We start from the raw sequence: 71,525 nt of genomic DNA on the forward strand, positions 1-71,525 counted from the left end.
TCCTCCTCCCCCTTTCACGGGCACACGCCTGTGCACACACTCGCTCACACACACGCAAATGCTCACACGCTCACACATACACACACGCTCGCGCACACACACACACACACACATACACACACACACTTGCTTGTGTGGGTCTTGGTTATTGGTCCCAGTTTCTGGGTGGTGCCCCGTTGCTATTAACATTGATTAATAAGCTCTATTGATTTTCATAATTCATTATTTTCTTTCATAATTATAAATTATTGCTGATAACCAAATTACCCCCAACCGATGCACAACAAAACTAATCAGGTAGACAAACTTCAGGACTATCTCAAAGACATAAAGGTCTGGTTGACAGACAGCCTTCTTTCACCTTCCCAATATCAAGAACATTAGAAACATCCTATCTCAAAAGGATGCTGAAAAACTAGTCCATTCATTTGTAGACTGGACTATTGTAATTCATTACTGCTAGGATGCCCCAATAAGTCTGTGAAAAGCCTTAATCCAAAATGCCGCAGCACGAGTTCTGACAGGAACTAGAAAAGGAGATCATATTTCTCCAGTGTTAGAATCTCTGCATTGGCTTCCTGTAAAATTCAGAATAGAATTCATATAAATCCTGCTCCTAACCTACAAAGCCCTTAATAATCAAGCTCCATCATATCTTACAGAGCTCATAGTTTCATATTATCCCAATAGTTCACTTTGCTCTCTAAATGCAGGACTACTTGTGGTTCCCAGAGTCTGTAAAAGTAGAATGGGAGGCAGAGCCTTCAGCCACCAGGCTCCTCTCCTCTGGAACCAGCTCCCAGTTTGTGTCAGGGAGGCAGATACCCTCTCTACATTTAAAGTTAAACTTCCTGTTTGATAAAGCTTATAGTTGGAGCTGCTCAGTTGTTTAATAAACCATTTCTTTGTTATGCTGCTATAGGCCTAGACTGCTGGGGGAACTTATATGATGAGCATCTCTCTCCCTGTCCCGCTCTCTTCTTCTCCCTCCCCCTCTCTCTCTCTCTCTCTCCTTCTCCCTCTTTTTTTCTCTCTCTCTCTGCCCCCATGTATCTACATTACATGTCACTAACTCTGTTTTCTCTCTCTCCTAGTAGATCTGACCCCAGAACTGCAGGATCCAAACCCGTCATTATTATTACTATTATTATTATTAATAACATCATTGCATTTATAAGTGTCAGTTTTCACTTATTATAAGTATCAGTCTGGTAGAAATTAAGGCAACTGTTATAAAACCCCTCCATCCCCCGATATGTTTACATGTCACTAACCCTGTTTGTGTCTTCTTTCTCTCCTAGTGTATCTCTGACCCCAGAGCTGCAGGACCCAAACCCGTCATTATTATTGTTATTATTATTATTATTATCATCATCACTAATAATAACATAATTGTATTTTTTAATTATAAATATCAGTCTGGTCAAATAAAATTGAATTGAATTGAAATTGAACATCCACAACGTGATGCTGGGTGAGATCTCTGCAGAATGCTGGTGAGGAGGATACTTTCAGGAGGGCGTTGCATGCGTAGGTGTGAACCAAATGTTTGTAACAAGTTGGTTATCGCTTCACACTGAAGGTTTCCATACAAGGCATTGTTTGTTCTCTACTGCAGAAGTGAAACTTACAGATAACAACTGTCTGGTACATCATGTTCTTTGATATGTTCAAATGCCTAAGTACAGACATACATAAGAAGGTTAAAATTTTCCATTACAAACCTGATGAGAGTTGCCTGGAAGACTCAAGCCATCCCATCGGAGTGGACAAGAGCAGTTTCCACATTCATCCCAAAAGAACAGGATTCCCGCAACATCAACCAGTTTAGAGGAATTGCCCTACTGAACGTGGAAGGGAAAATCTTCTTCTCAGTGATGGCGAAACGAGTGACCAGCTATCTCCTCGAAAACAAATACATCGACACCAGCTGCCAGAAGGCAGGCATCCCAGGATTCCCAGGCTGCGTGGAACACTCAACCATCAGAGATAATAGTAAAATTTGACCTCCACGTTGTCTGGCTGGATCTGGAAAATGCTTATGGCCCCGTCCAACACAAGCTCATCACCTTTGCCCTTGAGTTCTTCCACATCCCAACCTGCATCCAAAACCTGGTGTCCAACTATTTTAGCAGTTTCAAAGTCTGCTACACAACACAGAAGACTACAACTGGTTGGCATCAACTTGAGTGCATTGCAATGGTGAGTGGAGAGCTGACAGAGCAGTCGACCAGGCCATCAGCAGGCTAAGCCACCGTGAGATTGTTGGCAGGACACAGTAAGGGAAAGCTGGCCTGGGGTGGGGAACAGTCCCCAAGTTTTGGTCAAAAGCCACAAGGAAGGAGAGGAAAGAACTGGTGATCTCAGAGGTGGTCAGGACAGAGGAGGAGCATTATAAGATCAGAGCGCTCAGCCAGTGGCAGGAGGGAGTGGTCGATAGGACCATAAAATGGGCTGACGTGTGGAAGATGCCTCAAGCCAGGCTTGATCAGGGCCCCCTACGACACTCTCCCTAGCCCCAGCAACCTGAGTCTGTGGTATGGCTATGACGAAAACTGCCATCTCTGCAATGCCGCAAACCCAAGCCTGCAGCACACCCTGTCCAGTTACAAAACAGCGCTGGCTCAGGGTCGGTACAGGTGTGTCCTCATATGTAAAGGTAGCCGTCATTTAACTTGAGGTCTCACGCCCCACCTTTCTCTTGCACAACGTGACTTCCCAAGTCACATCCGCCATCTTGTTCCTCCTCCCCTTTTCACACGCACAAGCCTGTGAAGGCACACACACACATCATAAGGATAAACAAACAAGCTAGTTAGCTAAATCCGAACAAAAATATTACCAGGCAGCTGAAGCGCAGATGCTATTTCCTGCCAATGTTTCTCTTTAGCATATCGGTTGTTATAAGGAGGAGGAAACATCGAAGAGGCTGGTATTCTGTTGCTACACCTCCACCAGCCTGGCCTCCATATCATCTGTCCATATCACTCGTCTTGCTGCCATGCCGTCACCACCTGCCACTGCGTATGCGCAGTTGGGAAAAAAAGGCACAGAGTTTTGGGAATCACGTGGCTCTGCTTCAACTGTGCGAGAGGCAGTAGTAGGCTGAACCAACATATCAGAAATTTATCGGGACGTCTGACGGCAGGTCGCAAGCAATTAATAGCTGCTCGCTCCCCCCTCTACACTGCATGGCAAATGTTGCACGATGAAGCTGAAAATTGTCAAAGAGTCATAGGACTCAGAAATGGGAGAAAAACGGCCTTAAATCGCACAGTGTATGCCCCGCTTAACTCTGTGTTTTCTCTCTCCTAGTGTATCTCTGAATCCAGATCTGCATGATCCGAATCAGTCGTTATTATTAAAGCCCGAGCACCTCCGCTGCAACGCCCTATTGTTTCTGTAAGGATTTTTATTATTTTTAGGGCCCAAGCTCCATTGACAAAGTCAAAGGGAACTTCAAATTTGGTGTGTTTCATCTAAATGCCAGTAGGATGAAAGTTATCAAAGGCTTGAGTGTACGTCACACGCCTTTGCCGCGTTACGTGGCAAAAATGTGGCTGTAATCGTTACTTGTAATCGAAGGTATATGGTTCGATCTGACCCAAATTTCTTAGGCATGATAACTGCCTGCTGGGAACAGGAAGTTACATGTTCTATACTTTTACGTCCTCTGCCTTGCAGGTTGACCAGATCCTCCTAAATTGCTCAGAAAAGCTAAAACAATTTTAACATGTGATGTAGAGAAATCAGTTCCCTTCGTCTGACACCCTCTTTGTGGCGTGGCAGCAAATTTCTATTTGCCGCCATGAAAAATCAGAATGTCCTAACTCCAAATATTGGGTCATATCTTCACCAAATTTCTGAGGAATAATAACAGTCCCACCTGCAACACATTGGCATGTCAATATCGATCCACAGTTAAAGTGCAACCTACTGGCAACAGGAAGTTACAAGTTTTGTACTTTTATGTACTCTGCCTTGCAGGTTCAACAGATCCACCTCAATACGTAGCGACGTATTGTTCGGCATCAAATACAAATATGTGTTTGAAGGACTTGGGGTGGTTTGTGTCTCATGACACTGGGTAGACATGTTAAGGGTGGCAAATCTTGATATCTGAAATGTGTCTTTAGTCTAATTGTGGCAAATTGACTCGAGAGCGCCCCCCCTATAAAATTCAAGGCCATCACCTTTAAATTTGATGGAGATGAACAAAATTTTGTAGGCACATGTATCATGTTAGGACCTACAAAAAAGTCTCTGGGCGCTATTACCTGCACTCAACGGGAAGTTGTCTATTTTGAATTTAGCCTGCAAATATGCCACATTTTGCTAAGTTTTTTAACTCTTCCTAGAGGATTAATCACAGCAAATCTATATTTGCTGACTGTCATCTAAAGACCTTGTTGATGAAAGTTGTCAATGGATTTGTATTCATTAGGAACTTGTATCATGTCAGGACCTACAATATTGCCTATGGGCGCCATTACCTCCACCCACCAGGAAATGTCCGCCATTTTGAATTTTGCATGCATATTAGGTGCATTTCGTTCTTTTTCTCACATTATACTTGAACTACCTCCTCCTAGAGGATTAATCACAGAAACTCCATATTCGTCGGTCATCTAAAAACCTTGTTGATGAAAATGTATCAAAACATTTGTATTATGTGGAACGCCATGGCCTTGTAGAAAAGTTTGCTAATGCTCCATGATAGGTGACATTCCTCTGTCTTGCAGGTTTACCTTATCCACCTCTAACTAGCTCAAAAAAGAAAAACACTTTGATGATGTGATAGAGTGCTTGCTCATTGTGAGAAATGTTGGGTTTTCTCTGTAATATTAGGAGATCTCAACCTTTCTGGGTAAAATCCCCTGAGACAGTGGATGTTGTGGTTTGGAGCTAAACAAATAAAAATTGATTGATCATGTCACCAGCAGATACTGCAGAGCATATCTATCGGATCTGTAATTGGTGGAAAAGTCAGTCGGCTGGCCCCCCTTTGACGTATTTTTATTGTTAGAGATACAGAATTCTACCTGACAACACCAATGAACTTAATTCTAATTGTTTGTTCTTCTCCAAGGAAGGTAAAGCCGTTTCAGCCTCCTTTGGTTGCTGGTTATTCAATAAATACACACAGAATATCAAACTAAATTGTGTTTTATTGTCATCACTTCTGAAAGAGCCTTTAAGCAGGAATATGTTTCACAGTGAGGACAGCTCACTGGTTCTTCTTGGCTGCGGCCTTCTTCACTTTGGGTTGGCTACCTTCTTCACAGGGGCTTTCATAGCTGCAGGGGCCTTCTTCACAACTTTCTTGGGGCTCTTCGTGGCCTTCTTGGGGTTCTTGGCTGCTTTTTGCCCGCTGCAGCTTTCTTCACTTTCTTCTGGGACTTTTTAGCACCTGCTCGCTTCTTGGCTGCCACTGACTTGGGCTTTTTGGCCGCTGTACGTTTCTTGGCAGTGTGCTTCTTGGCTTTGCGAGCGGCCTTCTTAACCAGCTTCTTGGCCCTGGGCTTAGCTTTCTTGTTTATTTTGAAGTAACCGGAGGCCCCGGTTCCTTTGGTCTGGACCAGGGTTCGCTTGGCCACCAGGCTCTTGATAGCGGTATTAACACGAGCCTTGTTCTTCTTCACATGGTAGCCTCCGGCAGCCAGAGCCTTCCTGAGGGTGGCTGCTGACACGCCGCTCCGCTCCTTGGACGAGGACACGGCTCTAATGATGAGTTCAGTGACGCTGGGACCGACCTTCTTTGGTCTCACAGCCTTTTTCTTGGCAGCTTTAGCCACCATTTCTCCTTCTAAATTTAATGAAACTAATGCCAGTGAGAGGGCGGACTGATAAAGAGACTGGAGCAGAGGCTTGTACTCTGAAGTAGGATTTTTGGTTTTCGTGGTAATTCAGGTTACGAAATTGGTACTCTTCTGCTTTAAATCACAAAGGTAACTTGTGCTGAATGGCTAAACTGCTACGGAACAGGTCAAGTTTGAGATAAGAGATCAAAGCCAGACACCAGTCCAACTACTGACCAATCAGATCACTGAAAACCAGAGTCATAATTCTGGACGATCTAAGCTGCGTTTCCACCAAAAGTACCAGGAACTACTAAAAGGATCCTTTGGCCCATTGTTTTCTGCATTTCCACAGCGGCCTGAAGTCCCAGGAAGATTATGCAAATCAGGCCAGCGACGTATGGAAAAGCAGTTGATGAGTTGTTGTTGTTGTTTTTTACCATAATGCGTAAAATAACATTTTATTTTCTTATTTACTGCTGCTGTCACTTTTTAAAGTAGCGTAATAATTCCCTAAATGTCGATTCAGAGAACTGCATTGAAAACATAATCATTGCACCCCCAGAGAAAATGCTCAGCAGAGCCTGCACTTGGTCGTTGGTCCATCTATCGTAGCTTCTCTTCTCTTCTGTCCATGACGAAGCGCGGTGAAAAAACCCAACAGTACTGAGCTTGCAGCTGTTCGTGAAATAAAATGCGGTGAGCACTCGACCAATCACAATTCTCGATGAGTACTTCTGCTGGTGAAAGTAAGAGAAAGCGCTGTGTCACAAACTGTTTCACCACCGACCAACACATGAATCATGACGTTAAATGAATGGATTGATAGAAGAATGAATGAATAAATGGATAGATAACCTAGTTATGTGAGGCTTTGATTATAGTGGCAGACTAAAAAGGACTGACAAAAGGGCACAAATATTCACTTGATAAATTCCTGTGCTAATTTCGTTATATTTTCAGGTTGACTTTAATTATTTTTTTTATATATATTTTGAGTGGTACTTTTCTGTTTTAGTTATTTGATCATATCATTTTCATTTCACTTTTTAGAATCTCCTTTTTACATGTCACATATCAGCGTTTCTTTTTTATTATATTAAAACTTTATCCATAGCCCTGACTTTGTCACTTGTAATTAATGACTCCGCCTCTTCCACATGAATATGCTCATAAATGGATATGAAAACACAAGGTTGATCTTGTTATATCCAGAGTCAGGTTACTCAGGTTGTTAAATGTTAGCTTAAGTCAAACCAGATAACGAAAACATATCGTGGCAATGTTGAACTCACTTTGTAGTACAAGCCCCAGGAGGCGGTACTTGAACACACCATGAGAACGTTTTATACATATTAAGCTAGCTACTGTTATTGATGGTAACGTTGCTTTCCTTATCTACAAATACCACTGGAAGATATACTGTGTTTATCTTTTATAGTGTAACGTTAGGTGCACATTTTTCAGATAATCTGTAACCCTATATCTGGAGTAAAAAGTGAACAGTCAGATATGACATTTCAACACAATTGCATTAGTTTGACATGTGTGAAAATGTTGCCTTCATAAATGCATACAATATGAAAATTTTTAGCTTAAATTATGAATAAAATGAATAAACTGATGAGGCATTTAGGTTACCTGTATTCTACAGGACACAGCTGCTGGGTTTAGACTAAACACAGGAATGAGGTTTATTTTAGATGACACCGTTTTAAATAATCTAAACCTTACACTGCAGCTAATGACAGAGCAACATGTGTTTTGTTTTAACTGTGAGAATTTCCTTTCTTGTCTCTTGTGACTTTTTTCTTGTTATTTTTGATCATCAGAGTCCACGATCTATTAACTCCAATAGAAGAGAACAAAAATTCTGCAGCTGCATCCCATGTCTGGATACAAAATAATGGTTGGGCACCTGAATGCACAAGGCATACGCATACAAAGTAAGGAATTGTAATCATAACCGATTCATATGTTCGGGGATTATTTTATGTTGGGATTTGGCCTACTTGCTGATTTACTCACAATGTGGGGAAGCTGCTTTATTAAGTGCTAGTCTGGATTTTATCTGGATTTGTGAATGTACTGACAGATTGGGGAATGCTTTGTTTGTCTTTCAGTACACGATATTTGTGCATTGTTTGGCATTTTATACGACAGCATGTCCAGGAATCCATGCGACGCGTGGTGTGTTGATGCGCACCCTTCAGCTGAACCCAAGAAGGCGCAGGAAGTACTCTGTTAGAGCACCGAACAGTTTATGGCACATCGATGGAAAACACAAGCTGATAAGGTATCTAAAAAACGTAAACTTAAAAATTGTAATCTGTGTAAATACAGTCTGACAGTGGCTAAAAGGGCTACGGCTCCCACACTGTGCACCCAGTATTGATGTCAACATTTCCAAATTAAAGCTTGTCAGTTCAACAGTTTAACCTCAGCCATTGTCTTCTTGAAATCTAATTTGCTGGAGTTCAGTGCTAAAAACAGAAAATGTCAGTGACCAAATACTTTGCGACTGAAAAACTCTACAACATGCAGCTGGCCTCAAAGGCTATTTTTAAACACCAGAACCATGTATAGATTCACTTTGCTGTGTGTGTGGTTGGGTGTGGATTTCGTGAGCTGGAATTAAATACAAAGAAGCGGTAACCCTAGAAGTATATCAGGATTTTTATTTATGTATAACAGAGGGAACAGGTTTTATTCATTTTAAAGATTTCAGATAAAGAAGTCGTGTTCATATAGACATATACAGTATGCTCTCTGTAAATCTGGCCCGAACTTGCACATAAAGAGTTGCATGATGTAGGTAGTGGTACTGATCTTAATCTGATCTTATACATATCAATTTCAGATGGCGTATTGTTGTGCATGGTGTTATTGAGGGCTTTAGTCGTTTGATCGTATACTTTAGTGCCGCCACCAACAATCGCGCAGCAACAGTCCTTAAAAGCTTTCTGGAAGCTGTCGATCCCTATGGTGTCCCATCACGTGTGAGGTCAAAGGCGGGGACAATGTTGACGTTGCGCGCTACATGGTAGCTAATAGAGGACTGAACAGGAGTTCACACATTGCTGGCAGGAGTGTCCATAACCAAAGGTAACATAATCTTCCATTCAAACATTTATCAAAATTAGTGAATGTCCCTAAAGTGTTGCATAATGGGAGAATACTGTTCGAAGTTGGATATTGTATTAGTTTTCAAGTCCAGAAAAGCGTCAGTGACCCTTTAACATTATTGAAGCACAATGGTGTAATGTGGCTCTAAATATTGACTTCTTATGTTTTCTTTGGGCCCTCTGCAGTCTACTCAGTAGTTAGATTGAGGTTTAACTGGGAGTGACGGGAGTGTTTTCATACACCAACAGAAGGTGAAATTATTAGGTAAAGGTATTTTGCCTGTATGTTGTGTTTTTGTTCATTGTAGGTAGAATAAAAAGTTTTTCCTTTCTACCCATCAGAATAGAAAGGCTCTTGAGAGATGTGTATGTGGGAGTGCTTGATCTCTTCTACACCATCTTTACCAACCTTGAGAGAGAAGGCCTTCTCTATCCTGACAACGAAATGCATTGTGCCACAACTACAGAAGCACCTTCAGTTCTTCCAGCATGGCTGGAACTACCACAGACTACGCACTGAGGGCAACCAGTCACCGCTGCAACTGTGGACTCGCCATGAGCATGAGGCACAGCACCAGTTTAAATTGCTGGGGTCAAATAGAACTGCTTTAGCAACCCCTGCTGGTGCAAATTGTAAATACTTGATGTGATTGTGGAAATATCTAAAGTGGAATTACCATTATTTAAAATTGAATGAATTGATAATAAAATATTTGTTATTATTCTTTTCCTGACATTAGATATTTTTTTATTGTTTTAGCCCCAATTTGTATCAAAATACCACAATCGTACCAATTTGATTTTCTCATGGATATTAAGGTCAGCACAGTCCTTATTATCTATTGTGGCTTCTTCTGGGGATCCACCACAGAGCACATGCAGGATAGCTCAGGCCTAAGTCCACCTAGGCATGGCCCATCATGTAGGAAGGAATGACCGATCATTTGACCAGCAACAACAAAGAAATCACTCTCCAAAAGGGAGAAGTGGAGGGAATCAGATCATCTTGTTCCCCCTCAAAAAGGATAGTTCCCCCTGGCACTTAAATTAAAAGAAAAAAGTCAAAGCATATACATAGTTATGTAAAGGATATAGCTATTTACCTGTTATACAGCATTAGTAGATATATCAATCAGCCACTGAATACTCTGGTTGATCCTGTAGAAATCTGAAAGGTTCACAGCAGCTACATTCCCATTTAGGATTTATGAATAAGTTTATTATTCTCTGAGTAAGCATAAATGTCTGGGAAGATAGATCTGTTCTCAGCCTGGGACTGGTACAAACCAAACACCAAAGTGAATATTTACTTACCAGAATTCATCTCAAAACCATACTGAACTTTTGTCATGATGGTTGCAAAGAAATGGCGAGTCACACCATCAACAATTGCTGGATCTCCTGAAAAGGCAAAACACACGGTACAGACGTCAATGAAGTGAAAATTGTAAATATATGTATGTATTTTATCTTTAGTCTTGTATGTGTAAGCAATTTACCCTTAGGTGTGCATGTCATGGGGCAAGCCCACTCAACGTTTCATCTCATCTCATCTCATCTTCAACCGCTTATCCGTGGTCAGGTCGCGGGGGCAGCAGCTTCAGTAGGGGGCCCCAAACTTCCCTTTCCCTGGCCACATTAACCAGGTCTGACTGGCGGATCCCGAGGCGTTCCCAGGCCAGTGTGGAGATATAATCTCTCCACCTAGTCCTGGGTCTACCCCGAGGTCTCTTTCCAGCTGGACGTGCCTGGAACACCTCCCAGGGGAGGCGCCCAGGGGGCATCCTTACCAGATGCCAGAACCACCTCAACTGGCTCCTTTCTACGCAAAGGAGCAGCGGCTCTACTCCGAGCTCCTCACGGATGACTGAGCTTCTCACCCTATCTCTAAGGGAGACACCAGCCACCTTTCTAAGGAAACCCATTTCGGCCGCTTGTACTCGCCCCCGCTGCTCCAATTCTACGGCCATTCTCACGCTCCATTGTCCCCTCACTCGCAAACAAGACCCCGAGGTACTTAAACTCCTTTACTTGAGGTAAGGGCTCATTCCCTACCCGGAGTAGACAATCCACCGGTTTCCTGCTGAGAACCATGGCCTCAGACTTTGAGGTGCTGATTCTCATCCCAACCGCTCCACACTCGGCTGCGAACTGATCCAGTGAGTGCTGAAGATCACAGACCGATGGTGCCATCAGGACCACATCATCTGCAAAAAGCAGTGATGAGATCCCCAGGCCACCGAGCTGCAACCCCACCCCACCACGACTACGCCTCGATATCCTGTCCATGAATATCACAAACAGGATTGGTGTCAAAGCGCACCCCTGGCGGAGACCAACCCCTACCGGGAACACCTCCGACTTACTGCCGAGAACCCGGACACAGCTATTGTTTTGAGTATACAGGGATTGGATGGCCCCAAGAAGTGACCCCCTCACCCCATACTCCCTCAGCACCTCCCACAGTATCTCCCGGGGGACCCGGTCATACGCCTTCTCCAAATCCACAAAGCACATGTAGGCTGGATGGGCATACTCCCAGGACCCCTCCAGGATCCTTGCAAGGGTAAAGAGCTGGTCCGTTGTTCCACGTCCAGGACAGAATCCACATTGTTCCTCTTCAATCTGAGGTTCGACTTTTGGCCGAACCCTCCTTTCCAGCACCTTGGAGTAGACTTTACCCGGGAGGCTGAGAAGTGTGATACCCCTGTAATTGGCACACACTCTCTGGTCCCCCTTTTTGAACAGGGGAACCACCACCCCGGTCTGCCAATCGTTTGGCACTGTACCCGACCTCCACGCAATGTTGGAGAGACGTGTCAACCAAGACAGCCCCTCCACACCCAAAGCTTTCAACATTTCTGGGCGGATCTCATCAACCCCCGGGGCTTTGCCACTGTGAAGTTGTTTGACTACCACAGTGACCTCCGCCAGGGAAATTGACGATGATCCTCCATCAGCCTCCAGCTCTGCCTCTACCATAGAGGGCGTGTTAGTCGGATTCAGGAGTTCCTCAAAATGCTCCTTCCACCGCCTGATTACCTCCTCAGTTGAGGTCAACAGTGTCCCATCCTTACTGTACACAGCGTGGATGGTTCCCCGTTTCCCCCTCCTGAGATGTCGAATGGTTTTCCAGAAGCATCTTGGTGCCGACCTAAAGTCCTTCTCCATGACTTCTCCGAACTTCTCCCACATCCGCTGTTTTGCCTCTGGCACGGCAGAGGCTGCAGCCCTTCGGGCCCGTCGGTACCTTGCAACTGCTTCCGGAGTCCACTGGGATAACATATCCCTAAAGGACTCCTTCTTCAGTTGGACAGCTTCCCTGACCACCGGTGTCCACCACGGAGTTCGAGGGTTACCGCCCCTTGAGGCACCTAAGACCTTGAGACCACAGCTCACCGCCGCAGCTTCACCAATGGAAGCTTTGAACATTTCCCACTCGGGTTCAATGCCCCCAACCTCCACAGGAATGCCAGAAAAGCTCCGCCGGAGGTGTGAGTTGAAAATCTCCTGGATGGGGGCCTCCTCCAGACGTTCCCAGTTCACCCGCACTACACGTTTGGGCTTACCAGGTCTATCCAGAGTCTTCCCCCACCCCCGGATCCAACTCACCACCAGATGATGATCAGTTGACAGCTCCGCCCCTCTCTTCACCCGAGTGTCCAAAACATGCGGCCTCAGATCAGATGAAACGATCACAAAATCGATCATCGACCTTTGGCCTAGGGTGCTCTGGTACCATGTACACTTATGAGCATCCTTATGTTCGAACATGGTGTTCATTATAGACAAACCATGGCTAGCACAGAAGTCTAATAACAAACAACCACTTGGGTTCCGATCAGGGAGGCCGTTCTTCCCAATCACGCCTCTCCAGGTGTCTCCATCATTGCCCACGTGGGCGTTGAAGTCTCCCACCAGAACAACGGAGTCCCCTACTGGGGTCCTTTGCAGGACTCCATTCAGGGTCTCCAAAAAGGCAGAATACTCTGAACTCCTGTTTGGTGCATATGCACAAACAACAGTCAGAGTTTTCCCCCCCCACCACCCGAAGGCGTAGGGAGGCGACCCTTTTGTCCACCGGGGTAAAGCGCACCCGACCCCAGCGGTTCTTCCTATGAGTGGTGGGCCCACAGAATGGAGAGGAGGTAGGTGCCACGTAGCTTTTTCGGGCTGTGCCCGGCCGGGCTCCGTGACAAACCCGGCCACTAGGCGCTCGCCGACGAGCCCGCCGCCTGGGCCTAACTCCAGACGGGGGCCCCGGGCTTCCTCCGGGCTGGGTCCCTTTTCCTCTTCCTTTGTTGTCCATGGTGTCTGTGTTGAACCATACTTAGTCTGGCCCCTCGCCTGAGACCACTCTGCCATGGGAAACCCTACCAGGAGCACTAGGCTCCAGACAACACAGCCCTCAGGTTCATAGGGACACACAAACCCCTCCACCACGGTAAGGTGATGGTTCCCACTCAACGTTTGACATCTTATAAAAAGAAAAGTGGGCCCTTTCCCTGTCCACTGATCTCCAAGATCCATGGTAAGACTTAAAGATTTTCCAGTTCGTGCTGATTTAAAATGTCTTTTTTGAATCTCTGGGAGTTTTGGCCATTCTAAAAGTAGTTTTTAAAATGTTTTAATTAATACTGGGTCAATTAAAATGAAAAAACAAGTAATTGAAATAATTGATGTAATGTTCAATTATGTAACAAACCAGGGAAGTCTTTCTCTTCAATGGGATCTAGGTCAACTATCTCAGGAGCAGGCGCACATTCCTGAGGTGGCACTGAGTCATTTGAGTTTGGCTCTTGTTGTCTCCCTCATGTGCTCTCGTCAACATGCTCACAAATCTATCTTCACTTTGGGAGGAGTTGGCACTTTCTGTGTCAACCTCAACCTCTATCTCACCACTGCTCTGTCATTTTTTTTAGTGTGGTTAGTATATTTTATACTGCATAACACACTCACAAAAATACTGCAATCTAGTAAAACAAAGTTTAAAAGTAGACAAGAATGGTCATATAAATATGATAAATCAATTCCATTCAAACTCAACTTCCCTCAAGACCAATATCCAGGATCTGATATTGTTGGATGCACAACAATGTATGAACAATATGGCTTTACAGAGGGATTGTTTGCATAAAAATAACTAATATTTGGGCCCACAATAATGAAACATCAGATGTGCTGATTTATGTTTGCCCTGCACTATTACATTTATGTTCATAATTGCTAAACACACACACACACAATCAAAATGCTTTACACAAGGCAGACTACACATGCAGTGTGATGAAAAATGTGATATTTTAGTTCTGTAGAGCAATACGTCATGCAATCATCACTATGAGCTTTCATGCATGAAAAAGGGAACTCCTCTCCACACCGACACATTTGTGAGGTGGATTAATAAAGTCTCATGTTATCCTAATTTTAATAATATTATTTTTACATTCATGAGCATGTTACAATTTACTGCTGCTGGTGTTTACAAGTTTAGCTGATTTTAACTACTTTCTACTCTGTTGGTACTTAACCTACAGCAATTCAACATATTCTATAAAATCATCATATTAAGAACAATACATTTTGAGATATGTGCCATTCAGTGGACATGTGTCTGCCGTGGTGAAACTACAAATCTTCCAAGATGGACTACAAAATACACTACATCCAGCATTTTTCAGTGTGTATTACCCATAGACTGTATATAAACATGGACTTGGCGTCCGTGACGTCACCCATTGGTTTCTGCAGGCCGGTTTTGAAGCGCAAATAGGGCAGTTCCGCAGCGGCTCAGCCGTTGCCATCTTGGCAGGGTCCAACTCCTCCTTTACCCGGATAATCCATATATGGACAAAGAGGTGGGCGAATGCAGACCGGCCGCTGAAACGCTCCCACCTACGTCGAAGCTTCCCAGTTAGCTGAGGCTAAGGAGCTAAGCTAATAAGCTAGGCTAAGTGTGAGCCGGCTAGTGCCACGGCCCTGAGGCTGCACCGGGTCGGTACTGACTGCGGTAACGTGAGCTCAGGTACCAGTCGTCCCAGCCAACGTTACATGTGGTAACACTGGAACTATAAAACGAAATTTGAAATAAATAGTTGTTACTGAAATTATAATAGTCTTAAAAGTTATGTTTTTTTATTTGTATTAGTGGTAGTTTGCTCCACTATATTTTGATCTAATAAATTAAATCAAATAAACGTTAACTAAACAGAAGTTACGTTTGTTGGTTAGTGTTCTTGGCATACAGTAGTCTTGGTTATTTTTGTCGTTTATTTATTTATTTTGGCCTTAAGGGACATACAAATACACCAAACAAGAAAATAGAAAAACTATAATTCCCCATACCACTGTAGTAAACAGTGCACATATCAAGTTTTCACTGACATTAGTCTGTGGTAGTCCTCCTTACCTGTACTGCTATAGACAGTAGTGCGAGATTATCACTTTGAATATGACTGTAAGAAAGGTACTTTTATATTTGTTACAAGATGTTTATACTTTCAACACATTGGTTGTTGTTGAGTTCACCTGTGATGCTTCCACTAGCTGCACAAAACAAACCAGTACTTTACAGTTATATAGTCTGTCTAAAAATAAAGTATTAGAGACTGTCATCTATATTCTGAGATGTAGCTCTTTAGTTCCATTTCATGCTACAGATGTGACATAACAGTGTTGTCAACATAAAAATGTGAGCTACACTCTTTAGTGGACTCCACATTTTTCATTATCTGAAGCATTTATCACTCATTTATTAGTTTTAAGAGTTATTAATTTTTATTCTTTGCTCTTGGAGACAGAACATGGTCAGCACAGTGGAGTCCTTCAGGCATGTCCTTCCCTAATAACAATGAGAAGACACAAATAAAAAATAATCAGACAAGTTTGTAAATAAAGAGGTTTTAGTGCTTGTGTTCTGTAGATATTCAACTGTATTTGAATGTAGTTTATATTTAACAGTGTTCTACCAACACAGTGAATGTACAGTACAGTATGTAGAGATATTTAATTGTCAAACATGAGAGAAACATGAGAATTGTTTTATTCTCATGTTTCACTTGGGAAAAATGTGACCATTAAGTTAATCACAAACCATATGTGGACCAGGGGTCAGTGCTGAAGTGATGAGTCCGAGTTCAGTTCTGCCTTATGTTGAGCTTCCACTGGTCCAGTTGGTCTGGATAATCTGTAGGAAAACAACACAGACAAACCACGTCACATGCGATCACAACAAGTCTGTTTCTGCATCGTAATTATCTATCGTCTCGGTTTCAGTAAAAAATATGAATCAAACTTCTTGTGTTCTTCTGTTTCATTTTAAGTTACCGTACAGGCGCAATAAAAAAACTCCATCACAACCAACAACACGCTGCATCATCTATGTTAACGGTATCTTCTGAATCCAGTCTGATATGTGACATGAACATTTGTGTTACAAACACCTTAATGCACCTTGACAGTTAGCATTAAAGGGATATTGTGTAGGATCTTCTCCCATCTAGTGGTAAAATTATATATTGCATTCAAACGAATAGTGCTCTCTAGCGCTTCGCTTTTTCAAACGTGCGTTGCAACTACGGTAGGCGCTGTGCCAAAAAGCTGTCATCCAATACTACCTCGTCAAGTTTTCTTTCGGGTGATGAGGTATGTTATTTCATACAAACTTCAAACTGCATTGAATCATTAGTGTGAGCATGTATTAGTATTTTACTCCTTCACTCCTACACCCAAAATGAAATATTTCAAGCCTTTATTTGTTTTAATTTTGAATATTACGGCTTACAGCCCCAAAGTCAGCATCTCAGAATTTTTTTATTATTTCATAAGAACAGTAAAAAAAAATGTTTTATACAGAAATGTCAGCCATCTGAAATGTATATATTATATCAAGGTGTCACACTCAAATCAAATATAATATATGAGTTGAATTGAATTAATGAAACGTGTGAAGTTTTCCACGATATTCTAATTTATTGAGATGTACCTGTATGTGCTAAATAGTAGTGATACAATTCTTTATTTGTTTATTTTTCGATGTCCGTGCATTGTCAGAGATCATCATCAACAGGAGATGCAATGGTAGGGACAGGGAGAGGAAGAGGGAGAGGGAGAGGACAGAGAGGCAGTGGATCGGCGAGGCGAGGAGGACGACGTGGACGAGGACGAGGAGAAGAACGAGAGTCACAACCACGTCCACAACGACAAAGACGACCAGTAGCTACAAGAGATGATCTTGATAGGATTGAAGGTTTCCCAAGGCAGAGAAGAGAAGCAACAGAGGTTTGTACAATTTAAATGGCTAGCAACAAATGAACAGGCTATGCATTTCCATTCTTTGCCCAATCCTATGCACGTAGCGAAACCCTAGTCACAACGTGAGCTAATTGAGTGCTTTTGAAAACAAAGGCTTTTAGAAAATATGTACATATATGTAGAGAGCATTTATTTAGAGAGCATTTTTCTTTTGCACACCAATGAAGTTGTCTTTTGTCAACATTGATAAAAATGAGATCCTTTACACTGCATTGCCTCCTGTGCACAGCACACTATACTGCAAAACATGTCCAACCTGTTGGCTATATAGGTCTACCTGTAAACCTACCTGTATACCTATTGGCCTAACCCTATCTTATTTCCTTTCATTTCTTCAGAGACTTCTGCAGGAGATGAGGATCGAGGATCATAGACCCCTCGCAGCGGGAATGTTGGAGAGGCAGCCGGGTCTGATTTTTGATCTGTTGATGGAGCATCAACAACGACATGGTGCTCCTACACCTGCGGAGGTACCAGAAGTACCTTGGTGTACCTGTGGCCACAGCAGAGACATGGCGACGGACTGGGAGCGGAAATGCTGTGGCCAAGACCCTGCCCACTGTGTAAGCCTCCTGCCACATTTCACGCAGTACTGCCTGGATGAGGGTTATCTGCGGATCCATAGGCAGTACCGGGAGGACCTCACTGCCTTTGGAAATGTAAGGGAGCCCGGCGATGACAACAGGGAATACAGGCATCCAGCTTACAGACACTTTATTTTTTGGCAGCATGGTGCATTGGGACAGGGGGAGGAAGAGGGAGAGGGAGAGGACAGAGAGGCAGTGGATCGGCGAGGCGAGGAGGACGACGTGGACGAGGACGAGGAGAAGAACGAGAGTCACAACCACGTCCACGACGACAAAGACGACCAGTAGCTACAAGAGATGATCTTGATAGGATTGAAGGTTACCCAAGGCAGAGAAGAGAAGCAACAGAGGTTTGTACAATTTAAATGGCTAGCAACAAATGAACAGGCTATGCATTTCCATTCTTTGCCCAATCCTATGCACGTAGCGAAACCCTAGACCACTCGGCGGTCCCCCAGAGCCGAGCTCTTCCCGTCAGGTGGGTAATTGCGAACGCCACCTTAGCATCCTCTGAAGCGAAGGTGTGGGGTTGTAGGTGGAACAGAAGCGTACAGTTCGTTAGAAACGCCCCACATGTGTTGGGATCGCCGTCGTAGCGCTCCGGAGTGCCGACAAGAACCTCCGGAAGCTCTCTGGCCGGAGCTGGAACCGGAGCTGGGGCCGCCGCTGGTGGCAGGCTGCCTCCTCGTGTCGCTGAAGAACGCCTTCAATCCGCTCAAACCGATTGGCAGGTGTCAGTGCATCCGCTGGGTCCATGTCTGGCCAGATTGTACTGTAACGAACCAGTTTAGAACCAAGCGTGAGACACACGTAGCTCAGTCGGTAAACAACTTTATTGTGGAGAACACAATAAATCGGGATCGTGGCGAGATGGGAAGGTCGGGGACAGCAGGCAGAGGTCTTTACCGGGATTCAGGCGAAACGGGGAAACCAGGGACAAAGGCAGGGTCGTAACCAGGGCTGAGACGATACAGGGAAGTCGGGGGCAGAACCAGAGTCGAAACCAGGAGATCCGTCCGTGGGTTAATGCTGGAAAGTCTGACATGGAGTACAAAGAACAATCTGGCGGTGAGTAACTGAGTGAGAGGAGGTTAAATACAGACCTGATTGGTGATGAGCTGCAGCTGCGGGGCCAGGTGAGGTGATGAGGTGGGTGTAGCTGATTGCTCGTGCGGGACAGAGGGGAGGTGACGTGGGAACCTACTGGGCATGACGGTGGCTGACTGTGACAGAACCCCCCCCTCAAGGGACGTCTCCTGACGTCCTCAAAAACAAATAAGCGGAAACAGACAGATGCGTGGAAGGGGGAGGGTTGGAAAAAGGTGGGCCTAATATTCGTCAGAAGCTGACCAATCCATTCTTTCAGCTGGGCGGGTGGAGGGGGTTCGGTGGAGGGATCCTTGGTCCTCCCTAGCTGTCTCCTCCCCGTCTGACAATGATTCCCCCTCGTCAGGAAGATCAAGGGGAGGAGCCGAGGACAACTTATCCCCAGGATCCCTCGGATCCCCTGGGGACTGAGATGGTTGCTGGGGATGCTGCTGGTGGAACTCCAGGATAAGCTGAGGGTCTAGGATGTGGCGAGCAGGAACCCAGGATCTTTCCTCCGGGCCATACCCCTCCCAGTCAACCAGGTATTGAATTCCCCTCCCTCGCTTTCGGGACCTGATGAGGCGACGGACCGAGTACGTGAGGCCTCCACCGATGAGTCGAGGGAGAGGAGGAGGAGGGGCAGCCGGGACCAGAGGACTTTCTTGTACAGGTTTAATTTTGGACACGTGAAAGGTGGGATGACATCGCATAGTCTGGGGAAGCTGTAGTCTTACTGCTGCCGGGTTGATGATACTCCGTATGGGGAATGGCCCGATGAATCGAGGTGCCAATTTCTTAGACTCCACTCGTAGGGGAAGATCTCTAGTGGACAACCACACTTTCTGTCCAACCTGGTAAGTGGGTGCCTGGGAGCGACGACGGTTAGCAGCCGTGGCGTACCGTTCGGCGGAACGGAGGAGCGACGTTCGGGCTTGAGATCAGGTGCGGTGGCAGCGGCGGATGAACGCCTCCACGGACGGGCAGGAAACCTCCTTCTCTAGGGCTGGGAAGAGAGGAGGTTGGTATCCGTATGCACTCTGAAAGGGGGAAAGCCCCGTGGCAGAGCTGGTTAGTGTGTTGTGCGCATACTCAACCCACGGTAGCAACTGGGACCAGGATGAGGGGTTTCTGGATGTCATGCACCGGAGAGCCGTCTCCATCTCCTGATTCTTCCTCTCCGTCTGGCCGTTGGACTGAGGGTGGAACCCGGAGGATAGGCTGACCGAGGCCCCCAGCTGCTCACAGAATTCCCTCCAAAATACCGATGTAAACTGTGGTCCTCGGTCAGACACCACGTCGACCGGATGACCATGGAGCCGGAAGAGGTGGTGGACGATCAGCTGAGCGGTCTCTTTGGCCGAAGGAAGCTTGACCAGGGGAACGAAATGAGCCATCTTGCTGAATCGATCCACCACGGTGAGGATGGCCGTGTAGCCTTCCGATGGGGGTAGACCGGTGACGAAGTCCAGGGAGATGTGGGACCAGGCACGATGTGGAACCGGCAGAGTTCGGAGGAGCCCCGTTGGCGCCTGATGAGAAGGTTTGTGTTGGTTGCATATTGGACAGGCATTAACAAACTCCTTGGTGTCCTCCTGCAGAGTTGACCACCAAAACCGCTGAAGGATGACATCACGAATCCTTTGGATACCTGGGTGGCAGGTGAGTTTGGACGCATGGGCCCACTGGATGATGTCGGACCTTAGGCTAGGAGGAACATATAGCCGGTTAGGAGGACAAGCACTGGGCCCGGGCTGGCCCTCGGTGGCCAATCGCACCTGCTCCTCTATCCCCCATGTAAGGACCGCCAACCGGCAGGAGACCGGAAGGATGGATTCAGGCTCAGTGGGTGTACTCTCCTCCTCTTGGAACTGCCGGGATAAGGCATTAGGCTTCGTATTCCGGGACCCCGGCCGGTAGGAGAGGGTGAAGTTGAATCGCGTAAAGAGCAGGGACCACCGGGCCTAGCGTGAATTGAGTCTCTTGGCGGTTCGGATGTATTCCAGGTTCTTATGGTCAGTCCATACCAGGAAAGGATCCCTCGTTCCCTCCAGCCAGTGACGCCACTCCTCCAGCGCCAGTTTGACGGCAAGCAGCTCCCGGTTGCCGATATCATAATTCCTCTCTGCCGGGGATAGACGTCTGGAGAAGAAGGCGCACGGATGCAGCTTCTGGTCGTTCGGCGACCTCTGAGAGAGAATCCCCCCTACTCCTACGTCCGAGGCATCCACCTCCACCACAAACTGTAGGTCCGGATCCGGAACTTGGAGGATAGGAGCAGAGGTGAATTGTTTCTTGAGAGTTTGGAAAGCCTCCCCGGCGGCTGGGGTCCAGGTAAAGGAGACCTTGGAGGAGGTAAGGGCTGCGAGGGGAGCGGCAATGGTGCAGTAATTCCGGATGAAGCGGCGGTAAAAGTTCGCGAATCCCAAGAACCTCTGTAGCTGCTTCCTTGAGTCCGGAACCGCCCAGGAGGAGACCGCAGAGACCATTTCTGGGTCCATCTCTACCGTCCCCTGAGCCACGATGTATCCTAGGAAGGAGACGGTTGGGGCGTGGAACACGCATTTCTCCGCCTTTACAAATAGTGAATTCTCCAGGAGTCTCTTGAGAACTGCTTGGACATGGTGGACATGCTCTTCTTGTGACTCAGAGTAAATTAGGATATCGTCCAGATAAACAAAAACATAGCGGTTGAGCATGTCCCGGAGAACGTCATTCACCAGGGCCTGGAAAACTCCTGGAGCGTTAGTAAGTCCGAAAGGCATAACGAGATATTCGTAGTGTCCTGACGGGGTGTTGAAGGCCGTCTTCCACTCATCCCCTTCCCTGATCCATACCAGGTGATAGGCGTTGCGGAGGTCGAGTTTGGTGAAAATGGTGGCTCCTTGCAGCAACTCGAAGGCGGAAGAGATGAGGGGAAGGGGATAGCGGTTCTTTATGGTTATATCGTTGAGTCCCCGGTAATCAATGCATGGCCGCAGTGTCTTGTCCTTCTTCCCCACGAAGAAAAATCCTGCCCCTGCTGGTGAAGAGGAGGGACGAATGATGCCTGCAGCCAGAGAGTCATTTATGTATGTGTCCATGGCCCCCCTCCCCCTGGAGCCGACAAGGAAAACAGGCGTCCCCTGGGTGGAGACGTGCCGGGTAGCAGGTTGATAGCGCAGTCATACGGCCGATGGGGAGGTAAGGCGAGAGCCCTCGCCTTGCTGAACACCTCCCGGAAGTCGTGATACACCGACGGGACCCCCACCACCTCTGGAGTCGATTTGGTAGCAGTGGTGCGCCGAGAAACGTCCGCTCCCTGGAGACACACCTGATGGCAGGAAGGGTTCCGTCCCAAAATGGCACCCGTGGCCCAGTCCAGATGCGGGTTGTGTCGGCGTAACCATGGATACCCCAAAATCACCGGGATGCGTGGAGACGACAAAAAATGAGACTGCACCGTTTCGTGGTGGTTGCCGGACAGGAGCATATGGATAGGAGCAGTCTGGTGAGTAACTGTCCCCAGCAGGTGACCATCCAGCGCGTGTACTGCCACTGGTCGAGGAAGCGGGCCCCGATCGATCCCCAATTGCTGTACGAGCCCCTCCTCCATAATGCTGGCGTCAGCCCCAGAGTCAATGAAGGTTGATAGTGCATGAGAGCCCTCCGGGAGGAACAGCTTGATATGAAACAGGGGTCTCTTCTCCTGGAAGGTTTTAATGGAGGTATGGCTCATCAGCACCTTCCTACTTACTGATGAGCCCTGGCTTTTACCGGACAACGGGACACGAAATGTCCAGGCCGACCACAGTACATGCACAACTTGGACTGAATGCGATGCTCCCGTTCCTGCGGGGTGAGGCTGGATCGGTCGAGCTGGATCGGCTCCGCCTCCTCGACCCGCGCTCCTGCCGGTGAAGAAGAGCCGCTGGCGGGAGTAAAGGCCCGACTCTGAGGAGGACGCGTTGCCATGCTCAGCTTCCTCTCCCGTCGTCTTGCCTGCACCCGGGAATCCACCCGGTTCGCCAACCCGATCAGTTCATCCAGCGTCGGTGGAATCTCGTGTGACACCAGGCCGTCCTTGATATAATCCGCGAGACCGTGCAGAAAAACGTTGCGGAGGGCCGGGGAGTTCCAGTCGCTCTGGCGAGCCATGGTGCGAAAATCAATGGAGAAGTCCGCCACAGACCGGTCTCCTTGACGCAGGCTCATCAAACCCTGTGCCGCCTCCGAGCTGGCATCTCCCACGCCGAACACCTTACGGAGCTCCTCGGAGAATGCCCGGAACGAGGAGCATGCGGGGGTCTGGCGGTCCCACTCGAAACGCCCCACATGTGTTGGGATCGCCGTCGTAGCGCTCCGGAGTGCCGACAAGAACCTCCGGAAGCTCTCTGGCCGGAGCTGGAACCGGAGCTGGGGCCGCCGCTGGTGGCAGGCTGCCTCCTCGTGTCGCTGAAGAACGCCTTCAATCCGCTCAAACCGATTGGCAGGTGTCGGTGCATCCGCTGGGTCCATGTCTGGCCAGATTGTACTGTAACGAACCAGTTTAGACCCAAGCGCGAGACACACGTAGCTCAGTCGGTAAACAACTTTATTGTGGAGAACACAATAAATCGGGATCGTGGCGAGATGGGAAGGTCGGGGACAGCAGGCAGAGGTCTTTACCGGGATTCAGGCGAAACGGGGAAACCAGGGACAAAGGCAGGGTCGTAACCAGGGCTGAGACGATACGGGGATGTCGGGGGCAGAACCAGAGTCGAAACCAGGAGATCCGTCCGTGGGTTAATGCTGGAAAGTCTGACATGGAGTACAAAGAACAATCTGGCGGTGAGTAACTGAGTGAGAGGAGGTTAAATACAGACCTGATTGGTGATGAGCTGCAGCTGCGGGGCCAGGTGAGGTGATGAGGTGGGTGTAGCTGATTGCTCGTGCGGGACAGAGGGGAGGTGACGTGGGAACCTACTGGGCATGACGGTGGCTGACTGGGACAATCTATCTATTTGTGTATTTTGTATTGTAGAGTTCTGTTGACTTACATAGAATAAAATATTTGTTATTTGAGTCAGTGCTGTATTTGTTCTACACTAGGGAATCGAGAAAAATATGTCAAAATAAGTTGCAATAGCAATTTCATAAACAATACGATTGAAATGAATGTTTTTTGAAAACAGAAATATAGATTTATTCTAATTTACAAACATTTTTGTCCTTGTCTTTACACCTCAAAAACCAGCAACACCAAACAACAGCTCAATCAGACTCCAAGTTGGTAGCAGCTTGGAAGGCTGATCCTGTAAAAGATATGGAGTGCCATTAGTCATGTGCATACAATGGATTATCATTAACATGTATGTGCACACAATTCAGAATCAGTTAGAGGCAAATGGAATGAGCTGAAATAACAGCATGTCGATGTTTGTCACTTACCTAGACCTCTGCTGACCTGTGTGCGTACCAACTCTGATGTCATGGCGGAGGTATTGGGGGCACAACACCAAGCTGCCTTGGATCATCCGGGCATAGGGCCCTCTTTCGTGGCATCCCAACCCTGCTTATGACTCTTCCTTTCACAGTCTGCGCTTGCAACTCGGGGATATAACCATATGATTTCTCACATTTTAAGGCGTGAAGGCTATATCTCCTTGCATTCTTGTTGTACGTCTTCCTAAAACTAAATAAAGAAAAGGCAAGTATTACAAGTCATTATGACAACTAAACTCACATACTTGTAAGAATATGCAATTATTTTAATACAACAGAAATTTTGTATGAGAGTTTCACATACACTTGTTGGCCCTCAGCCGTCCTGTGTTGGCCGTTTGCGGTGGAAATTGTAATCCAGAGCTGCGAGCACAACTCTTGAATCATACACTCTGGGAGTGAAGGCCTGGCGCTTGCTGGCATACATCAGAATATGATTCTGAAAAGACTCAAGATGTTGATCTGGATGAATAAAAAAAGAAATTAGAGCCAGAAACACACCCACACATTTCTTACAGCTCTGTGAAATTTCTGTTTAATTGTCATGTCCCCACACTTTACCTGAAGCGCAGATACTAGGTTCTGCAAGCGCTTGTTGAGGACAATGTTCACTAGCGCTTTGTGGCTCTGGGAATCCCTCTCAATCCACTGTTTTCCTTGAGTGTCTTCGAGGTGATCATGTTGGCAGCTTCCAGTCTCCCAGGTGTGATGGTTGCACACATGATGGAGAACCCCAATCCAAAGTACCTGAGGAAAGTAAACCAAATAAACACAAAAACAAAACAAAATTATCATGTCACGGGTATTTGAATCATGGAACTTATTGAATTAAAAAAATATATATTAATCTTGCTTACAAGAAACTGCTGAAATGTATCTGCTGTCTTGCAGCACCACCAGAAATGGTTGACTACATCCCTCAACCATTGAAGGAGAATAGACTGGCCTTTCAACTTTCCTGCCTTGAGGGGATAAACAAAACACAAACAATGCAAGTTATTCCATGCATGTATTTTTGCATTGAGACCTCACATAATTCAATGATTCAACTGCAGGTACAGGATAGTGTTATGAATGAAATTAGATGTATTAGAACTTACAACAGCGATTTTTTCGGACAGGTTTTTGGTATAATGCCATATGTCCAGGCTGTGGTGAATCCTGAGCTTCTTATATCTGCCTTTGTCTGGGTCTGTGAAGTAAGGAATCATTTTATTTCGAGGTGTCTCAATTGATTTTTGTATTCCAACATTTTATCTGTTGACCACTTACTCAAAAGGGCTCCAATCTGGACATGGGCATCTGTGCAGAACTCCACTACCTTTATCTCTTTCGTTAGTTTTTCCACAGTCTGGATAAAACCTTCCTTTTCCATGATATTGGAGTTCCAGTTTGTCTGCCGCTCGTCTATAGTGGCCACATAGACAATTTCCTTGGTATTAAGCTCCATGGTCGTGTAGCAGCAGTATTGTGCAGAATGCCTTGGCGAGTCATTTCTGCCATCAACTAGAAAAAGAAGGTCATTTAAAAATACAACACATATAGGACAGATGCTTGCAAAATTTGTTTCATTGTGTAACACTATAAAAACGTATGTAGAACAAGGTCAAATTGTCCACTTCCAATACCTTTGCATTGGAGCTGGGGTATCCCGAGTGGACAGCGCGTCCAATGGCAATACCTTGTGGACCAGGGTTACATTAGTGACCGCGCTGTCCAATGGCAATACCTTGCACCTGACCAGTCCTGTACTTTGACCAATTGTTGGCACCCAGTGTCCAATGGCAATACCTTGTGGACCAGGGTTACATTAGTGAGCGCGGTGTCCAATGGCAATACCTTGCACCTGACCAGTCCTGTACTTTGACCAAGTGTTGGCACCCAGTGTCCAATGGCAATCCCTTCAATGGCGTCCAATGGCAATACCTTGCCATTGTCCAATTGGGATACCCTGACCTCAGCTCTAAGGTATTGGAAGTGGACAATGTCCACTTCCAATACCTTTGCATTGGAGCTGGGGTATCCCAAGTGGACAGCGCGTCCAATGGCAATACCTTGTGGACCAGGGTAACATTAGTGATCGCGGTGTCCAGGCTGGGGCCCCCCTGAGCGCATGGACACCAACCGCCTATCTTTATGACCCCCGAGGACCGGGGAAGGGGGGGTCGAAAAGTGTTCAATTGGTTACATGGCCGCTTCTTGTCAGTGTACGGTTTCGGGAGCTCACTTCCCTAGGGTGGGATATGAAAGGAAGCATTGAAGCACCTTTCCTTTGCATTTAGAGAATCCGAACAGCTCTTATCATGGCTGCTGATCAAATACTTCCAGGTCACTTCAAGATTTAGGAAACTTCCTGGCGTCTACTAGTTCACTTCAGTGCTATCTTTGAAATTCCCTCCAGATGTGAACTCAGTGACTCACCGTATTTGATGAATATATGGACTTTAAATTTTGGTCACTACCACACTGCTACACACTGGCTGATACAAGATCAGTGTGTCGAAGTGAATTACATTTTTTGGTTCTGTCCACACAGAATACAGAATTTATATTTGTATTATTTCATCTCATCTTTCGTCTTTGTTTTCTTGCCTTTGTTTATATAGTTGGAATACTGGGGTGTCAGGTTGTAACTGTGTGGCAATGGTAAAGGGTTTACATGGCTCATGATTCAGGTAGGAGGGCCCCTTAGAAGAATTTTGCAAAGGCACCCAGGGAAGTCAGAACCGGCACTATTACTATTTATAGTCACAGTCTCCTTGTTTTGTTCTGAGCTGCAGTGATAGAATCAGAAACTAGAACACTGTCAGAGATTCTGTCGGGAATCAAATAAACTTTATTGAATTCAAATGAAGCTCTAATATTATAGTCTATGCATTTATTTAGTGTGATAAACTCTCCTCTGTTAATAAGAAACTGTTTTAAAACCAGAGTGAGAAGCCTGGAACAGCAAGAGCTCAACAGCCCATGGAAGTGGACACCAATGTTCTGAATCACATTTCGATTATTAGCCATAATGTTGTAACTGTTGTTGAATTTTATCCTCTCCTGTGTAAAAGACTAGAAGGTCATCTCATTCTTGGCAGGTCAGGTCACTGTCTCTGGATATCATAGTCTTAGATTATAGTCTAAACATTCTGATTTTAAGGAACCGTTCTGTTTGATGATGACATGATTCTGAGAGTTAAATAAATCACACTGACCGGGAACAGGAGAGTTTTTGGGACATCATGCACTGACACTTTTTTGATCTTTGTATGAACCAGAAATCCCCTCAATATTGAGTTCCGAATAAATACTTCTGCTTTAGACTTCTAAGATCTCCGTCTTCCTGATTCAACTGCATCAATTTTTCCATCACAGAAACCATCCCAGGTAGACTTACCACGAGCTATAAGGTTGTGAATTGATGGTATATGCACCTCCAGAAGACGATATCAACCTTGTTTTTGGAAAGAAATAAAGTATTCGCAATATCATTGAGAAGTACTAAACAACCCACAATCGTAAAGTGTAACACCGACGTCTCTGATTGGTTGGAAGTCAGCAACTCCTTCACTCTTAAAAGAATTATGTTCACAGTCTTGTACCTTTGCCATTTTTCTGTTTTCCTTTTTTGTCATTTGCTACTCAGTCATATCCTGCTGCAATGCCAGTTGCTGTAATGCTGTTGTCATTTTTTTGAGTATATCAGAGGCTACGTAAACCAAAATGTTTTTGGTTTGAGTCACATATATAAGGTTTGTGGGTGCTTGTCCGTATTTAATACTAAACATTTTGGCCCTTGGCCTGACATGCTTGACATAATTGGCCGTCAGGGGAAAACTAGTTGGGGATCCCTGCTGTAAACTCTTTTGTCCCAGTCAGGATCCTGTAGAATGATAACTCCAGTTTTCCAGTTATCTGATTCGTCAGTAGTTGGACTGGTGACTGGGTTTGATCTCATATCTCAAACTTTACCTGCTCCGGAGCAGTTCAACACAAGTTTCCTTTGTGATTCAGCCCGGAAAGAATAGAGCCAGCTTGGTAGGACAGAAAACCCAAATAAACCTGAAGTTACCTCGATAACCGCATTTCATGCTTCGTAATGAAGGCATCTGCCCCAAGCTCTTCATCAGTTCACTCTCACTCCAATTGTCGTTTGATCTAAAGATAGAAGAAGTAATGGCTAAAGCAGCCAGGAAGAAGGATCCAAGACCAAAAAAGGTCAGTCCCAGCATCAGTGAACTCATCCTTAAAGCCGTGTCTGCATCCAAGGAGCAGAGCAGCGTGTCAAGAAGCCAGGAAAACCCTTCACAAAACTGCAGCGGCTAAGAAGTCCAAGTTGGCAGCCAAGAAGCCAGCAGCTGCTAAGCAGTCCTGGAAGAAGGTGAAGAAACCTGCTGCGTCCAAAAAGCAGCCAAGGGCCCCAAGAAGGTGGTGAGGAAGGCCCATGCAGCCAAGAAAGGAACCGCAAAGAAAGCTGCCAAACCCAATGTGAAGAAGGCAGCATTTGAGCTGTCATCACTGTGAAAATAGGGCAAGATTATGATTGTCCCCCCCAGTCAACCCCCCAATATATAAACATTTGTTCTCAAACAAACAAACCTTGTATCAAAGAATGAATGAATAAATAAATTACAATAATATCTGTCTGTCTGTGTCTCTCATATCTTGAGAACCCTTCATCTTATCAGCCTGTCAACTCGATCGATATAGAAAGAGAATTAATTTGGTAGCTTCATGTCAGAGAGCATGTTCAGACATCTTATCTATACGAGGTCTGAATAAAGGCATCTATAGATGCTCTCCATTCGCTGACGACTACTAAGTAGAAATTTACTGTTTCTCTCACAATCACATATCTGAACAATAATCTCGGGCCTTATTTCCAGCATCATAATATAGGGCGGACATGCTCCGACCAGATCAAAGTCTTTACCCTTAGATTTTTTTCGAACGAGGGTTTTCTCTACAACAAGTTGAAATAGCCACTGATATGTTCTTTGTTTAACACATGGAATCTGCTCTTTTAGGGGCTAGCATTGGTTAGCAAACTTGACGTTTCAACATTATTCTCGACATTTCAATTTTATTTCAATTAAAAATCTTCCCTCTTTTTTTTTTCTTATGCTTGGCCTTATTACTCTTCGTCACATCGCTATCATTAAAATCATAAAAACAAGAACAAACCAAAAAACTCCCAAATCTACTCAATTACATTAGTTTGCCTAAGATGCTGAAAAAGCATTTAATAACACTCATTTGAGTCTTTTGTAGAATTAAAACGAAAATCAGTAAGCTACTTCCTGTATGGAGGTCATAAGTCCAACATGTATAGAGTGTAGCTCCACAGCTCCAGCGGTCTGCCAGATCCTTCTTGGTTAAGTTTGACATTCGCGATCAAAGCAAGTCACCAGTCCAACTACTGACCAATTAAATCACTGGAAAACAAGTCATCATTCTACATCCTGAATGGGACAAAAGTGTAGAGAGTAACGTAACGAATCATAAATCACAGAAGATATTGAGCTCAACAGTGACTGCCCACAGCTTCGGTTCTGGAGGTGAATTTCCATTTCACTCACTCCATTGACTTTTCATAAAATTATTTTATAAAAAGTTTTCAGCATGGAACCAAGGCAATAAACCACGAGATGAATTGTTAAGGTACAAGACTGTATTTATTTTAAGAGTGAATAAAACTTCTCAACACAAACCATGAAGGAAATAAACTTTAACTCACTATGATAGTGTAGCTTTAAGTCATGACTTTCTGTGGCTGCATCATGATGTCACATTAGAATAAGAGTGAGATGAGACAAAGAGGAAACAACTCATGAGAGTTCTGAGGAAATGAAGAAGGAAATGTGCAAAGAAAGCAACAAAACTTCTGATTATATTGTTATTCAGAACAATAACCACACCGACTACTGATTACTAACTGGTAGCTGCTGAAGTTTTGTAGCAAATTTGAAGTTGTTGTAATTGTGTGTGTGTCAGTGTGTGTGTAAACTAAACTCCACCAAGGACTTTGTTTTCACCTTTCTTTTTTTTAAATTTGTAAGCACAATTACGCAAAGAAAATACAAAAAAATGATTCCACCAAGCTTGGTGCTGGATGGGGCCTGGGTCTGGCAGGAAGCCATTATGTTTTGATGCGAATCCAAGTGATGGATCCAGTTTTTTTTTCCGGGAATAATGCACATATGACAAAAATCTGACATGTTCAGTGAGCTGATATCATGTTTACAATTTGGGTGTTGGGTGATTATCTTTTGTTATTGGGTTATCACAGCACTATCTGTTTTCTTGTTTGTTCTTGATGGAGGAAATTCTTCTAGTTTGTATGTAGTAGTAGTATGTAACTGTCACTATAAACCAAAAAGTAACACATGAACAGACGTAGTCTGCATCTTCGCTGTGTTAACTTAGATATTTATAATGGTGCATGTTATTATTTTATTGCATTAAATTACTTCCTACACGTTATATTGTAACAAATAAGTAAGAAACATTCCTGTTGTAACTTTTCTCCCTTAAGTCATTAATTAATTAATAATTGTATTTATAACAATCTGTTGGGATGTCAGCTCACAAGTATTGACATCAGTTAGAGGCAGAGGAAGCAGCTCTTTGTGGACAGACGTGTGGGACTTAAATGAGACTTTGAGCAGGAGGAACATGTTTCACAGTGAGGACAGCTCACTTCTTCTTGGCTGCTGCCTTTTCACTCTGGGTTTGACGGCCTTCTTTGTGGGGCCTTCTTGGCTGCAGGGCTCCTCGCCCTCTTAGGGCTCTTGTTGGCTTTCTTGGGTCTCTTGGCTGATTTTTTTGCTACTGCATGTTTCTTCACCTTCTTTCGGGACTTTTTAGTGCCTGCTCGCTTCTTTGCTGCTGCTGACTTGGGCTTCTTGGCCGCTGCGCGTTTCTTGGAGGCCCGTTTCTTGGCTTTGGTAACGGCCTTCTTGAACGGCTTCTTGGCTTTAGGCTCAGCCTTCTTGTTCTTGTTCATTTTAAAGGAGCCTGAGACCCCAGTTCCCTTGGACTGGACCAGGGTCCTCTTGGCCACCAGGCTCTTGATGGCGGTCTTAACGCGGGCCTTGTTCTTCTCCACATCATAGCCTCCTGCAGCAAGAGCCTTCTTGAGGGCAGCCGCTGACACGCCGCTCCGCTCATTGGACGCGGACACGGCCGTAACGATGAGTTCACTGACAGTGGGACCGACCTTCTTTCGTCTCGGAGCCTTCTTCTTGGCTGCTTTAGCCGGGGCAGCAGTCGGGGCAGCTGCTTCTGCCATTACTCCTTCTGTCTTTAAATCAAACTAACGACGATCAGAGTGAAAGAGTGGACTGATGAAGAGCTCGGAGCTGAGGCTTGTACTACAGAATTTGTGGTTATCGAGGTACCTTCAGGTTTAACTCTGGTTTTTCAGTCAGACCAAGATGTTTCTCTTCTTACCGGTGTAAATCACAAGGGTAACTTATGCTGAACAGCTTACCTTCTCCTAGGCAGGTTAAGTTCAAGAAAGTGATCAAAGCCAGTAACCAGTCCAACTACTGACCAATCAGAACACTGGAAAACTAGAGTAATCATTCTACAGGATCCTGACTGGGACAAAAGAGTTTACAGCAGGGACCCCCAATTAGTTTTCCCCCGAGGGCCAATTATGTCAAGCATGTCAGGCCAAGGGCCAAAATGTGTAGTATTAAATACACACACGCATCCACACACCTTTTATATATCTTACTCAAACCAAAAGCATTTTGGTTTACTGAGCCTCTGATATATATAAAAAAATGACAACAGCAAAACAGCAACTGGCATTGCAGCAGGATATGATCAGATCACTAGAAAACCAGCGTCACCATTCTACAGGATCCTGACTGCTTTGTAGTGCAGGCCCCTGTACTACGTAGTGGGATTTCGTCTCAGTCAACCCTGTGTTCATGTGGAAGAGGTGGCTTTGTTAATCACAAGGGACATCGTTAGAACCATGAATAAAGTTTTTAATATGATACGTGAAGAAACACAGATTTTCGACATTTAAAAGTGACATTCTACAAAGTGAAACCTTAACAATATCATCAAGCAACTAAAATAGAAAAGAACCATTAAAAATTCAGTCAGCTTAAAAATATAATGTAAATAACCACAGGAATTTATTATGTTTATTATTGTGTGAATATTATTGCCCTTTTGTCTGACGATGATCAAATTATCATGAAGAGAAGCTGAACTGATGTCAGACTGTTTATACTGCTTAAGGAGAGGAGAGAAGATATTAATGTTTGATGAAGAGAAGATGTTAATGTGTGATGAGATTAATCGGACTCAATTGTTCATTCATAATCATGAGAAAAATTGATCAGTGTGTGGATAATTTTTCATATAAAATATATAGTATTTTGTTTTTACTATTTATCAGTCAGTCTCCTTGTTTTGTTCCGAGCTGCAGTGATAGAATAAGAAATTAAAACACTGTCGGTGATTCTGCTGGAAATCAAATCTGTATTGAATTCAAATTATGCTCTAATAATCAAGGGGCAGTATAAGCGACTTCGGAGAAAGATTGTTTGTCATTGATATTTTGATACTCTGGTCTGAGAAAAAAAATCACAGGGGGCCGCTCGAACCAGCGTTCATCACCATTATGTTAAAAATAATCCGACACTCACAAAAAATTGAGAAATGTAAACATTTTTTAATTTAAAAACTATTGTTTAATATTAACACTTCGGGGACATAATTTAACATAGTTCCAATACATAGGATTAAATCTGTGTGCTAGAGCCTGCGCTATGGCTACTAATGTTTTTACATTTACAGTGTAATGAAAATATAGTTTTCAATTCGATTAAACCACTAGGACTACTCTACAGATATGGAAAATACCATTAAATACACTAACTAAACTGTGCATAGCACAATAACTTACACCAATGCACCTTAGTATTTAGAATACACTTCAAATTTCAAACAGTCCAAATTTCTTCGCATCCAAATTTCATAATTTAGCAGTCATAGCTTGACAGTTAGCTTTCATCAGTTAACCAGGCTACAGAAAAAGTATTGTTCAAGTTAGCTGATTTCCCCCTCCCCCTCTTAGCCTGCTAGCTAAGCTAAGCTAACATGTCGCCGTGCCGGTGTCCCGACTCCACACTCAGTGTTATGTGTTAGGGAAATGCAGAGTTCAGTGTACAAAAAAAATGATTTAATAAACCGTAACCAAAAAACAGACTTACAGTCTTTTAAAGGGCTGAGATTTCATGGCTTTTTTCATAATAAATAAGGGCTCTGTAAGTACCGTAAAAGTGTCAAAACGGTCAATAAACAGACAAATACACAGCTGTTTTTTGTTTAACAAGGCGTCAGGTCTTCCGCTGAAATGTGATGTCACAGCCACACAGTCACCGTCTTCAGCCGTTCCGCCCTCATGGCCCACCTGCCATTCCGTTGCTGAGCTATCAACAACACCAGAGAATGTCGAGGAAACGCTTTTCAGCTGTTTTTTTTTTTACAAGGCGTCAGGTCTTCCGCTGAAATGTGATGTCACAGCTACACAGTCACCGTCTTCAGCCGTTCCGCTGTCATGGCCCACCTGCCATTCCGTTGCTGAGCTGTCAACAACACAAGAGAATGTCGAGGAAACGCTTTTCAGTCGTTGGTATCAAGAAGCTACATTATTGCACAGGCTTCATTATCATTTATTATTATTTAATCATGGCACAGACTTCCTAAGAATATTAATATAAGAGACCAGTTTGGCTAATGCCCAGGAAGCGGCCGACAGGGAGACACGCCGCTACAGTCACAGTGGCGTAACTCCCCCATTCACAGTTGCGTAACTCCCCCATTCACGACAGGAGTTACGCCACTCACGCAACACGTGAGGTGGTTGGTTCTCTCCTGTCGTCAACAACATGTTACCTGTGGTTGGTCTGGCTGTGCTCACTTAGAAAACAGTCGGCCAATCAGAAGAGAGGCTCATGAATATTAATTAGACAGGCCAATCTCGCCTTGTTCCTTTGCAGAGCTCCTGAAAGAAGACATGGGCTGTGTCCGAAATCACCCACTCATTCACTACCCTCTACTCACTATATAGGGAATTCGTTGTATAGTCACTCACCAGCTAAGATTTCGGACACTACTTGAGTTGCGATGGTAATTACGTTTTTGTCGCAGGATTTGCGCCACAAATCACATTTCTCCTTCATATTAAAATAAACAAAAAACAATCCATCAATCGAAATACTCTCGAAACCGCTCTGGCTTATGTCGATAAAATGCCCGCGAGTATCAACTTGTCCGTGTGTATTTTCTACATTATTCAAAGGTTTTTGACAAAAATTAGGCGAAATAGAGCGAGAAGAGAGAGACGGCTGAGAGGTGTTGCTGCTGTGAGACTAGCAAGACGTCGACAAATTGTAAGTGAAAGGATGAAGATGATGCTAGGCATGTACATTTTTTTTTTTTTAAAGAAGATACATTTAGATATGTATATCCATCCACTGAGTTGTCGTCAGACTACACCCCCTCCTGGGGAAACTTGGACAAGACACAATCTTGTTTTCACATGTAAACTTTATTGGATTGTTGCTCTTATTCATATTCATTCACAATATCAATATTTCTGTTTTTTAGCATGGCCAAGTAACTCGGTACTGTGTACTGAATGACCAAGTTCCTGTCTTGGCCCTGTATTTTGATGGTCAAAGTGACCTACGACCTGACTTCCGCCTCTCCAGACCCACAGTTGCTCAGCTCATCGCCCTTCTCCACTTTCCATGTGACCATGGCAGGGGTCCAGGCCTAGAGGTTCTGGTGTTTATGTTTTGGCTGGCAAGCGCAACGTCTTACCGTGTCGTGTCACAAGCATTTAGCATCCCACGCTCCACGGTGCATGACATCATTCACAGGGTTGCTAACAAAATCATCAGTCTCAAGAACAGGGTCATTTACTTTCCACCACAGGAGGAGCTTGAGAGAATCAGCACTGGCTTTGAGCGCCTTGCTGGATCAGCAGCATTCACCAGGGTTGTGGGCAGCATTGATGGCGGCCATATTAGAATAAAGCCCCTGAGTGCGGATGTGCAGTGTTATTTCAACAGGAAACTGTTCCAATCCATCCAGATGCAAGCCATGTGTGACCATCAGTGCCAGTTCCTGGATGTTTTCATTGGGTACCGAGGGTCAGTCCATGATGCCAGAGTGCTTAAAAACACCCCTGTGTATGTGCGCAGTCTGTATCCACCTGAGGGATATTGCATTCTGGGGGATGGTGGATACCCCTGTATGTCACAACCCATCGCCCTCATCACACCTTACAGGGAGCCAGTGAGAGGTGCAGTTGCCGCACGTTTTAACAGACACCACGCAAAGGCCCGTTCTGTCATCGAGAGAGCATTTGGCATCATGAAGACCAGGTGGTGATCGGTGTTCTTCAAGGCTCTGGAGGTGCAGCCTGCTTTAACTGTGAAGGTGGTGGCTTGTTGTGCCATCTTGCACAACTTCTGCCTCAGAAATGGGGACACAGTTGAACCTGTGGAAGAGGCACCGGGACCGGATGACGGAGGTGGTCTGGGGAACAGCTGCGTGGGCACATCGCTGATGCTCTTTCAGCACCAAACACCACTGCTCCAGCTCTTCAGGATTGATGGTTATTTGCTGTATAAAAAAAATATTGCAAAGTTTCTGAAGCCAGCAGTTGCAAATCATATAGCAGTTTTCTGTTCAAGTGTCATTTTATGTAAATAGTTTTAATTGTTATAGCTCAAAGTTCCAATAGTTGTAATAATAGTTTATATTTCTCATAGTATTTGATGTGTACAGTTACTTCTCTTTAACAATGTTCAAAATTAAAGAGAAGTCATTGTTAGCAATTTCTCTGTGAATATCACTGGTCAGTCCTCCTCAATTTCACAAACAATTTTATTTAATTAAAAATTTCACAAACCATACAACTGAACACAATTAACCGATTGGAACTACATTTTCTCTACAATTTTCTCCAGCAGTCCCAGCAACTGCTCCTCCCTAGCCTCTTCTCTCCTGGCCCTCTCCTCTTCCCTCCTCTCTTGCCTCTCGTGCAGCTCCACTACGGGGTCAGGTCTAGCTCTCTTTGCTGGTGCTGGCTCATCTGACCCTGACACACACCCTGACTCTGCATTTTCTGGCTCCTCTGGCACTGAATCAGGGGAGGCTGATGTGGACGCAGAAGGTTTCTCTCCCAGGCTGAGGCAATGAGGCACGGAGGCTGAATAGATGGCCTTCCACCTATTGCCTCATCCATGGGATAGAACCACTTCCAGGTCGCAGCAGTGGACTCCCCTGATTCAGTGCCACTCCCTGTCGGTGGTTTCCTGAGCTCCTGCAAACATTGTAATTTATGTAGAGCACAATTCTGTTCTTATTGATATTTACAACAGAGGAAACACTCTACACTTTATCAATGATATCACTAAAGTCTAATACTACAAATTCAAACCTTGTATGTTTTCTTCAGGTTCTCCCACTTCTTTGCTGCTCGAGCAGGAGTTATGAGGCCAGCCAGGTCCATCTCTTTCTGCACAGCTCTACATAATTTAATACAAAGTATATTGAAACACAACTGCATCAAGCAGACTGGTGTAATATATTGATAGACCGTAGTAAGTAGTTTTATTTTACTTAAGTCTACACATTAAGGATTTGACATCACTCATGACATGACATGACGCACACCCAGCCTGCTGCTGAGGCAAACCGCTTTCCTGAGAAGAGGTGGTCCTTTTCTCTCCTCAGGGGAATTAAATTTGCGACATCCTCATCGGTCCCTGAGGACAGTAAAATAATTATGTGAATCGCCAATATATTTGGCTACGTATGATTAAAATGTTGTGGCACTTCGAACTGTAACTTAACATGCTAACACAGGCGAGCTGACATGCTTGCGGTGATGTGCTGCAGCAACGTTATGCATACACCTTAAATAAGTTTGGTTTAACAAGAACCTAACAAAGGCAGAAACACGATGAAGACTACTGGATAATATCTTAAAGGCAAACAAAGTACCAAAATACTCCATAACCAAAATACTCCTGGCGGATCATGACATTCAGGCAGGCTGCTCTGCTAGCTAGGTTTGCTGATGTTGAACGTCAAAGTAAACAAAAGAAGTGAAGCTAGTGGAAGTTATGTTTTTCAAGTGTCTCTCCTCCACAGTTAAGGCATGACTAGCAGCATTTAGTTATTTGGTATTATATTTAATCATTATTATCTGTTCAACTTACCACTGTTAGCTTTTTTTTCTCCTCTTTTTTTCGCTTCCAGAAGGGTAACTCCTCTTTATTTTTTGAGTGGCATTCGTTGTCGTTGTCATTAAGTTTGTTTAGACTGAATCATGCACGTCACTTGCACCGGGAGGTCTCCTACTTTCATTGCAAAATTTGCGCATTGTCACTGCTGTAGTTATAAAGTTTGTCAACCCTCAGGGGGCCCCGTGACCTGGGGGTGTATTGGTTTAAAATTGCTTACTGCCCCTTTAATGAGTCCATGTATTTATTAACTGTGACAAACTCTTCCTCTGTTTATTAGAGAATGTTTTAACAGTGGACACATGGATCTTTCGGTTATGGCGTGCCACTGATAAGTTGCAGTACTATGCTAACTTTCTGAAAATACCCTTAAAGAACGACTAAACGCTTGAAAGAACTATTTCTAAACCTAAGGAAAGCCCTGCAAGAAACTATGCAAAAAAACTCGAAACTTGGACAACAAACACTCAAAATACCATTACAAAGTACAACTAGCAACGCCACGGCTACTGTTAGCAATGTTGCTACCAAGGTCGAGAATGAAGCTTGGGCCAGGTCGCCCTCAAACTGCAATATACTGGACGCTATTCACTCACTGAAGTAAGATTTCACCAAACCATCTGTCGATATGATGGAAGGAGGATTGGGGAAGCTGAGGAGAGACTCACAGGCTGATGCTGGCTTTACACGAAAACGCTCCCGGGTGAAAATGACAAAATATTTTATCAGATGTGCCTTTCGTTTAGACGGCGACGGCATTTTCGGGGCTTAAAAACGCAAAAAAGTGAAACCACCCTCCAGAGTGGAAATCTTAAAAAACGCTCCACCGTTGCGCTTCCGTCTAAAGGGTTAACATATGCAGTACAGGCAAACAACAACAAACATGTCGGATTATTTCCATCAGTCGGACATTCAAGTTGCCCTAGCTGCTCTGATATCTATCCAGGAGTCATTTCAGCAGTTAAGCCGAATAATCACAGATAATATAACAGAACAGGGAAGGCGCATTAATTACCTAGGGCAATTGTTTGATGCACCAATTTGGCGGAGGCGAACCAGACAGCTTTGGACAAGACCCGGGAGAACCAGTCGATGGTGGGACAATTTTTTTTTTTTTTCGGACGGTAGGCTATTTCACGCTACTAGGGAAGAGAAGTAGAAGGAAGTTTCAACGCATGCGCGCGCTCTTGGTGGTGTTGTGTGGCAATGCTTCACAGTACCACCTAGCCACCTGGCGTGCATACTACAACGAATTTCACACACTTTTGCGTCACCGTGTGCACGCAGATTTCCCCCCACAGATGGCCCGGTTATGGTCCATGAATATCAGTTACGGGATGCTCTACCCAGCTCATCTGATTATCACACACAACAATCAGCGTCTGATCTTCAGGTCCTTGTCAGAGGCAGAGGACTATCTGCGGAAGATACAAACAGCAGCAGGAGGATCTCCATGATTTCAGAGCTGAAACTAACACTATGATGCTACCTTCTCCTTTCTTCTTGACTCTCCTAACTCAATCTCAGGTGTAAAGGTATGACTGTGAACCTGTGTTGTGGCAGATAAATGACTCAAGTCAGAGACAATATGTCGAATTATGGTCTATTTGTTTACTGTGTTAGCGAGGTGTTTAGAACACGTTGCTCCTCGCGGTGTGGATCAAACGTTCTACATGACCAGGGTTAAACATTGTCTGCGATTTTTGCCTGGGCTTAGTTTTGGTAAGTACGGAGCCCCGGAGAGGACATGTAGAGAGCAAAACTTTTGCGAGATCTCGCAAGTTATCCTATGATAGTTATCCTATGATAAACTGAAACCATATGGCATTTGTATTACGGAAGTATTGATGTTTTTTTCAAGGAAAATAGTCTGGCTGAAAGCATAAAAGCGAGTAGTAACCCAAAAGTGATCGAAGGCTATTACATGGAAGTTTTGCAGCATTTAGGGGGCTGCCCTAGAACTGTGAGAGGCCATCTTGGAACCGAAAATGGCAACATTAGAGACTTTCATCGTGTCCTCGTCCCGACAGACCAAGACGGGACCCTTGACATTTACTTGGAGGGTGCCAGCACCACCAATCAAAGAATCGAGTATTGGTGGCGTTTTCTTCGCAGCCAGTGCGTGGAGTTCTGGTTATCCTTATTTGCAGACCTCAGGGACAACGGGTTCTTTGATGGTGGGTTTCTGGACAAAAGCCTCCAACAGTTTTGTTGCATGGTACTCATCCAGGTGAGTTAATGAATTATAGTGTTTTCATGTGTGTGTGCATGTGAGTGAGGGGGGGTATGAACACAAAGAGGGGAGACAGGAGAAAGGGAGGAGTTAAAGTAGGATGAGAGAAATGGAGGACAACGAGCAAGGGATACATCTTGTTTTGTGTCAAAGCAATTGTCACAAATAAATATGACTGGATTTACATAACATAAGTTTAAGTATTTATCTTATTTTGTACAAGGAATTATTATTTCTACAATTATAAGCTTTGTATTTTATCTGCATTTGCCAGTGGGCCAACACGATAAGAGTATCCATGGTAATATGTTGATTCCACTACAGAGGAGACTTGATGATACCTGCAAATAGGTGAGGGGAAAAAAGAGTATATATTTATATATATCGGTATCGATATATCTGATATCGGCCAAATGAGTTGTAAAATAAATACATTTTTGAATATCTGTAAAAAATCCAATATTGTGCATCCCTACTTGTGGACTGTAGGAACCTCATTTTTAGTTGCAGTCCTGTTTAAACCCCTATTGTTATCAGGAACAAACATGCTGCTTTGATCACTTAATTAATCTCAAATGGACCTAGAAGCCAACTTAAATTCTTAAAATACATAAGTAACCCGACACGTGTTTGGTGTTTTATAAAATTTCTGTAGACATCAGTCCTGTTGAGGTTTCATGACCCTGTAAAATGACTCAAATACTGCTTTGTCGACATGGCATGTGTCATCTCTGTGAAAATTAATAGGACTTCTATTACTTTTAGAAACAAGTAGTACAAACAGTGAGAGACATGTAATTGAAAGAAAAAGACAGTGAAGATATCTGTGCTTGAACAACCTGTGGTGCCAAGCACTGTAATGTTGAAGAGGGGTAGAAAACTGCACAAGGACTTGGTATTTTTGTTAACTGTGGGAATATGTTTATTAACAATTATTTTGTATTGTTATCCAATGTGAAATCCTGGCCTGCAGCCCTGAATAAATTTCAAATGTACCTGATCAGTTTTGTTTTGTTAATAAAGACCAGTTGAGAACTTACAATATATAAATAAATAACAAAGCACATTGCATATAGGTCCCTTAATGGCAAAATGTATTAACATTCTACAAAAAAAATGATGGCATCAAGTTATAATGTGCTGATATAAGTGGTACATTAAAGTAATACAATGGCAATATCACAATCGTTCTGAAGGCCAATTGAGCATATTAGGGCTTTTAATTAGAAGCTGGTCTTTTCAAGCCACATTTCACACAGGCCACATCAGCTTGTACATTATGTAAACAGGATCTCAACATTAACTTTCAAACAGTTTTTCCCTGAATAATAAAATGGGTATGATTCTTTAACACCTCAATGTCAACAATTAATTAACAATTCCACCAGTGATGGACATTCTGCAACCTTTTGGGTTTTTTTCAGCAACAAAACACAATATTAGGCTTTGCTTTGAAGCTGGGCTAGGGCCAAACTGATTGAAATTAAAGCTTCAGTCATTTTCAAAGCATAATTGAAAAATAAAAATCCATGTGAAAACTATGATGGTGTGTGCTATTACAACAGAAAATAGAATTGTAGACTACAAACCACACGTTCAGTGCATGCTTCAATGACCAAAAAAAAAAAAAACAGTTAAAAAAATGAAATAAAATATTATCAACCATACAAAAATGAGGACTGTATCAATTAGGCCTGATCAAGGCTGCTCTCAAGTTCAAAGGGTGTCCATTTCAAAGTAGTTGCTGGAGCGGATGTTGTCAAACTGTGCAAAATTCAGGGTAAGAACTGTACGTACATGGTACTTCAAGGGTAGCTCAACAGGTTTGAGCTACAGGCCTTCTGTTGAGCCCAGTTTCAGCATTAAAGCATAGCACATATGACAAAGGAACCAGTGCAGAAAACGAAGGATTTTTTCAACTTGGGTTTGGTCAGCATTTTTCACATAATGTTGGAGATGATTAAAGGTTGCCTGTTCTCTCTGAGACAGCACCATCTTTGTTGTTTCCAACAGTTGTGACACTCTTTTGCTTGTAGCCTTCTTTGACTCATACAGAGACAGCAGACTTTACGTGTCTGACAGTTTCAGCTGTACAAGTGCCAGAGAGAAGCAAGCAACTGTATATTTTGGCTCTTGGAGAATGGCTATATGAGCCAATGTTTCTATGGCAGGATTCATGCTGTTCTTTGGAGGTAGAAAATGGGAACCCATCCCTGTAAAAAGGTCAAGCAAGTCCTCTTCATCATTCCTCCATTGTGCCCTGAAGAGCTCTCAACAACTGATCTCTCAATGGAAGGAAGGTAGCTGAGAAACAATGTCATCAGGATGTTTGCATCAACTCAGTCAATTCCATGGATACAAGCTAAAATGAAAGCCTTTGATAGCCTCACTGGCATGACACCATAGTCTGGTAATCCTTTCACCCAGATCCGTTCAATTGCTTGCCATTCTACCTCACCAAAATCTGGCCTCAGCCTAGGAACTCGCTCTGTTTCCCCTTCACACTGTTCAAGAAATTGCTCACAGAATGCAGAGTAAACCTCCCTTGATACTCCAGCATCATCAATAGCTCTTTAGTTTACAAAGTCTATCTTTAGAGTCAAATTCATTATGCTACTGTCCATATATACAGCCAAAAGATCTTCAACAACCTTTATCCTGCAAATGGATGCACGTCGTGGACTCTCTGGATTTCCTGATTTGCCAGCTGAGGTTGATGGGGAAAGCTGCCTACTTGAATTTGAAGGCAAATCTTGTGGTGAGAAATTCAGTCCAATGTCCTGCTAAAATAACAAAACATACAGATAACAAAAACAGTGTGGTCAATGAATGAAGCACAGGCCATAATATCCTAACATTTAGTACTGTATGTTTGTGTAAAGGTCGAAATAAAAATGGATCCTATATTTCCCATAATGCAAATCATAAGCATCTTTCCATGAGAAGATCAACCTAAATACTTCACTACGATATCATCGCAGTTACCTTCTCAGACCTGACAGCTCCCCCAGAGCCTTGCAGGAACAGGATATTATACACGTTTCTCAAAGCTGAGAACATGAGTATCAGATGACTGACAGACAGAAATGTATGTGTTCAGGATTGCTTGCAGTGGTGCATCTCACCTGTGAAGTTTGCACTGCCTCCTCATGTATGGACTGCACATCTAGTGTAGGCTGGCAGTTAGCTGAAGTCAACTGAAGTTGTAAATCTTGAACAAGTACTCCATTCAGCCCAGGATTCTGAAGGATGAATTAAGTGTACAGTACTAATTGACAACAGACAGTTTGATCCTACAAGTTCATGACGTGACTGCAGACTCTAATTTATGAAACTCTTTCTGTCATCTACATCAGCCTATCTTCTAGTTAAAAATAGGGCCACTCATGAGATAGTCTGTAAATATTCCACGTAGATTTTGAGAAATTGAAAAATGACAAGCCTCGTAAAATTTCAGAGACAGGAAAGCATAACAAAGCCACAAATCTGTGTTTATAAACTCTGCAGCACAAGGAATAAGGTCAAAAGGACTTTTTGCAATTTAACTAATTTTAAAGGGGCATAAGCAATTACTGTAATTACTGTAAGTGTTTCATAGCACTGTTGGTTATTTGAGTTCTTTACCCATGGAATAAGTGGGGAACAGAACAGTGCATGCCATAAAAATATAGGGCATGGTAATTCAGGAATGCACAATTTAATTGTTAAATTAATAGAATCAAATTTACTATTAAATCTTACCCAAACTATTTACGTTAATTAATTGATATAGCTGTATATGTCTCTATTTTGTCTATTTTAACTGTTTTTATACCTGTATAAGTATTTCTACCTCCTTATCCCAAAACATTCCTGATCTTATCACATTACCTCTGTGACATCCTCATTGATGCAGTAATTCCATGTTATCACAACTGTCTCATCACCATCTGCTCTGCCATGTCATCATTTGGATCCCATACAACTATGTCTGCCTCATCTACTTCTGGAACATCTCATATCAGGCATGCTCAGGCTCTGTTTGTGGGGAGTTTATAGGAACTACGCTGGTCAGATCAATAATTTCAAAGCAGGAGTAAGGGAGATCATTAGAAAGCTTGAGATGATTCCAAACTTTATCATCATCACCATCACTTGCACTGCTGTCATGCCCCTGGCCAATGACAGTTTTTTAATGTCTGTTGGGGTTGAATGAGATGGATGTGATTTTCCTGGACCTTGTGATGTCATAGTCCCAGATGTTGCTCTTTGCTTTTTGGTTGTTGGTTGTAGATACTGCAACAAATAGAAGACAAATGTTCCCAACATTGTTGTCAGCAGTAATTTAAAATGGCTTTAAGAAGCTCCACATAACACCACAAGGTGACTGTTGGGACACAATGGAACCTCTTTGTTTTATGAAATACACATGCATTATTGTTTAATTTAGTTGTTACCTGAAGTTTAATCAGATGGAAAGCAAAAACTCTTTCCACCCGTCCCTGTCATTGTCAGGTCTCATGTTTGAGTTAGGTTCTGTTCCTTATTGTTTTTATTATTGTTTGCATTCTTGTTTTATTTTGGTGTCTCACAACTCCTCTTGTTTCAGATCCCACTTCCGGTCATGTTGTTTCCCCTCGTGTGATTGTTGGCCCCGCCCTGATGTGTTTCACCTGTGTCTCATTATCCCATGTTAGTCTGTGTATTCAAGCCCTTTGTGTTTCTGTACTCGTTGCCAGTTTATTGTGTATGCTACCCTTGTTTCACCTCGTGCCAGCTCTTGAATTCTTGTTAACTTGTTCATTGACCCTTGCCTGTTTTTCCGACCATCGATTTTGCCTACTTCTGGATTGTACTTTTGCCTCTCTATTTTGTTTACCCGTATACTGACTTAGACTGAATAAACCCCGTAAATCTGATCCGACCTGTGTCCGAGCCTGCATTTGAGTCCTCCCTCTAGTTCGGGTCTGATATTTAACTGGCCAAGAATGGACTCAGTGGGCTCTGATCCTTTTCGTGCAGCGCTTCAGAAGCAAGAGGAGCGCATCTTGCAGTATGAGGGTGAACTCAACTCCGTCTTCGCTGGGTTCCGGGATCTCGGGGCTCACAGGTGAACACCTTAAATTCCCGGTTTGAACATCTGGTTGCTCGGTTGGACTCTTTGTTTCCTGCCGCGGCTACTGTGCCTGCCGAGTCTGTTTCCTGGTCAGCATCTCCAGGAACTCCTATGGCCACAGCCGCCACGGCATCTCCATTCATCCACCTGGCGAGACCGGAACATTTCTCGGGAGAATCAGAGAAGTGTAAACCTTTTTTGATTCAGTGTGGTCTGCATTTTGAACTTCAAGCGGATTCCTTTCCATCAGAACGCTCAATAGCAGCCTTTATCATCACGCACCTGTTGGGCAGAGAGGAGGCTTGGGCCACGGCAGAATGGTCGCGGAATTCTCCGGTTTGCAAGAGGGCGGTCTGGTTCATGGAGGCTCTGTCCCGCACGTTTGATCACTCCAATCCTGGCCGTGAGGCTTCACAGAACCTGGTCAAAAATGAAACAAGATAATCGCACTGTTATGGATTATGCTATTGACTTTCGAACTGTGGCTGCCAAAAGTGAATGGAATGAGGCTGCATTGTTGTATGCTTTTCGAAATGGATTGTCAGATGCTCTCAAAGATCAGTTGGCTCCACTAACCCTGCCTTCCGACTTCGAGTCTATGATTTCCCTGGCTGTCCAGATTGACGCTAGGCTGAGAGAGAGAGAGAGCGAGAGCAGAGATCGGCTGCTGTTCGGTCCCCCTCCCAGCAGTGGCAGCAGCAGGGCTCCTTGGCTTCCACTCGGGACTTCTTCCCCCTCGGCGGGTCCAGTCAGCCCACAGCGCCACCTGTCACTTCGCAGGAGCCAATGCACGTCGGTCGATCCAAACTCAGCCTGGAGGAACGACAGGGCCGCCGAGAGGAGGGGAGGTGTTTGCTGAACAGCTATTCAGTAAAAGACAGAGCTCACCAGTGAAAGAGAGGACATTGGTGAGCTGTACCGCTCCTATGAGCCTTCCCTCTCTTCAACTCACGGCTGTACAATTGTTGGTGCATTCCCAGCGTCTCTCCCTGCAGGCTTCGGTTGATTCAGGAGCGGATCAGAGCTTCATGGACATTCACCTGGCTGATGAATTTAAGCTGGAACGTGAATGGCTTCAAGATCCTCTGGAGGCTAGTGCACTGGATGGGCGGCTAGTGCACTGGATGGGCGCCTCCTGTGCAGGGTAACTCACCGAACTCAACCATTGAGGCTGGTAATCACATTGAAACCATCAGTTTTCATCTCCTCGACTCTTCTCTGCATACTCTGACCATAATCCCCACATTAACTGGGTTACTGGGGAAGTAATTTCCTGGGGGAATAAATGCAAACTCACCTGTTTAGTGCATGAATCTTCTCCTGAGCCCATAAAGGATCCGTCGAGGAACAGTTTGCTGGGATCTTCCAGGACCATCCCCGGGCAGCCTCCTCGTTCCAGGGAGGGGGACTTTCCTGATCTTTCCGATGTTCCCTTGTGTTATCTGGACCTGAAGGAGGCGTTCAACGAGGTCAAGGCCACGTCTCTTCCGCTGCATAGATCCTACGACTGCTGCATGGACCTACGCCTCCTAGGGGTCATCTCTACACCTTGTCTTCACTGGAGTGGCTCTCCATGGAAAGATACATTGACGACGCCCTTGCTGCTGGGCTCATCAGACCTTCCTCGCCACCTGCAGGAGCTGGATTCTTTTTTTGTGGACAAGAAGGATAAAACTCTTCGGCCCTGCGTTGACTACAGAAAACTCAATGACATTACTGTTAAAAAGAGGTACCGTCTTCCTCTTATTTCCTCTGCTTTTGAACTGTTAAAAGACGCTAAAGTATTTACTAAGTTAGATCTTAGAAATGCTTATCATCTGGCGAGGATAAGGGAAGGGGATGAATGGAAAACTGCTTTTAACACGCCCAGTGGTCATTATGAATATATGGTCATTCCATTTGGTCTTACTAATGCTCCAGCAGTTTTTCAGGGCCTCATTAATTATGTACTACGCGACATGCTGAACAAATTTGTCTTTGTCTACCTTGATGACATTTAGATTTTTTTCTCCTGACGAAACTTCCCATGCAGCATGTACGCCACGTGCGGAGAAATGTGAATTTCATGTTAAAGCGGAGAAATGTGAATTTCATGTTAACACTGTTCTCTTCCTTGGTTTTGTTGTGTCACCTGCTGGTATACAGATGGACTCGAGCAAGGTCAGTGCTGTGGCCCACTGGCCTACACCCTCCAGTCGTTAGCAACTTCAGGGGTTCCTGGGGTTTGCTAATTTTTATAGAAAGTTTATCCGGAACTATAGTGTCACTGCTGCCCCACTTCATGCTCTCACCTCTCCCCACGTGCCTTTCTCTTGGTCCCCTCAAGCAGAAACTGCATTTAAGAGACTCAAGAGGAGCTTCACCTCTGCCCCCATCCAGGTTCACCCGGATCCGTCACTCCAGTTTGTGGTGGAGGTGGAAGCCTCAGGTGTGGGCATCGGGGCCGTACTCTCCCAGAAATCCCCCGTAGATGTTCGACTGCATCCCTGCGCTTTCCTCTCGAAGAAACTGTCTCCTGCTGAGAGAAATTATGATGTGGGGAACCATTAACTGCTAGCGGTCAAGACAGCTTTGGAGGAATGGAGACACTGGTTGGAGGGCACTGAGCAGCCATTTCTGGTTGTGACAGACCACAAAACTTGTTTCACCTTGTGCCAGCTCTTGAATTCTTCTTAACTTGTTCATTGACCCTTGCCTGTTTTTCCGACCATCGATTTTGCCTACTCCTGGATTGTACTTTTGCCTCTCTATTTTGCTTACCTGTGTACCGACTTGGACTGAATAAACCCCATAAATCTGATCCACCCTGTGTCTGAGCCTGCATTTGAGTCCTCCCTCTAGTTCGGGTCTGATAGTCATTATCATTACCTATTTATTTATTACAAATATTTGTCCTCCTGCCACAAACCTGTTTGCTTATGTCACTGTCAGATGAATGCCCATTATCAAGTAGATCTTTAATTGAATAATCGGCATCAATGTTAGATCCATCTTCAGTCAACTGTGAATCCACTCCCTTGGTGATGCTGAGAGATGAATTCTCAGAGAAAGAATCTTCAAGGTCCCATATTGTCACCCTTCTGGTGTTTCCTTTGAAGTTTTGATATCCTGCAGAAGATATATTAGTTTTTTTAGTTCAGCTGGCTCTGACGGTCTGCTGAGGGACTGGAAGCTGGACAAAGCTGACGTAACGTGGAGCTGTTGCTGGGGTAGAGACGCCGGCAGACCGACAGCTGTGACTGGCTGCGTCTCCTCAGTATTGTATTAAAATCCTGAGGAAGCCTGTGCAATGATATAGCTTGCTGATTTGTCTTGTGTTGTTGATCACATATGACATCACAATTATATGAAGGTCCAAGGGCATCGTAAAAAAAAGCAGCTGCTGAATGCAGGCTGTATATTTGTCTGTTTTTTGACCGTTTTTACACTTTTACGGTACATACAGAGCCCCTAGACCTTGTTTATTATGAAAAAAACACGGTTTAGTGTTGTGTCTGAGTCTAGGTTTACCGAACTCTGAGGACTGAGTGCTGCACAGGGCGCTTCACCTCCCGCGGATCCCACAATATTTCCTTTCTCACTTGGATCTCTTAGGAGACCTGTGGGCGAGCTCCTCAAAACCCGCTGAGACCATGCAATCTTGTCATTAGATGCCGAAAAGGCCTTTGACAGAATTGAGTGGGGATACATTTTTGATGCAGATGAAGATTTGGAGATAGATATCTCACATGGATTAAATTATTATATACCGAACCGGTGGCGGAAATTACAACAAACAATCAAATTTCAAAGCCTATTAATCTATGTAGATCCAGACGCCAGGGCTGTCCTATGTCCCCTTTATTATTTTTGTTTGCCATTGAACCACTAGCTATGGCAGTCCGTCAGTCATCAGAAATGATGATGAACAAAGGTGTAATGATTGGTAAGACAGAACATCGATTATCTTTATTTGATATTGTGTTATTTAACGAAACTGGGAACCTCAATTGGTGCACTGCCATCTTCTAAAGAAATTTGGAGAGTTCTCTGGTTATAAAACCAATAATAACAAAAGTGCCTTATTATTGTTAAACAGAGAGGAGAGAGAGTGTCCCCCAGTCCACACACAATTTGCTAATGCCCCAAATGGATTTACATATTTAGGAATTAAAATAACTCCTGACATCCAAAACATTGTATCAATTAATTTCATCTTTGATGAAAGAAGTATGTGAATCTTTATAGAGATGGAGCTCAATGCCTATTTACATGATAGGATGCATTCATGTTATTAAAATGACGGTCCTACCAAAATTGCTGTATCTTACCGACTTTCTTTATCTCCATGCTTAAAAAAACCTTCACTTGCTTTATATGGAACAATATGCGACCTAGACTGTGTCTTTCCCTCCTAAACCTGATGATCGTGGAGGGCTTAGGTTATAAAACATGAAACTTTGTTACTGGGCGGCCCAACTTTGTGCTGCCATGTACTATTTTTGTAACTACAGAGGTTCTAGCCTGGATAGAAATATAAAAGGATGTGCTTATACCCTCATAACAAACCAAGTTCATTCTAAACAAACATTTCTCAAAAACACTATCAAGTCTGGCGCGAAGCCCACACCTTTTTAAATGAAACTGTTAAACTCTCTTGTTTTACACCTATTTGGGGTAACAACAATTTCAGACCTGGAAGGAGGGATATGGGGTTTAAACTCTGGATGGGAAAGGGTCTAAATACAATAAAAGACCTGTATAATGAAGGTAATTTGCATCAAATGCAATGAAGAAAAGGGTTCCCTCTTTCACTGTATGTGGGAGTGTCAAACACTTCAGACGCTCTGGAAAAAAGTTATTGAGTTGATCTCTGTTGTGCCTGGACATTGGTGAAAGTACCATTTGTATAAGCAATATAACTGATTAGTTATGGCTATCAAAATAATAATATATAATACTAAAAATATTAATATTAAATAATGACTTTAACTGATATCAAAGTTCCTCGGGGCACCACCCTTCACAGGAAGGGAAATGATAGCCAATCAATTGATTCAGTCTCATTTACAATATGCTAACTATCAATTTGGAATTCTGATTGATAATTAAATTAACAATTACCACCAGAATCACCACCTTTGTAGTTAACAGAGGTTGAAGGATCTGGAGTTGTACCGGTCAGAGGTTGGCAATACTCACACTTACGCATTATTAAATAGACCAGACTGCATAGTTAATAACATTTATTTAAAAGACAAGTTGAAACAACAATATCTAATCTAACAAACAAAATATATATAAGTCTAAGATTTTGTGTGTGTGTGTGTGTGTGTGTGTGTGTCTGTGTCTGTGTGTCTGTGTGGGTACACAGACTAGGTGGCTGTAAATGTCAAAGGTCTAAAAAGTACTGGCGGTGAACAAAGAAACTACAAAATGGCGGCATCAGAGTTGTTGGCTCGGCCACATGCTGTGCTTCTTTGATAAGGCCATTTGTTGCAGGACAAAGAGTTTCAGGTTAAGAGAGGGTTACTCACAGGGTCTTAACACCAAAAGAACCTATTGATAGATATAACAACAACATTAAGTGAACACATTGACTCAAATCAATACAGTACACTTATAAGGTTAAACATTCCTATGATGAGCCATGTTGCGTTATGCTATGCTGTATGCCCAAGTTACGTTGACAAGTCCATGGAAAAGAAGAAGAATAGTCCTTTTGGGATGCTGTTTGTGTGTCCAGAAAGATGCAGCAGTCGTGCTGTGTGGTTTCAGTGTCCTTTTTGTGTCCTCCACAGAGTTAGATGCTCAACACTAACTCTGCTTGTTGGTTCCTGAGCTTGATCAGTTGACCAGACTTTGTGTCTGCCACTGATGTAAAACCAGACTTTCCAGCCTTGGTTGGTCCTTTGGCAGGCTCTTGTGTCGCTGCCTGTGGAAGTAGCAGCAGTCTGCTTCGGCAGGCCTGCATGGAGGTCAGGGTCCAAGAGTAGTGGTTTCTCCCAGAGGAGAAAGAGAGGTCTTTGCTCTCCGTGGAGAGGTTGGAGAAGAGAGTGTTGTCTCCTTGAACTTAGAGGCAGGAAGAGAGTGAAAAGATGGGTGCGCTGGGGTTTTATGGGCCTGATGAACCCCTGGGGTCTGGGGCACACAATGACCAATTGCGGCTGGAGCTTGGAGGAGAGTTCACACCAAGGTGTGATAAGTGAAACATTCTGGGCATCAGAGTTTTCCAATCTGTTCCTTTGTCTTTAGAACAAATGACCAAATGATCAGGTCCTTCATTTTGTGAAACATTACATCTCTAAACTGACAGATATTGTTATTCCCATTGAAGCTAGATAATGTATATTGCACATATCCTGAAGGTTTTCCAGTGAATGCAAGAAAACACAAATTTGTTAGCTTGTGTCTGTTACAAGCCAAATGGGTAATTGCTTTAAAATGGAAGGATATTCACAGTCCAAATACAAGCCAATGGATTAAAGAGATGTGTAGAAATTTGGCATTGGAAAAAAATAATGACATTTTTTAGTCTATAATTTGTATCTCTGCTAGAGTAACATGGTTGATTATAGGAATTGAGAATAAGATGACTGAACTGTATACATGTATTTATTTATTTTATTATTTATTTATATATTATCATTTTATGTTTTTAATTATATTTATTGTTTTTGTAATTTATTTTGTTCATAATCCTACATGTACAGAAATGTAGTTGATAATTTATTACATTTAATAATTCAATTTACATTAAATACTGTTAAGCTACTGTTGTGGAAAATCTTTCGTGTGTCCGGTGGAGAGGCTGGAATAAAGATGCTTTAAACAAAGTGGATTTTGTATAGTATTTTATTCTGTCGCGAGCAGAAGGCAAACAGGTTTCACAGAGCACACAGAGCAGTGTTGCACAAATTAGAAGGGCAAAAAGATATGTGGCAGGGGATGGGAGGAGGTCAAGGTAAGGGAAGAATGTGGGGCAGGGGATGGGAGTATGACAGGGAATGGGAGCAGGGGGCAGGTAATGGAGGAATGTGAAGGGAGGCATAAGCTATCAGGTCACAGAACAGTGCACGCGATATTGAACTACGAATCACACAGTATAAAGTACATGTAACACAATATATAGAATATTTTCTGTTACAGTGCTTTTTTAAAATTTATTTAATTTTACAAAACAATCTCTAAAGCCTGAGTGAGGGTGAATGATTATAATTAAAACAGATATGGATCGTGTTCTCCGCCCCCGGTAATGTGGCATCTAAGGGTAGTATTTTAAACTCTAAAAGTCTACCATTTAAGTCTGTGGATGTTTGTGCAGAAAAAGAGGGTAGATATATTTTTGTCTCTGGTCATTTTCAAAGCAGGAAATATGTATTTTTAAACATTTATGCCTCTAACTTGGAGCAAACAAGATTTTTGGCAACCTTACGGGTCCACTTGTCTAAGTTTGTAGAGGACACCATCTTACTGGGAGGGGATTTTAATATAGTATTCAATTCAAAAATAGATCCTTCTAATTGGCCCCTTCCAGCAGATAGAACTCTTTCTGCAGCCTTTGATGATTTTCGAAATACACTTGGTTTAACTGATATTTGGATATGTGTTAATCCAGCTTTCAGTGAATATACATTTTATTCAAAGGCCAACAATTCGTACTCTAGGATTGATTATATACTTGTATCTAATGTATTAGTTGAACATGTAACCAGCAGGGAGATTCATAATAGTATTATATCTGATCACGCTTGCATTTCCAAAACATTTTTCCCATCTCAAGATGTACACAAAACAAAGGAATAGAAATTTTACAATTCCCTGGTGACACATTTTTCTCTGTCATAGATTTTTAATTTTAAAACATTTAATAAAAAATTTATTCAATTTGAACTCAGTTCCTTCTGTACAGGGAGAATGGGAAGCATTCAACGATACATGTAGAGGGTAGATTATTAGTTATGCCACTGAAAAATGGAAGGAAAGAAGAGAACATAAAAACATTAGTTTTAAGGGATGCTGTATTACTCATTAGAGCACAACTGCAAACAGTGGTGCACGAAGAAACATAATTTGCTCAGTATTGACTGAAACTGAAATATTTTGAGTCAGGAGAGAAAGCTGGAAAAAAAGTTGGTGCTTAGGCTTTAGAGATTAAACACTTGACTTCAGCCATATATGATTGTAATGGACTCTTTGTATCTGACCAGAAGCACATTAACATAAGTTATAAGAATTTACTCTCAAAAGGTTATAAATCTGAGGGTCATATTAACTTTAAGTAATATTCATTTTTTATATGTTTACCTTCTTTGAAAGTTAATAACACTAAAGTATTGGAGTCATATGTCTCAGTTAGAGGAAAAGTTAGCCATTAAATCTCTACCTACTGGTAAACCACCTGGTGTAGATGGATTTAGTATCCAATTTTTTCAGTGTTTTGCAGACTTTTTTTCTCCTTTTCTTACACTGTTATACAATAATATTATTAATTAAATCAGAATTATTGATTAAATCAGCATTATTATCCAACAGTTGCATGTACCTTGTTTGTGTTTGTAGTGTCACTTGTATTGTATTGTTGTTGTTGCTGGAATAAGAAATTAAAAAAAGGAAGAAAGAAAATACTTAAATTTTAAAAAAAAAACCAGTAATCTAAAAGGTCCAGTGTGTAGGATTTGGGCTATTTAATGTCATATATCATTCATTTTCATTCACTGTTATGTTTTCATCAGTGTACCATGTGTACTATGTGCACAGGTATTATTTCATTAATAACAAAATCAGACAAAGACCATTTGCAGATGAATAATTTTGACCCTTTAAGCCTGTTAAACAATGATTATAAGTTGTTTGCTAAAAAACTTGCATCACGCCTTGAGAAAGTGCTGTCAGTGATTCACCTTGATCAAGTAGGATTTGTAAAGCAATATTAGAAAACTCTTTAATGTAATGCACAGGGAAGCCTTGCTTCAGCCAGTGTTGCTGGATGCCGAAAAAGCATTTAATAGATTAGAATGGCCCTACCAATTCCAAACATTATCTAAATTTTGACTTATTTCCATGCAGTGGATTAATGTGCTTTATCATAAACCGGTTACTTGTGTGAAGATCAATGGAATTATCTCTTCATCCTTTTAGCTCCATCGGTCGACAGGTTTTAGAATTAAAACCTCCTGCCTGTGCTACACAAGCAAAATAGCAAATAAGTGGTATTGAGTTATTTGTGTGTGACTTAAAATTTGCCTTATACACATAGGTTATTTTGTTGACACTGTCAAACCCCACTGAATCAATATCCTAATTGCTTAAGCTCTTAAATACTTTTTGTCATTTGTCATATATAAACTGAACTGGACCAAGAGTTAAGCAATTGCGAGTTATATTACTTTTCCAGCGCATCTATATGCAACCCCCATTGTGTGGAGAAAGCAGGACATGAACTATCTTTGGATTAATATGATATTTCCTATTGATAAGCTATTTGACATGAATGGCCCAAGATTGCTGAAAACTATGAGAGAAGATCTTAATAGATGGGGAACACTGTCCTTATCTTTATGGGGTAGAGCAGAGGTTATTAAAGGGCCCATATTATGCTGCAGGCACCTTTTCAGCCTCCCTCCACATATATTTGGTTATCTGGGGTGTCTGCCAGCCCAAGGAGAATGAAAAGAAAACAGTGAGTCGTTGATTCGTGGTTTGGGTTGGCCGTGCAGACGGTCTGTAAATGAGCCATTCACAGACCGTGCGTCAAGTGACGTAAATTGACTCCTGCTACTGGGGCAACCACGCCCCCAACCTGAGCAGCACCTCCCCCCTTGAAGTGCGGAAAAACAGATTGCGTCTATGCCATAATTTTCTCCCCGCAAGCGAACGACGACCGCGGGCATGGCCAAAAGATATAATAATGTTTGTTCTGTTGTTGGATGTACAGACCAACATAAGTCTGTACATCGACTCCCAGCATCAGAGGATGCAAGAGCTGAGTGGACTGCATTCATTGTTGATGGAAATGTTCCAGCCACAGTTGGTAAAAACCTTCGGGTTTGTGCCAAGAACTCTTCTTCGGATAAGTTGTCCCCCGGAGGAGGCAAATGTTCGTTTCAACATCGTATGTGCTCTAGGGCTGGGCAATATGGCTAAAACTGTATCACGATATCAGTGTTCCGGCGTAGCTAGACTCGCGGCCAACCGGGGTAGCTAGACTCGCGGCCGGCCGGGGTAGGTCGCGGCCGGCCGGCGTAGCTAGACTCTTTGCTCCGGTTTCTTCCAACGAGGACAAAAAAATTATCGTTCTATCGAACACATTTTCTATTGATAACGTGTCTAACGTGAAACATATCATTATCGTTCTATCGCCCAGCCCCCAGACATGTAGTGCACACACCTGAAAACCAATGTAACTTGTGTAAAAGGGGGCATAATATGGGCCCTTTAAAGTAAATGTTTTTCCTAAATAGGCTTTCTTTTTTTAATGTCAACTATCCCATCGGGATTCCCTCAGTATTGGTTTATTGAAATAAATTAAATGTTTACATTGTTTCTCTGGAAAGATAAACAGCCCAGAATATCTCTGAAAAAATGAAGCATGCCCAGAAACAAGGGGGGGTTGGGAGTACCAGATCTTGTGGGGGAAAACGAAAAAAGGGATCACAAGTAATCCTGTAATTATGGAGTGAAATGAGCTATTGGATACGATTTAAGATACGATGGAGCTTGATTATTAAGGGCTTAGCAGGTGAGGACTAGGATTTTGAATTCTGTTCTGAATTTTATAGGGAGCCAATGCAGAGATTCTTACAGGAGAAATATGATATCTTTTTCTAGTTCCTGTCAGTTTAGCTATGTTATATTTTCAGCATAATTCCTAATTTTATATATTGTATCCTTGTGGTCCCAAGGCTGTTTAGGACTAGTGTATATATTGCCCTTAAGATATAACAAAAAAAAATCTTCTGTATTCAGTATGGAAGCTGGTAAAAAAACTTGACCCTCTTGTTCTACAGGTCTCCCACGTGCTCATCCAGAGAGCTACCACTCCTACATGTGGAACAACTTCTTCAAGCACATCGACATCGATCCAGCCAACGCTCACATTCTGGATGGAAACGCAGACGACCTGGAGGTCGAGTGTCAGGCCTTCGAGCAGAAGATCGCAGAGGCCGGAGGAATTGAGTTGTTCGTAGGAGGTCAGACATTTTGTGAAAATGAAGCATGCCCAGAAACAAGGGGGGTTTGGGAGTACCAGATGTTTATACTTACTACTTGTCCTGTAATGCTAAATACCCCTTGTGCTAGGCATACAGTGGGCATTGAGAAGTATGCAGCTGGATGTGGCTGGAAAAGAAAATTGTGACAGAAAAGATTATACATGTGTCTTTAGCTTCTCTATGATACCACCCAAACGATAACAGGAATGTTAAAAATCCCTTGATTGAATTCTCATGTTATGTGGCTAAAGCAATTCACTAGCAATATAAAATGTTATATCTTTCAACGAAAAATCTGAAACAAGATTTTCGTATTAAAGACGCAAGCTTCTTGCAAAATATGCATCTTAAAACAGTACTTGAATACATTGTTAAGGGCATTTTACTTGGCTCCAATGATGATATTGATAACAAATTTAAGGATGCTATATCTGGAAGGGGTACAATTTCAAAACTATATAAGCTTTTATTCCCCTCTTCCATTGCTGAAACAAAGCTATTGGAAAAGGGTTTGGGGTATAAATCTCCCCAAAGAACAATGGGATTCAATAATGCGACAATCAACTTATTCATCAAAGTGTTTGGAATGAAATAATACAGGTTAAGACTTTGTTTAGAAATGATGTAACTCCACAGAAACTGAAGAAAATTAGTCCTGATTTGTCAGATCACTGCTGGCATAGTTGTGGAGAGAGGGGCTCACCCGGTCACCTTATGTGGTATTGCCCAGAAGTAAGAATATTCTGGTGTGGTAATACAGAAATTCAACTTGTTATAACTAATGGTTAACATACCACAATGTCCAGCTGCATATTTGCAAGGGAGCATGGCGGAGGGGTTTTAATCCACACTTATATGTTTGATTGCCATGGCTTTTCTTTCAGCTACAGTAAACGTATTATATTTAAGAACTGGAAAGCTAATTGGATAATTGGCTGAAGAACTATACAGACTTGATAATGATGGAAAGTTCAAATGCAGCCATACAAGATTTAGACAGTGGGCTGGATGGCCCTTCAGTCCAAATAAGAGAATATGTTAAAAAAATAGACATTTAAGTTAGTAATTTTGCCATGTACTCCGATATCTATTTATTTATTTACAAAAGGTAAAGGTCAGTTCCTTTTTAACTTCCATATATCTATTATCAGCATTATTCTCCAACTGCTGTGTGTACCTTGTTTATGTTTTGCGATTTGTAAATGTATTATGTGTTTGTGTTTAGGGCCAATGTTGGTGTGTCACTTGTATTGTTGTTGTTGCTGGAATAAGAAATAAAATCTTAATTGTCCAGTGTATAGGATTTAGGCTTATCTAATATCATACATTATTAATTTTCATTAAATGTTATGTTTTCATCAGTGTATCACCGCCTGAAACTAACAATGGTTTCCATGATGATTCATACATGATTCACAATTACAACCAAAAATGAAAGGAGCATATTTCCCAAATATGTATGATCATTTGACTCTTGAAAGCTTTTACGTTGAATTAATGACTGAATGAAAAACTGCAGCTTTTGTTTGTTTCTTTGAATGCTTGTTACATAAGGTACTTCATTGCAAGTATTTAAATCTCTGGAATCTTTTTTTTTTTTGTGGACTTTTTAACGAACAACCGTTAGACGATCATGTGATTCAAACGACTCACGTGACGCAACAGACCACCTGACTTTCCCCACTGACGGAAGGTAAACAGACATTTCTGTTGCGTCGTGTGTTTGTCAACCCGTCGTTCCACTTCAGCTCGGTGTCACGTTGCAGTAGACGCGCGTCAAAGGAAACGCTTGCTAACGTTAGCCACGTCCTCACCAAACTCCAAAGAAATATCAGACCATTTACCCGTGTCCTGCCAGGGGTAACGCTAACCAGTTTCTACCTCGGCGGCGGATCGTAGCCTGTGGTCAGCTTTTTTGAACCGAGTGTGGCGTGGATGTGTCCGACATACCGCCGATTGCGCCCGTTATTTATTATTTGTTCCACAGTTCTCACTCATTCAGAGAGCCGGTACAATGAGGCTGGTCATCCTGGACGACTATGATCTGGCCAGTGAGTGGGCAGCGAAATACATCCGCAACAGGATCGTCCAGTTCCGGCCCTCCGCAGACAGATGCTTCACCCTGGGGCTGCCTACAGGTGAGCACCGCGCCCACCGACAGTGATGTTCTCCAGGGTCAACGCCAAGTGGACTGTTTCAACGTGTCTCGTGTGTTCTAGGGAGCACTCCTTACGGCTGCTACCAGAAGTTAATAGAATACCACAGGAGTGGAGATATTTCATTCAAATATGTGAAAACCTTCAACATGGATGAATACGTCGGTGAGTTAAAAGCGTTTTTTGTTAACTCAAGTTTTCCACTTCACCTTTAGCATTTATCCTTGGAGCTTTGTGAGCACCTTTGAGGCGATGGAGAGAAAGTGCGTGTCAGACCTTGTCTTGTGCAACACATGCTGACAGTGCCTCAGACATGATACAAGGTAATTACGGAGAATCTATGAAACAGGTAGAACTTCAACTCTCGCGACCTCCGTGTTGTGTATCGGGTGCTCGCGAGGTAGTCCAGAATGAATGCACGCTATGGAGCCCTCGAAATATTCATGGGTTTGAAATACAGTTCTGCCAGTGCTCTTCATGTTTTCAATAAAAGGGTGTAAGAACTAGACACAAAAGATTAGATTAGATTGGTGCCTGTTCAGTGGTATTGACGTATCACTCTGCAAGTATTTGTGACATCACACACCACAAGACACTTAACAGCATTCGCTGGAGCCAGTTTTTGTATGTGCGGTGAATATAGTTATGTATAGATTTGGCTATAAAAGCATCACGATCCTCCATGTCCTCCTTTAGATGGTCATTCATTTCATTCACTTTCCTTAACGGGAATCACTCAATCTAAAGCAGGATAAACTCTACAACAACAGCCAACATGCTGTGTGATCGGAAAAGAGGCGAGCAGAACACCTGAAATGCTCGACTTAAAGTGAGAAAACTGATTTTACGAACTATTGTGGAGATTGACCTGCTGATATAAAACGTTGGACTATTCAACCAATAAGGCATTTTCAGTGCTATAAGCCCAACCACAAAAGTTCCTTTACTTTTTGTGACGGGTGAAAATAATTTAAAATAAAATGTGGCCTTTTTGTCTCGACGCAGGTGTCAATAATTATTTTAGCTGTTATGTTCCATTCACTTCAATTCATTGGGTGAATTCATTGGGGAAGAAAGAAAAAAGGGATCACAAGTAATCCTGTAATTGTGGAGTGAAATGAGCTATTGGATACGATTTAAGATACGATGGAGCTTGATTATTAAGGGCTTAGCAGGTAAGGACCAGGATTTTGAATTCTGTTTGGAATTTTATAGGGAGCCAATGCAGAGATTCTTACAGGAGAAATATGATATCTTTTTCTAGTTCCTGTCAGTTTAGCTATGTTATATTTTCAGCATAATTCCTAATTTTATATATTGTATCCTTGTGGTCCCAAGGCTGTTTAGGACTAGTGTATATATTGCCCTTAAGATATAACAAAAAAAATATCTTCTGTATTCAGTATGGAAGCTGGTATAAAAAAACTTGACCCTCTTGTTCTACAGGTCTCCCACGTGCTCATCCAGAGAGCTACCACTCCTACATGTGGAACAACTTCTTCAAGCACATCGACATCGATCCAGCCAACGCTCACATTCTGGATGGAAACGCAGACGACCTGGAGGTCGAGTGTCAGGCCTTCGAGCAGAAGATCGCAGAGGCCGGAGGAATTGAGTTGTTCGTAGGAGGTCAGACATTTTGTCTCATCAGTAAAACAGAGTCTGCTTTTGATGTCGTAAAGGTCATTTAATCCATTTTGTGAAATAAAGCTTCTCTTTGCTTGGTTCCTTCTCACTTTGTTTCTGAAAGGAATCGGCCCTGATGGTCACATTGCGTTCAATGAGCCAGGATCCAGCCTAGTTTCAAGGACCAGAGTAAAGACCCTGGCTAAGGACACCATTGTGGCGAACGCACGTTTCTTTGGTAACAACCTCTCCAAGGTTCCCACCATGGCTCTCACTGTGGGAGTAGGAACTGTCATGGAAGCCAAAGAGGTCAGATTTATTCTGCTAATAACAATCTTACTTGATAATTGCAAGATTCTCTGTACTATAAATGTACCATTGTTGTACATACCTGAAGTCTCTGTTCGTTTCAATAAGATGAAATTAAAAGAAATATGTCATGTAAAAAATTCTAACTTTACTGCTTAAGTCAAAAATATACACATGACACTGGCTGACAGCAGTAAATTAACATGAAAATTTACAACAAACAAGCATCAGTGAGGGTGAAGCAGCCCTCAGCATTGGATTCATGTGCTTTGAGTTCTTGAAAAGCGCTATAAAAATATAATGTATTATTATTATTATTATTATTATAATCAATACAGCACTGCCCTCTACTGACTGAGAAAATGCATACAAGACATAATCAATGAAAAGAGCTGATAAAAACTGCTTCAGATAGGAAAAAAATGTTACGCATTGAATACACCAAATGAAATTTGTATTTTTAAACATATAGCCCCACTTTTTGCCATTATCATAGACATATTTCACAGCATGCCACTTCAACTGTGTCTTGATGTAGGGACAGTGTGTGTGTCAGCCACAGTGTCTGTCAATTACAGCGTCTTGGTGTGGTGACAGTGTCTCGGTGTGGTGACAGTGCGTCAGTGCAGTGTTCGTGACAGTTTCTTGGTGCCTTGGTGTAGTTCCAGTGTCTTTGACAGTGTCCTGGTGCAGTGAAAGTGAGGCTAACCACCACACCTGTGCAGCATGATTTAAACGTTTGTACTAAAATGTCAAGACTTGCTTTATAACACCTAAACTGGGGAATGCATCAAGACAAAGCCACAGTTTAGTTTCACATCAGTCTTAACTGATTTTGTGGCAGGAAGGAGAAGGTGCAGACATACTTCGAATTATCATGGAGGAGGGTGATATTATAATGAAGTAGCATGGCATTTGTTCGGGTGCTCTAGTGGGTTGAGCTGACAGTGTCAAATAACGGCAGTCGTTTTGATTGAGCCATTAAAGAAGCTGGTGTTGTGAAACTTTGTGCATATTTAGTAATTACTGTAATCTGTGAGGGGGGGGGGTGATTTAAACTTTATTTTGGTACTCACTCACCAAACCTTTGAAGCTTTTTTATTTGATTTGACTGGTGAATCTATATTTGCAGTTTTTTTTGTCCCACCATTGAAAGTGAACCTTTGTCTCTCTTCCTGGGGCCTTTGGCATCATTCAGGTAGGGGGAGAGACAGTTATGGACAATGTGCTGAAGATGAAGTCACCACCTAAGGGTGCCTGTCACAAGTTATATTGCCTTACTATCTCCATGTTCCTACCTTACTAGTTATAGTTATATCATCCACAGTGAGTATAACTCTGTTGTTGTCCTCTGCTCAGGTGATGATTCTGATCACAGGAGCACACAAAGCCTTTGCTCTGTATAAAGCCATAGAAGAGGGAGTCAACCACATGTGGACAGTATCAGCCTTCCAGCAGCACCCACGTACCATCTTTGTCTGTGACGAAGACGCCACGCTGGAGCTGCGGGTCAAAACTGTGAAGTACTTCAAAGGTACTGACAGCACCATCTCACTCTGCTCTTTAGAAAACTGTCCTTTGTTATAAATGGGGTTGATAAAATATTAATAACATAGCAGTGTATTTAACGGAAGCAAACCACAAAATACAGCCTTAAAAATTAGCAGTAAGTTCAATCAACACTTATCTAAATCAGTTTTGCCGAAACCCGAACATTAGCACCTTTATAGTGGTAGGATTTACTGCAGGAGTGTGAGAACAGACTGCATTAGTTCTAACTCGGTAAAACAAACAGCTGACCAGGGGTACATCTGGAAACTTTGCTTTCATACCTAACTGGATCCGGTGCTGACCCATCAACCGGACTGTAGGTATCTCAGTGTTTCCCATAGGATTTTGAGATACCCCCCCGGAAGAAAATTTTGTACATTTTAAAGTTAAATCCATCAATCTGGTGAACTTTGATAGCAATTTATGAGGCTAGATCTAACAAAAAGTCTTTGCTCTTGTAAACAACTCTGTGCTGTAGCATTACAACCTATATATGTGTTGTATGCAGGGCTCCAGTCAGCACATTTGCGAGTAGTTGTAAAAAATACTTGCAAAGTAAAAATTGTGACCATTTGGTCGCAGTCTGGAGCCCTGTAGGCTACATGTTGAGAACGGCCTCCACACTGGTAACGTTAATATCAACACAGTGAAGCTCTCCCTCTACCCCAACGTGAGCGCATATACAACGTGAGGAACAGTGCACAGCCGGGTGACAGACTGAGTGAGAGAGAGACTAAGCTGCTCTGCTGATGGAAAAGTGCAAAAGCACACAAATAAGCGTCTAGTCACATCTTTGCATTGACTTTGTATGTAATCTATATTTACGCGAATAGTTCGAGTCGTGTGAACGCAACTTTAAAGATCTTTTATTTTGCTATGATAAGTGTAAAAATATTTTCGGTTCACAGTTTCATCAATGTATGGGAAACCCTGTATCTGAAAAGTCTCGATCCCAACAGACTCCGGCCTGGTTTGTTGTCAGAAAGCAAATTAGCTTTCAGCTGTACACTTTCTTAACCATTCTCAGCAGGCAGTCAGACCTCAACATAACACCTTCCCTGTCTTATCACTCCAGCGCACGAGTCTGCAGTGCATGTTCAGGGGGTAATCGCAATAATCACCCAATTCAGAAACTATAACAAGTCAACATGCTTTCTGGCTAGTCCGTCAACTGTGAGACCCGCAGAGGAGAATACCTGCTGAGATGCCCAACAAGGTGCTATCGCATTTGATTTATATATATATCAAATTATCAAAATTCTAGCTTCAGCTCATGATTGGCCGCTGAAGGTTCACTTAATGAAGCAGCGGTAGTTTGCAGAACGCATCACAAGGACAACATCCAGGTCTGAACTGTTTTAACATCTGACTTTCCGAGGCAAGTTGTTATGCTGGAACTCACTGTTTCCTGAGAATATCCAGGGCTCCAGACTAAATGTTTTTTAATAGGAGCGCTGTAGCCCCTTCATGAAAATTTAAGGGGCACAAGCAGAAAATTTAGTGTGGAAGCATTGAAAACATTAGAGAATGAAAAAAAATGACATTCACCCCAAACTAGCGGGTGTTAATTGAGAAACTTCTCTCTTTGCTCGCCCCATTTGAGCAGATAACAAGGGTGATAAGCCTGCACTACTAACGCGTCTTCTAACCAAGAGGCTGAAACAGACCACGAAGTGAAAACAAGCTGTCAACAAGTTTTAGTCAGGCAAATTCCGAACCCCTGAACTGCACAGCGACTGTACCCTAAATCGTGATTAATCACATTTCTTTTCTTAAGACTGAAGTTTGTAATAATAGATGTTAAAATGTAAAATTATGGAATTAATGTAGAATAAACACAAAGGAAGTATTTAAATTCATATACTTTCTTAAATATTTCACAATTAATGCTAGTGTTGACAGCACTAATACTTATAAATTGTACTTTTGTAACTTATTTATTTCCTTGAGAATCAAGAGAAAAAAGTCAAATACACATTGAGGCTATTTAATTTATGCAATGGTGAAAAATGTGGCAAAATAAATGAAATATTGATATTGATTGAAATGAATATTCGGCCTTCAGCCTAGATATTAATTTTGTTCAGTTTCGGCCAACAATTTTAAGTTCGTTGCATCCCTACATCTATCGCAAATATCGTCAAAATATTTAGAGCTAGCAGGCCTGCTGAAACCCATTGAGGTGGGCTGCAAGAGCTTTAAAGGGCAGTCTGTACATCAAGCTCTCATTCTCCTTGGCATAAGAGGGTCGCAGGAGAGAAGAGAACATGGACAACATGGACAAACGTAATATTCATGTCAGTATTTTTCTGTGTGCGAATCTAACACACTTTTCCCCCTATTCATTTTAACTTTAGGTTTAATGCATGTTCATAATAAGCTGGTGGACCCGGTGCTGAGTGTAAAGGACCAATGAAAGAGAGATCACCACGGAAGGATAGTGAAGATCCCTGGATCCAACATTTGTGGACAGCATTATTTCTCTGGTACTGTTCTATACCTGAGGAACTGCTGAGCCACTTATTGAGTCACTGCTCTGACTATGTTCATTGTTTATTCCTAGACTGAAATGGCCTTTGGCTAATGTTAGCTTCAGACTGTTTCACATCCTCATTGAGCAGGGAAAGGATCCGGACTGTTGTGATATGTTAGTGGAGCATTTCCCTCTTATGGTCTTTAGCAGTTTGTGCTTAAAGGCAGCCAGATTGTTCCAGTGGGTCACGACTTGAACAACTGTCGTCGTCAGAATTGGTTTTGCATGCTTTGGACTGTTTCCAGTATGTTTCCAGTGTAATAATCAACAACGGCGTATTAGGGCCATTGTAGGAACAAAAAACAAAAAAAAATAATTTAGCAAGAAAAAAAACATGGATATTCTCTGAGAATCAAGTGGTAAACTTACGAGAAAAAATACCAAATTTACAACATCAAAAAGTCGCATATCTGCGAGAAAAAAGGCAGAGAAATAATGTTTTGTTTTTCAAGGAACTACATCTCTTTAGGATCACCACAGGCGCTGCCACATGCAGTGTATCAAGCACAAACACTTCATGTGGCTTCATTGTTTTATACAACTAATCCATCCATAGTCTACCGCTTAATACACTTAAGGGTCGCGGAGGGGCTGGAGCCAATCCCAGCTGACATTGGGCGAGAGGCGGGGTACACCCTGGACTGGTCGCCAGCCTATCGCAAAACCCAGGACCTTCTTGCTGTGAGGTGACAGCGCTAACACATTTTCAGAAAGCTCAGTGCACGGGGGCTTGACATTTCCCTGAGTTACTGTCAATAAAATAAATCATATTCCTGACATCAAAATAAGTTTAAAAAGAACGAAGAACGCATCCAAGGTCCGATGACATCATTGCATAATAATAAGCCATGTAGATGTACCTTTGGTAGAGACATTTAGACAGAGTAGATTGAAATATCGCATTTCTACAAAGTATAATTTGATTAGGTCATACACAGCAGACATAGTACACGGCAAGCTTTTCTTGTATTTTTGTGAGTTTTTTCTCGGAAATTTACCACTTTAATCTCAGAGAGTATCAGAGGTTTTTTTCTCGCAAATGTACAACTTTAATGTCAGAAAGTGTTTTTTTCTGGAAATATTACCCCAGGTTTCATTTTTTTTTTCTACAAATACGCCGTCATAAACAATCAGAGTTTTTTTACTCATCTTTTTTGTTTGGCCACATTATTCCTTCCTTGTTTTTTTTTTCCTTTTTCTGATGTCGTTTTTTGTTTAGTGTTTTTAAAAATATACTCTTATTTTCTGATGACAGTAAAAACTTTTCTAAGAACCCTTTTGCTCCATAGCTCTCATCTTTTATGAAATAAACATACAACATCCTTTCTTCTGAAAATGTTTGTGATGCATTTCCTTTGTTTTCCACAGTGGGGCAGTCACACCTAAGATTAGATTGTACTTCAGAACAGAAGTGGGGAGGGGCTCTATATTTCAAACACTTTTTTAAAAAAAATTAATGATTATACTACACAGGAAAACAACCACATCAATTAATTAGCCAACCATAGTCTTGAGTTTTTGACAGAGCAGGTGAGGGTTAATTGCCTTGCTTAAAGGCTTTTTTGTATTTGATTATTTTCAAAAGGTTATTTCATGCATGCAGCAGCCAGCGGTTTGTAATTATTGTTTTTTTTTTAAGTAAATGCCTTTAGCTGTACATTTGATGAAGATGCAACAATTGAGAATGTAAAGTCTTAGTTTTGAAATTTCGCCCCACACTGGGGTAGTCTGAAAAAGTCTCTACTCAGTGAATAGTCAGACTGTCACAACCAGTTTCCTGTAGCCTACTGTGCTTTAAAGGGGCAGTAAGTGAATTTAATCCAATACACTTTTTGTAAAAATCTGCGAATATTTCCTCACGGCACACAAGCTGTCGGTTCTGTCTCCTTTCTCAAAAATGTATATGACTTTTCGGTGCAGTCACCGGGTCGGCTACTGGCTGTAGGGATCATGCACGTAATTTGAGTGTGTTGTGAATTTCTGTATTCTGGTTAGTCTGTAGGGTTTTATGTCAGTTTTATTTGTCAACTTTTCGATGAAGGCTTAATTTCGAAGTGGGAAAGACATTTTGAAATAGACAGAATAGCTCGTTGCTGCTCCATTAGAACATATACAATATAAAAAAATGTAAGCCCTAGTGTCTTGAAAACACATCCCATGTCTTTTTATTTACTTTCACCACTTTTCTGTATTGTGTTGATAAAGATGTTTTTTGAATTTGCAGTGTGTTTGTGAATTTGCAGCATATTTTTAAAATGCAGTGGATGTGTTAAAATTGATTGAGTTTTTTTGTTTTGTCCATTTGGATGTGTTTTCTTAAGTTGCAGTGTGTTGAGCTCTCACAGCCACTGTAGACAAAACTTATTTCTGCAAATTTGTTTTTGTATCTTTGTTAAAAAGGTTAGACAAAAATATACCTCATTTACAGTGTTCAGGAGAGTGCGCATTCTGGTACCAGCAACTCCTCCTTTGGCACGCATCCGCTGCAGAAGGCATCGTGTGTACCCATCAATCTTAAGCATAAAGCTCTCTTCAAGGGAAATGGTTGTTATACGTCGGAACTCCTCATCGATCTAGTAAATGAGTAAAGAGACAACATAAGAATATGAAAACTTTCTCAATGATAGTCACCAATTTTATAAGGCCTGAAACTAAGTTTAAGTAGACACATGACATTTACAAAAATTCTTGGTGGAAAAAAATAAATATAAACAAACATTATTACTTGAGTCTCACTGAATAATCCAGGCCACCTCTCTCTGAAGACACTGAGAGCTGGGTTTAGGGTCACCACTTCTTCTCTTTGAACTGAAAAGGTTTTGGACATTTTTTCTCCAATTGTTTTTGCGTTGTTCTTCTTTTTCAGTTCATCGAGTACCTCAAGATGCTCCTTCTCCAACGTGTCTTGATTTTCTCCAACAGGATGTGGTGGGAGATAATTTACCTGTGCTATCTTTGACCTTTTTTACATTTTTGGCTGGCCTCTTCACTGTGTTTATCTCTAATTCTGGATAGGCATATTTTCTTGATTTCAGCTTGGTATGGAAATTGTGCCTCTTGTACTTGAGGTGTTGCTGCCAGCCGTACATCCCTGCAAAGGACCCATGCTCCTTAAGGCCCGGAAACTTCTCCACAAGGGCTTCAGTCACTGAGGTTATTTGCATATTTGAAGGAAGGCTGCGTAGGAGAATATTGCTTCGGCGAAGTCTTGCATTATTGCCGATTTAACACTTGCCTCTTGGAAGTGTGTTCAATTCAATTCAATTCAATTCAATTTTATTTGTATAGCGCCATATCACAACATACATTGTCTCAAGGCACTTAACATAGTGAGGTCAATATTACAATATTACAGGGAAAACCCAACAAATTCAACAATGAGCAAAGCACTTGGCGACGGTGGAGAGAAAAAACTCCCTTTTAACAGGAAGAAATCTCTGACAGAACCAGACTCAGTTGTGGGCGGTCATATGTCTCAAGAAATGGGGAAGAGAGGAGAAGTGGGCAGAAAGAGGGTGGGAGGAGAGACAGTAGGAGAGAAGAGAGAGAGAGAGGAGAGTTGTACAACCGAAGCTTTAATCTCTACCAGACTGATACTTATAATTTAAAAAAAATACAATTATCTTGTTGTTATTATTAGTGATGATATTAAAATAAATAATAATAATAACAATAATAATGACGGGTTTGGGTCCTGCAGCTCTGGGGTCAGAGATACACTAGGAGAGATAGAAAATACAAACAGGGTTAATGACATGTACTGTAAACATATCGGGGGATAGGGGGGCTGTATAACAGTTGCTTTAATTTCTACCAGACTGATACTTATAATTAGTGAAAACTGACACTTATAAATACTATGATGTTATTAATAATAATAGTAATAATAATAATATAGACAGGTTTGGATCCTGCAGCTGTGGGGTCAGATCTACTAGGAGAGAGAGAAAACAGAGTTAGTGACATGTAATGTAGATACATGGGGGCAGAGAGAGAGAGAGATGGAAAAAAGTGGGAGAAGGAGAGAGAGATAAAGAGAGAGAGAGAGAGGGAGAAGGAGAGAATGGGAGAGGGAGAAAGATGCTCATGATATAAGTTCCCCCAGCAGTCTAGGGCCTATAACCGCATAATAAAGAAATGGTTTATTAAACACCCGAGCAGCTCTAACTATAAGCTTTATCAAAGAGGAAGGTTTTAAGTTTAACTTTAAATGTAGACAGGGTATCTGCCTCCCTGACACAAACTGGGAGCTGGTTCCAGAGGAGAGGAGCCTGGTGGTTGAAGGCTCTGCCTCCCATTCTACTTTTACAGACTCTGGGAACCACAAGTAGTCCTCCATTTACAGAGCGAAGTGATCTATTGGGATAATATGAAACTATGAGCTCTGTAAGATATGATGGAGCTTGATTATTAAGGGCTTTGTAGGTTAGGAGCAGTATTTTGAATACTATTCCGAAGTTTACAGGAAGCCAATGCAGAGATTCTAACACTGGGGAAATATGATCTCTTTTTCTAGTTCCTGTCAGAACTCATGCTGCGGCATTTTGGATTAAGGCTTTTCACAGACTTATTGGGGCATCCTAGCAGTAATGAATTACAGTCGTCCAGTCTAGAAGTGACAAATGCATGGACTAGTTTTTCAGCATCCTTTTGAGATAGGACGTTTCTAATGTTCTTGATATTGCACAGGTGAAAGAAGGCTGTCCTAGAGACTTGTTTTATGTGTGAGTCAAAGGACATGTCCTGGTCAAAGGTAACTCCAAGGTTTCTCACAGTAGAGCTGGAGGTCAAGGTAATGCCATCCAAGGTAACTATATGATCAGATAATGTTTCTCTGAGGTGTTTAGGGCCAAGTATAATGACCTCAGTTTTTTCTGAATTTAGAAGTAAAAAATGACTAAAAAATGCACCATCATCCACAGTAGAGGTATTTACTTAACTATCATCCGCAGTTGAGTTATTCACTTCAATGTCGCATGAGAGGTGTACACTGAACTCAGTGTAGGGTACAGTCCTGATTCATCTAGCGGATGCAAGTCGAGGGTGATCATAGGCTCCTTTCTTACCAATGTCACAGTGGCCTTCTCGTTCAGGTCGACATTCTAGGTGACAACTATACTCCAACTGTAGTGTAAAACCTATATGTGCAAATTAAGTGCTTCAGGGAGACCAATCGACCATCTGCTGTATTATATGCAGCCAAGGGGTATGCATCTTTCATTTCCGAATGTTGAATGATTTCAATTTTTCCTGTGGGCTCCATTTTGAAGCTCCTCGGGTGCTCATTGTACCACCCACTTAGCAAGTTCAGAACAAGACAGGGCTTTCATGCACAATGATATTGAAGCCAGGCAATCCTCCTGTTGATCCAAAAGGCAACAACATTCCAAAACAATAGTCAGTGCCTAAAATGGAGACTTTGTTTGTCATGTTCACAACCACTGCCATTTGAAACTGCCTTGCAAATGACTCCTTAATGCTTTCTTTTAGAACCTCCACTGCAACTTGGGTCATTCTGGACACCATTAGTGTTGGATGTGATATAAAATCATTGATTGGTGTTTTCTTGCCATTGTCAGTAATGTAATGTTTAAGGAGGCGATGTTTCGGTTTCAGTTTCTCCTCTGGGAACACATGCAAATACCTGTAACGGTGTTCACTGACCTTGCTTTCCATGTATCCTCGTGTTTCATCTGCGTGTACAGGAGCCATGACAAGCTCAACAACATCTTGTTGATGATTTTTCATATTGGTGTCAGCAATATTGTGTCCGATATCAGTTGATATGAAAACTTTTTTAAGACATTATAATGCAGACATTTAGTGGTTTAAAAATGTATTATTGAATTCCCAGTGAAGCTTACTGTTTCAATGCACTGGTGTCATTTAAATGTGAACTACATCGTACTGTAGTGCTTCACAAAATGGAGGACCTGATCATTTGGTTCTTTGTTCCAAAGACAAAGGAACAGACTGGAAAACTCTGATGCCAAGAATGCTTCACTTATCACACCTTGGTGTGAACTCTCCTGCAAGCTCCAGCTGCCATTGGTCACTGTGTGCCCCAGACCCCTGGGGGTCATCAGGCCCATAAAACCCCAGCGCACCCATCTTTTCACTCTCTTCCTGCCTCTAACTTCAAGGGGACAACACTCTCTTCTCCAACCTCTCCACGGAGAGCAAAGACCTCTCTTTCTCCTCTGGGAGAAACCACTACTCTTGGACCCTGACCTCCATGCAGGCCTGCCGAAGCAGACTGCTGCTACTTCCACAGGCAGCGACACAAGAGCCTGCCAAAGGACCAACCAAGGCTGGAAAGTCTGGTTTTACATCAGTGGCAGACACAAAGTCTGGTCAACTGATCAAGCTCAGGAACCAACAAGCAGAGTTTGTGTTGAGCATCTAACTCTGTGGAGGACACAAAAAGGACACTGAAACCACACAGCATGACTGCTGCATCTTTCTGGACACAGAAAAAAAACAAAAAAAACCAACCACAACCACAAAACTTTTTTAAATAATTAAAAACCGCACAAAAGCAGCTTTACTAGTGTAAACATCTAAATATCAGATGCATCAGACCAAATTTGAGTTCCTGTATCACTACGCTCCAGAATGTCATAAAACAATTTCCAGATTTTCCAAAACTTGTCCAGTGTGTTCTTTGTAAAATAGCTGTTCCTTTCGAGAGCAAACGTAAAAAGTCATTCCCTTAAGCCATTGGGAGATTCCACAAGCACTCGGCTTTTCCATGACATGGCGATACACCTCTTAGCCTCCACCAAGCACACATTCAATGATTTGACCTTTTTAGAAGCTACAAAATCAGCATGGTAAATTTAAATACACAATTTTGGATTCAGCGGCACAGCTTTTCCAATAATCTGGCTGTTCAATTCCAGCACCTTTTCCCAAAAACTGATTATTTGTGGACACTACCACATACAGTGAAAAAGCGACCCCTTGTGTTGATTACATTTAATGCACGTATCTGGGATATTAGGGTTGAAATGTTGTAATTTTGCTGGCGTTATGTACTGTCTACTTAGCCATTTATATTGTAATAATTTGGAGTTTGAATTTATTGTTTGAGTTTGAACCAAGGTGCATGCTGGAATGGAGTAATTGAAGGAGTCGATGCTGATTCAGGAAGATGGAAACCGTGGATGTCTTAAGCAGAAGTA

At 42.7% G+C, this 71,525-nt stretch overlaps 4 protein-coding genes, 2 long non-coding RNA genes and 2 pseudogenes across 7 annotated transcripts; 2 read left to right on the forward strand and 6 right to left on the reverse strand.

Moving 5' to 3' along the window:
• Positions 1-5,150: 5,150 nt before the first annotated feature.
• Positions 5,151-6,438, reverse strand: LOC118285765 (annotated as a pseudogene).
• A 9,369-nt stretch (positions 6,439-15,807) lies between these two features.
• Positions 15,808-18,790, reverse strand: LOC118285770. The gene is made up of 3 exons (XR_004785249.2): positions 18,730-18,790; positions 18,323-18,595; positions 15,808-16,109 (listed from the first exon to the last, which is right to left on the reverse strand). It is a non-coding gene; the product is annotated as an uncharacterized LOC118285770 (long non-coding RNA).
• Positions 18,791-19,151: 361 nt separating this feature from the next.
• LOC124851013 (chromobox protein homolog 7-like) lies at positions 19,152-19,850 on the reverse strand. Its single transcript, XM_047337530.1, has one exon. It carries the CDS (start codon positions 19,620-19,622, stop codon positions 19,152-19,154), a length of 471 nt encoding a protein of 156 aa, XP_047193486.1. The 5' UTR covers positions 19,623-19,850.
• A 10,166-nt stretch (positions 19,851-30,016) lies between these two features.
• On the reverse strand, positions 30,017-31,851 carry LOC118285764 (histone H1-like). Its single transcript, XM_035609573.2, has one exon. The coding sequence runs from the start codon at positions 31,649-31,651 to the stop codon at positions 31,082-31,084; it is 570 nt and encodes a 189-aa protein (XP_035465466.1). The 5' UTR covers positions 31,652-31,851; the 3' UTR covers positions 30,017-31,081.
• A 1,699-nt stretch (positions 31,852-33,550) lies between these two features.
• On the reverse strand, positions 33,551-34,254 carry LOC124851014. Its single transcript, XR_007032166.1, has 2 exons — positions 34,112-34,254; positions 33,551-33,971 (listed from the first exon to the last, which is right to left on the reverse strand). It is a non-coding gene; the product is annotated as an uncharacterized LOC124851014 (long non-coding RNA).
• Positions 34,255-34,551: 297 nt separating this feature from the next.
• On the forward strand, positions 34,552-36,128 carry LOC118285755 (protein ALP1-like). Its single transcript, XM_035609562.2, has 2 exons — positions 34,552-34,778; positions 34,996-36,128. The coding sequence occupies exons 1-2, from the start codon at positions 34,638-34,640 to the stop codon at positions 35,782-35,784; spliced, it is 930 nt and encodes a 309-aa protein (XP_035465455.2). The 5' UTR covers positions 34,552-34,637; the 3' UTR covers positions 35,785-36,128.
• A 21,617-nt stretch (positions 36,129-57,745) lies between these two features.
• LOC118285757 (glucosamine-6-phosphate isomerase 2) lies at positions 57,746-66,558 on the forward strand. Of its 2 annotated transcripts, XM_035609565.2 has the most exons (7): positions 57,746-57,859; positions 58,154-58,304; positions 58,386-58,487; positions 59,769-59,951; positions 60,073-60,257; positions 61,617-61,791; positions 64,166-66,558. In XM_035609565.2, exons 2-7 carry the CDS (start codon positions 58,181-58,183, stop codon positions 64,222-64,224), a joined length of 828 nt encoding a protein of 275 aa, XP_035465458.1. In that variant the 5' UTR covers positions 57,746-57,859; positions 58,154-58,180; the 3' UTR covers positions 64,225-66,558. The 2 variants fall into 2 exon arrangements, with proteins under 2 accessions (XP_035465458.1, XP_035465459.1); XM_035609566.2 differs by lacking the exons at positions 57,746-57,859; positions 58,386-58,487 and having other exon boundaries at positions 57,866-58,304.
• Positions 66,559-68,504: 1,946 nt separating this feature from the next.
• LOC118286545 lies at positions 68,505-70,070 on the reverse strand (annotated as a pseudogene).
• Positions 70,071-71,525: the final 1,455 nt, after the last annotated feature.

The sequence above is a fragment of the Scophthalmus maximus genome, chromosome 15 (genome assembly GCF_022379125.1).
Source record: "Scophthalmus maximus strain ysfricsl-2021 chromosome 15, ASM2237912v1, whole genome shotgun sequence".
Classification (NCBI taxonomy): Eukaryota; Metazoa; Chordata; class Actinopteri; order Pleuronectiformes; family Scophthalmidae; genus Scophthalmus; species Scophthalmus maximus.

Bases quoted from the DNA above. Each gene is read 5' to 3' on its own strand.
- LOC124851013 (XM_047337530.1), bottom strand. From the start codon at position 19,622: ATGCGATGTCATCCCACCTTTCACGTGTCCAAAATTAAACCTGTACAA.
- LOC118285764 (XM_035609573.2), bottom strand. From the start codon at position 31,651: ATGGCAGAAGCAGCTGCCCCGACTGCTGCCCCGGCTAAAGCAGCCAAG.
- LOC118285755 (XM_035609562.2), top strand. From the start codon at position 34,638: ATGCCCGCGAGTATCAACTTGTCCGTGTGTATTTTCTACATTATTCAA. The intron at 34,779-34,995 runs GTAAGTGAAAGG...TCTGTTTTTTAG, and splicing joins TAGCAAGACGTCGACAAATT to CATGGCCAAGTAACTCGGTA.
- LOC118285757 (XM_035609565.2), top strand. From the start codon at position 58,181: ATGAGGCTGGTCATCCTGGACGACTATGATCTGGCCAGTGAGTGGGCA. The intron at 58,488-59,768 runs GTGAGTTAAAAG...CTTGTTCTACAG, and splicing joins CAACATGGATGAATACGTCG to GTCTCCCACGTGCTCATCCA. The intron at 61,792-64,165 runs GTACTGACAGCA...TTTTAACTTTAG, and splicing joins AACTGTGAAGTACTTCAAAG to GTTTAATGCATGTTCATAAT.